At 32.6% G+C, this 72,089-nt stretch overlaps 6 protein-coding genes and 1 long non-coding RNA gene across 12 annotated transcripts in view; 5 read left to right on the forward strand and 2 right to left on the reverse strand.

Annotated features, from left to right (window-relative positions):
- Positions 1 to 283: 283 nt before the first annotated feature.
- Positions 284 to 5,451, forward strand: LOC110603556 (probable disease resistance protein At5g63020). Of its 2 annotated transcripts, none has more exons than XM_043951716.1 (3): positions 284 to 347; positions 1,891 to 5,078; positions 5,174 to 5,451. In XM_043951716.1, the coding sequence occupies exons 2-3, from the start codon at positions 1,905 to 1,907 to the stop codon at positions 5,192 to 5,194; spliced, it is 3,195 nt and encodes a 1,064-aa protein (XP_043807651.1). In that variant the 5' UTR covers positions 284 to 347; positions 1,891 to 1,904; the 3' UTR covers positions 5,195 to 5,451. The 2 variants fall into 2 exon arrangements, with proteins under 2 accessions (XP_043807651.1, XP_021597005.1); XM_021741313.2 differs by lacking the exon at positions 284 to 347 and having other exon boundaries at positions 1,668 to 5,078; positions 5,174 to 5,207; positions 5,345 to 5,450.
- Positions 5,452 to 6,781: 1,330 nt separating this feature from the next.
- Positions 6,782 to 12,302, forward strand: LOC122721295 (derlin-2.2-like). 2 transcript variants are annotated; one of them, XR_006349015.1, is made up of 4 exons: positions 6,782 to 7,064; positions 7,810 to 7,909; positions 10,565 to 10,667; positions 10,789 to 12,302. XR_006349015.1 is itself a non-coding variant. In XM_043952025.1 (3 exons), the coding sequence occupies exons 1-3, from the start codon at positions 6,966 to 6,968 to the stop codon at positions 10,615 to 10,617; spliced, it is 252 nt and encodes an 83-aa protein (XP_043807960.1). In that variant the 5' UTR covers positions 6,782 to 6,965; the 3' UTR covers positions 10,618 to 12,270. The 2 variants fall into 2 exon arrangements, 1 of the variants encoding a protein (XP_043807960.1); XM_043952025.1 differs by having other exon boundaries at positions 10,565 to 12,270.
- On the reverse strand, positions 10,267 to 10,768 carry LOC110603941. The gene is made up of 3 exons (XR_006349016.1): positions 10,676 to 10,768; positions 10,517 to 10,581; positions 10,267 to 10,405 (listed from the first exon to the last, which is right to left on the reverse strand). It is a non-coding gene; the product is annotated as an uncharacterized LOC110603941 (long non-coding RNA).
- Positions 12,303 to 12,800: 498 nt separating the features above from the next.
- On the reverse strand, positions 12,801 to 14,325 carry LOC110603942 (disease resistance protein At4g27190-like). The gene is made up of 2 exons (XM_021741950.2): positions 13,176 to 14,325; positions 12,801 to 13,039 (listed from the first exon to the last, which is right to left on the reverse strand). Exons 1-2 carry the CDS (start codon positions 14,323 to 14,325, stop codon positions 12,801 to 12,803), a joined length of 1,389 nt encoding a protein of 462 aa, XP_021597642.2.
- Positions 14,326 to 42,331: 28,006 nt separating this feature from the next.
- Positions 42,332 to 47,974, forward strand: LOC110603943 (disease resistance protein At4g27190-like). The gene is made up of 3 exons (XM_043952047.1): positions 42,332 to 42,517; positions 42,638 to 45,498; positions 47,608 to 47,974. Exons 1-3 carry the CDS (start codon positions 42,332 to 42,334, stop codon positions 47,972 to 47,974), a joined length of 3,414 nt encoding a protein of 1,137 aa, XP_043807982.1.
- A 6,404-nt stretch (positions 47,975 to 54,378) lies between these two features.
- Positions 54,379 to 58,081, forward strand: LOC110602930 (disease resistance protein At4g27190). The gene is made up of 2 exons (XM_021740532.2): positions 54,379 to 57,692; positions 57,931 to 58,081. Exons 1-2 carry the CDS (start codon positions 54,543 to 54,545, stop codon positions 57,943 to 57,945), a joined length of 3,165 nt encoding a protein of 1,054 aa, XP_021596224.1. The 5' UTR covers positions 54,379 to 54,542; the 3' UTR covers positions 57,946 to 58,081.
- Positions 58,082 to 67,245: 9,164 nt separating this feature from the next.
- LOC110602929 (probable disease resistance protein At5g63020) overlaps positions 67,246 to 72,089 on the forward strand; it is a 5,675-nt gene continuing 831 nt past the window's right edge. The window contains exons 1-2 of one of the 4 annotated variants that reach the window (XM_043952023.1): positions 67,246 to 67,436; positions 69,263 to 72,089. The exon at positions 69,263 to 72,089 is cut by the window's right edge and continues 379 nt beyond it. In XM_043952023.1, coding sequence (XP_043807958.1) covers positions 69,277 to 72,089 — 2,813 coding nt within the window. In that variant the 5' untranslated portion in view covers positions 67,246 to 67,436; positions 69,263 to 69,276. Of the gene's footprint in view, positions 67,437 to 69,112 lie in introns of those variants that run through there. The other 3 variants (XM_043952022.1, XM_043952024.1, XM_021740531.2) reach the window with 3 other exon arrangements.

Here is a 72,089-nt window from a genome sequence, read left to right on the forward strand (position 1 = left end):
TAGTATGAATTATTTTATAATAATATAATTTAAATGAATTTTTTTAATAAAATTTCAATTTGTTTTAAAATGATTTTTTAAATTAAAAAAATAAAATTTTTATTTTAAATAATTAAATTGAATTTTTTTTATTCTACATAGTGAATTTGAAAAAGGAAAGGATGATACTTGTCTTCCCAGTCCAACAAGGCAATGGTAAACCAATAATTGAGAAAAGAATAATCTTTTTTATTATAAATTGTAATGTTTTGATTTCAATCCTTACATTTACTTATGTTTGCTATTTCTTTATTGAATTGAAATTTCTAAATTTCTAGTTGGAATTAAGCTGTTCAGAAACAAGACAGGTACATTCATAATCCTGTAATTGTAAGATTATTTTCAGTTAATATATATAAATATTCCATGTGCCTAAATTATTTATATTCCTTACTTTATTATTTAATTCATACTTATATTCAAAACTTTAAATTTTATATTATAAAACTAAATTTATTTTAGTTTATCACCATTATAACTTTAAAAAATTAAATTGAATCTGAAAAGTTAATAGTAAATTATAATAAAATTATATTGATTAATTTATAATTTTATTATCTATGGTTGTTGAACTTTAATATATGTTTCATTTCCACAACTAAATTTTAATTTGCTTTAATAAAATTATTTAATTTTAATTTATTTTTTTAAAAAAAATAATTTTAACCTGCTATAACAAATTTTTAAGTTACCAAAATAAAAAATAATTATTTTAAATATTTTTTATATATTTCTCTAGTTTATTTTTTTCACCGCTGTTTTTTATATTTAAAGAATTTAGCAATTAATTGTTCTATCTTAAATGAAATCTTAATTTAATAAATTTATTAATATTTTGGTTATTATTTTATAATTATTTGTATTCCTTTTTATTATTATTATTTTATTATTAAAATAATTAATTCAAATTAAACTTAAATACAAAATAATTTTAAAGTTTAAATTTATTTTTCTCTAATTAATAAAAATTTTCTATAAATTAAAAAATTTAAATATCTCAAATATAAAATGTGAAGTATTATTCCTTATTTGTAATAAAAGGGGTTTGATAATGCCTATATCGAAAATTTTTTTTTCTTTATTTAAATTAGTGATAGAATTTTATTTTCTAAAAAATAATAATTTTTCATTAATATTAAAATAAAAAAAACTTTTATTTATATGAAATTACTTTTGCAATTAAATGATTGCTTTCAAGAGATTGAAATTATTTATAAAATTCAACCATTAACTCTGAGAATTTTCATTAATTTTTACTTTTATTTTTATTAGATATCTTATCATTTATTTTGAAAATTGTTAAAGTTTTATATTTATTTTTTTTATATTATACCATTATCTAGTTAATTATCTTTATAAATTAATAATATAGTTTAAAAAATCTTAATCAACTGATTAATAATTAACTTTTAATTATAGTTAAGATTAATTTTTTAAAATTCTTGTTTTATATAATGAGATTTTTTTTTCTTTTAATGCAAAATTCAATTTTTTTTTCATTTAGTGCAAAATTCAAATTCAAGTAATCATATTAAATAGCAAATTTATTATATATTTTAATCATTAAATTTAATAATAAGAGTTTATTAAAAATAAATTAATCCTATTGAAAACATCTATAATAAATTAAAGTAACTTCTTCTAAAATAAAATTAAAATTAAATAATTTTATTGAAATAAATTAAAGTGAGTGATAAAAATAAAACATAACTCAAAATTGAGTGATTCTAGCTAAAACAATTTATATAGATATATGTGGTCGTGTTTAGAATTCAAAACTCAAGATGAAGAGTAAAGTATGATTTTACCTTTCGTGGATATTTACATCACTTGTTTAATTTTTATATCTAGTTAAGTCCACAGACATGGATGTTGTGACTTGTATCGCTGGAAAAATTGGAGAACTCTTGGTTGAGCCAATCGGGAGACAGATTGGCCATTTTATTCACTATACAAGTAACACTGTGAAACTCCAGGAGCAAGTTAAAATACTTGAAGGAGTGAGGGATGACTTGCAGGTATCTGTTGATGCAGCAAAGAGGAATGGTGAGGTGATCAGAAAAGAGGTTCAGAATTGGACATCAATGGTTGATGGGATTCTATCAGAGGCTAACAAACTTCTTGGAAAGGCTTCCAAAGTAAGGTTTCATAATTTGGCTTCTCGCTATCAGCTAAGCAGGAAAGCAGAAGAGAAAACAATGGAAATTGAAAAACAGAAAAATGAAGGCAAGTTTGATAGAGTTTCCAATCCTGCACCTCCCCCACCATTATTGTTTCCATCTCAAGAAGATATTGTGATTTTCGAAAGCAGAGAACGACAAGTAGAGGAGATTATGGAGGCCTTGAAGGACAACAAATCCAACTTCATTGGGATATACGGAATGGGAGGGGTGGGTAAAACTACCCTGGTGAAACAAGTTGTTAAAAGGGCTCAAGAAGACAAGCTGTTTCCTACTATTGCAATGGTTGTGGTGTCACAAACCATCGAAGTGAAAAAGATTCAAGACCAGATAGCAGAGAGTTTGGGTTTGAAATTAGATGAGGTTAACGAACAAAATCGAGTAAGCCGGTTGCTGGCTAGATTGAAGGAAGAGAACAAAGTGCTCATTATCTTGGATGATATTTGGGCTAGACTCGATCTTGCAACTGTGGGCATTCCACTTGGCCATGATCATGCAGGTTGCAAAATTATTGTCACAACACGTCGTAAACAAGTGTGTGACACTATGGTCGACACAGGGAGTGAGACTGCAAAGGTCATCCCTATTAATATTTTATCTGAAAAAGAATCATGGGTCTTGCTTAAAAAGAATGCAGGCGCTGAGATTGAGTCTCTGACTTTGAATTCTTTTGCAAAAGATATTCTCACAGAATGTGGAGGCTTGCCTATAGCTCTTGTAACAGTGGGAAGGGCAATGAGAGGCAAAGATCCTGATGAATGGCAAGAGGCAGTTAGAGAGCTAAGGAAATCACAGCCAGAAACCATTGAAGGGATGGATGAAGATGTGTACAGATGTCTTCAGTTCAGCTATACTTACGTGAAAGATAAGAAAGCCAAGAAAGTTTTCAAGTTATGTTGTTTATTTCCTGAGGATTTTAACATCCCTATAGAAGACCTGGTAAGATATGGGTTTGGACTGAAAATATTTGAAGATATGAGAATGGAGGATGCAAGACGAAGTGCTCATTCCATCATAAAAAATCTCAAAGATTCTTGTTTATTATTGGGAAGTGATGAGGAAGGCTGCGTAAAAATGCATGATGTCGTGCGTGATGTTGCCTTATCAATGGCATCAGATTATTTTGTTAGAGATGGTGTCAAAAAGTTGGAGGATTGGCCAGATATGGAAGAGATGAAGCGTTATACTGGCATCTCAATAATGCAAAATCAGGTTTCTCAATTTCCCGATGCTTGGGATAGCCCAAATCTCAGGATATTATTGATGGATATTGAAAAAACTGGTTTTGTTCATGTTTGGGAGAAGGCGATGGACATGCCAGCAACGGTCTTGACAGGGATGAAAGCCCTTCAAGTATTTCATCGGAGAGATAGTAGTAGGAACAGTACTGCTTTTCGGTTCTTGGGACTAGAATTTAGTCAATTAACCAATCTTCGGACGTTGATGCTTCAGTATTATACGATTGTTGACACCACTCCAATTTTGGAGCTGAAGATGCTTGAAATTCTCAGCTTGAGGAATTGTGTGTTCCCGAAGCCATTCAATACAATAGGGAAGTTGACTAATCTAAGGTTACTGGATGTGGAATTTTCTGCTCTTGATGACGTCTTTTCTTCCATATTTCCAATCAATGCTATGTCTACTCTGTCCCGATTAGAAGAATTGTACTTCCTTTCTTTGGATATGTTAAGACCCACAAAGAACCCAATTTTCACTACTCAATTAATGCTTCGAAATTCTCTAGCCATCGATGACTTGGACATAACAGTTTTGAAAACCCTTTCTCGCTTGACCACCCTTACAATTCACATTGGAACCATTCCCCCCGAAGGCTTTATGTTCCCAGAGTTGAAGGTTTTCAAAATTCATTGGGGAAGCCGGAGACGCATTAGCGTAAAAGAAAAGCTGACTAATAAATTTTTATCTCAAGTTGAAGGATTTAATTATTTGGGTCTTTGTGGTGAATTCTGGGGCGGGAGTAATATCACAATTTCATCACTAGTTTGTATGAAGCCATTAATGCCAAGAACAAATTTTCTGTATTTAGATTCACTTGAGGAGTTAAAGAATATCAATCCTTTCTTATTATTAGGTGGTTTAGATGCTTTGAAGATACTAGTGATTGTCAAGTGTCCTAATTTCGCTGACTTGATCAACGCTGAAGAGTTTCTTGGAAGGTGTGCTTTGTTGCCTGAACTGGAAGGACTGTGTTTTGCGGAATTGGACACCTTCAAAGCATTATGCAATGGTGAACTACCTCCTGGAACTTCCTTGTCCATGAGGAAGCTCAAATGCTTGACCTTTTTTAGATGTCCAGAATTGTTGAATATTTTCACTTTACCCAATCCACAGCAAGAATTCGAGCAACTCCAAGTTGTTGAAGAGAAAGGAATGAAGAACATATCGAAGGGCCCCACTGAGTTGTTGCATCTGCCCAAGCTACAAATCGTATGCATTAATGGGTGCCAGAAATTAAAAGTTATATTTCCTGCTTCTATTGCTCAAGGACTAGAGCAGCTGAAAGAACTTGAATTAGAAGATTGTGATCAATTAGAAGCAATTGTTGCAGAAAGGGAAGAAGAGGAAAGGAGGATTGACAAAGTGGTGTTCTCTCAATTAATAAGGATTAGGTTGTACAAGCTTTACAATCTTAAAGCTTTTTGCATGGATAACTTACCTTTGAAATGGCCATCCTTGGAATGGTTATCTGTGGGCTCTTGCCCTAAAATGAAGACATTTGCTGCTTCTGATGGGAACCAGATCACACCGAAGTTGAAGGAGATCAGAATAAATAGCAATTACATAAAGCTTGATGGAACAAATTTAAACACAATTATGAAATATCACAACAAAGAGGAGGTACATATCGTTTTAGCATTTTAATTATGTTTAAACATTATAATATAGTATTTAACCTTCTATGTTGTTTGTATTTGTGATTCATGGAGTTGCAGATCCAAGCTATGAACAACTGAAGATGTGTCCAATGTTAGTAGGCAAGGCAAATAAAAAAGAGATATACTTATTGAAAATAACTAAACTTTTTTGGCATTAGACTTCACTACAATTCTGAAGAATTTCTATTCTTACATTTTTCTTATAATTATTTTTTATTTTTATTTTAGGTGTAAGGTTTTTAATTCTTACATCATTGCAGCAAGGAGGTGGCAAGTGGCGACATGGAGTACTTTATTAATTTATTTAATGTTAGGCATTATTTATTATTTGTGATACCAATATTATTTTAATAAGTTTAGCGTGTTACGCTTAATATTATTAAAAATAAATGGACTGATAAGTATGTTATGTTTTTTATTATTATTTATGAATTTTAAATGTAAAATTAGAAGACTATAATAATAAATTTTAACCTCAATGGTTTTTATATTATATATATATAAATATATAAAATAATGAGAATCCGACCATAAAAATCAGATGCTACTCACCTTAGCCAATTCGGCCCACCAAAAAAGAAATATGTGAATTTTGCAACTGTAGCTTTTAGGGAGACCTTGGGCGGTTTAATTATGGAACATTTTAATTAAAAATCAGTTTAAAAACCCATATAACAGCCGACCACATTAAAAAAGAGAGAATTTACCTAAAAACCCTAACAACCAATCTTCTTTTCTCAATTAATCTTGGCGGCCCCTTTTAATATTGTTTATTTTTAAAAATAAACAGAACTTAAAAGTTAAAATATTTGAAACAATATTAAAACGTAAAATATTTTAAAAAGATATCATAGATTTAAACCGGTAAGTGAGATTAGTAAATATTTCATTTATTTTTTAATTTTTATTTATTTATTTTTTTATATGTGGTAAAAAACTATAATTATTTTAGTTTAGGGTAAATTTTTTCTATTATTTTTTAATTATATCTATTTTAATATAAAATAAAAATATTAAGTTTCATTAAAATAATAAAATTATTTTTAATAACATATAATTTAAATTAAATATTAAGATATAATGTGAATTGTTACTTAGAAAAGATAAATAATTAATGAAGAATTAAATAAAAAAATAAAATTAAATTAAATAGCTTATCATGGTCAATTTACACATTGACAATAATGTAAAAATTTGAAAATGAACAATATTTTAGTACATTTGAAAAAAGAAAAATAAATAAATACTGTAAACAAAGAAAATAATTAATTACTATAGAAAAATTACGAGTTACTTAATACTATTTTCATCTCAGTTTAAATTAATTAATAACATTTAATTTTAGAAAAATATATAATAATTTATTTAAAATATTTTTAGGTGGTTATAATTTATTCACATATTAATATTAAATGATTTATAAATTAATAACAGTACAAAAAAATAATTAATATTATTTTAAAATTTTTAAAGTGATGAATAATCTGAAAAAACAAATCATTAAATACTTAATTTTTTTTAAGTGATTGTTAATACTTCCCTTGACGTTATTATCTCTAATAATTACTATAACTATCAATTAATCTGAAAAAATTATTGGTCCGTGAAAACCACGCGTCTTGTGATTCGTTGGGTCTAGTCACCATAACCAAAGCTGGAACACTTCCTTGCGCATGTTAGCTGTCCTGCGGGAAGCTCCTCATTCCTTTTACTTTCCTACGATTATTCCAAAACTCTTGTGCCGATCTTCAAAAACGCTTTTGCGGAATTCTTCTTAATCATTACGCATCTTGGGTCTCAAAAGTTTTAGCCGAATCGTCTCATTGTCTAGAGATTAAAGGAAAATTATATGGCTCAAGCAGTTGAAGAATGGTACAAGCAGATGCCTATTATCACCCGCTCGTATCTAACAGCAGCTATTGTCACCACCATCGGTTGTTCCCTGGATGTATGTTTCCTCTATCCCTTTAATCCGTCGTGATGAGCATCTTCTTAAATTGGAATTGGATATTTGTTTGGGCAGAAAGAGTTTTGCTTGATTGTTTGATAGTTGATAATTTTGTTTCTAGACAAATGGGTATTATTGTTTTTAGCTGATTTCTAATAGGGTTTGTTTTAATTTTTTGAATTGAAGCCATTTCCTTTTCATGTTCTATGTGAATTGTTGTGTGCTTTTCGGTTTTATTGCTCAAACTTTAATTCTATAATCAAAATTTTGGATTTTGAAATTTGTATTTATTTTTTTATTTGTTATATCTTATTAATGACTAGGCTACCTAATTTTGGTTATTGTGACCATTGGTATGACAGTCATTTTCCCGCACAGTATTAACCTCGTAGCTCAAGTTCAAGGCAAACCATCCATGTTGGAGTTAGAGGATGTGTCAGGAAGGAAAATAACCATCCTTATGGGTTAGCTTCAGAAGTAGAATTATTTTTAACAACATTTAGAGTACTATTCATGTCAATCAGTCTACCCCTTTGGGTTTGGGTTAGCGAACTTGATTAGTTTGTTCTGATTTTGTATTTTTTTTCCTTCGATCATGTTTGTATTAGCATTGAAATTTCAAGTGGACTTGCTCATCTCTTCCTTTTGTAATTTTGATCGTCTGCATGTATACTTGCACGGTTGAAAAGCTTTAGCAACTACTCGTCTTTTTCTCTCATTTTCTTTCATTTCCTTTTCTTTGTAGATCATATCTCCTCATAATTTGTACTTGCATCCTACACTCGTGGCTAAGCATTATCAATTCTGGCGTCTCATCACCAATTTCCTGTACTTCCGGAAAATGGGTATGTGTTAAACTTTGAGCTTTAAAAGATAAATGATTTGCATTGTTGTTGGTATATTATAATATTATCCTACTGTTAAACATATATGAGATTCTGAATTAATTACTTAATTAATTTTTTTTTATAAATTATAAATAATTCTATAATTGTATAATATATTTAAAATTATTATATTATCTTGCTAATAAAATTATATAAAATTATTAATATTTTTAATTTAAATATTAATAATAAAATATATTAAAAATATATATATATATATATATATATATAATATATTAATATTTAAAATTATAAAATAAAATTATATTGTTTATAATTTATAAAAAATAATAGATTTAATTAATTTATTCTATTATTAAATTAATTTATTTATTTCTCTTAGATAAATTATAAATAGCTATTCTCATAAAATTAATATTATTTTATAATTATGTACAATACTATAAAATTAATATTATTTTTTATTATTTATGATTACACAATAATCTCATAAAATTAATAAAATATATTATAAAAAAATTTATTATTAAAAAATATAATATAAATAAAATTATTAAATTAATATAATATAAAAATAATATATTAATCAATTTGTATTATTATAATATATTAATAATTAAAAAAATAAAAAAAATTAAATCATAAGTTGCGCTAAATGACGTCAAGCTATTTTAAATAAATAAATAAACAATGATCTGCACCGGTCAGGGATGATTTAATTTTTTTTTAATTATTAATATATTATAATATTAATCTAATAATATTATTTATATTATATATTTATAATAATAAATATTTTTTTATAATTTTAATATATTAATATTTAATAGATTTTATTATTAATATTTAAATAAAAATTACTGATATATTATAATTTTAAAATTATAAAATTAATATTATATTCGATTAAATATATAAAAATAATTTAATTATATCGTATAAATTTACTTAGTGATAAATTTTTTTTATTATTTTAATAAATTAATATAATAATTTTATAATTAAATAGTACTAATAATTTTGTATAAGTTTAATATTATTTCATAACTTTATAAAGTATTAAAATTAATTATAAATATTTTTTATATTTTATAAAAATATTTTTAATATATAAAAATATAATAAAAGTTAATATTAAAGGAATGCATATAAAAAAATTTAGAATTATAATGCTATTAAATCCATCGCTTCATTGAATTAATTATTTAATTTATTTATTTTTAATAAATTATAAATAATTCACATAAAATATTTAAAATTATTATATTATCGTAATATTAAATATTATATAAAAATAATGAGTTGTTTATAATTTATAAAAAAATAAAAAAATAAATTAATTTAATTGCAGAATAAATTAATTAAATTTATTATTTTTAATAAATTATAAATAATTATGTGATTGCGTACGAATTACAACATAATTTTATTCTATAATTCTAAATAGTAGTTCAATAAAAAATAAATTTAATTTTTATAATTTTAAATATTTATATTAATTAATTAATTTTTTAATTAATTATTTAAATTATATCATAATTTTATTCTATAATTCTAAACAGCAGTTGAATAAAAAATAAATATAAATTTTATAATTTTAAATATTTATATTAATTAATTAATTAATTAATTTTTTATTAATTATTTAATTCATTAATGTTGTACATGTATTTAATAACAGTAAATAAATTTATAATTAGTATTATTTAATTAACATTATTATAATAATATGTTAAAATTAATAAAATATATTATAGCAATATATTAAATTAAGATAATATAAAAATTTTATTATAATACATTAATAATTAAAAAATAAAAAAATTAAATCAGTATATGGGTTTTTAGGGTTGGTTGTTAGGGTTTTTAGGTAAATTCTCTCCTCTTCTTAATGTGATCGGCTGTTATATGGGTTTTTAGAATGATTTTTAATTAAAATGTTCCATAATTAAACCATCCAAGGGTCTCCCTAAAATCAAAACTCACACATTATTTCTTTGGGTGGGCCAAATTGGCTACGGTGAGTAGCCCATTCTATCACCTCTTCCTTTTCAAGTCTAACCCACTTATTTTTAAGATCTAGTTGGAAGTTAAAATCAATGGGAAAGCCTACATGGAAGGGAAAATGTCATTTTACCTCTAATTTTGATTTTCATTTTTTTTATTATTTTACTATTTAATTTAATTTATTTTTTATAGCATAAAAATACTTTTTGGAGTTTTTAAAATTAATTTCAAATAGATCAAAAGTGGTGTGATTTTTATCGTTAGATTTTTACTATTTTATATATTCATATACACATAATATAAAATCAGAGATTTGAATGAAAATACAAATAAAAACTATAGAGGGTAAAATTTATTATTGTAATCTTGTATTTTTACATTTGAAATCCATAAATAATAATAAAAAAATATAACATATTTATCGGCCGGTTCATTCCTAATGGTGCTAAACTTATTGCAAGGATATAAGGATTAAAAACCTTGCACCTGAAATAAAAATAAAAGATAATTATAAGAAAAATATAAGAATAAAAATTCTTCAGAATTGTAGTGAAATCTAATGAAAAAAAAAAACTTAGTTATTTTCAATCAGTATACCTCTTTTTTATTTGTCTTGCCTTCTAACATTGGACACATCTTCTTCAGTTATTCATCACTTGGATCTGCAACTCCATGAATCACAAATACAAACAACATGAAAGGTCAAACACTGTGTTATAGGTTTAAACACAATTAAAATGATAAAACGGTACGTACCTTCTCTTTGTTGTGATATTTCATAATTGCGTTTAAGTTTGTTCCATTAAACTTTATGTAATTGGCATTTATTTTGATCTCCTTCAATTTCGGTGTGATCTGGTTTCCATCAGAAGCAGCAAATGTCTTCATTTTAGGGCAAGAGTCCACAGATAACTCTTCCAAGAATGGCCATTTCAAAGTTAAGCTATCCATGCAAAAAGCTTTAAGATTGTGAAGCTTGTATAACCTAATCCTTATTAATTGAGAGAACACCACTTTGTCAATCCTCTTTTCCTCTTCTTCCCTTTCTGCAACAATTGCTTCTAATTCATCACAATCTTCTAATTCAAGTTCTTTCAGCTGCTCTAGTCCTTGAGCAATAGAAGCAGGAAATATAACTCTTAATTTCTGGCACCCATTAATGCATACGATTTGTAGCTTGGGCAGTTGCAACTGCTCAGTGGGGCCCTTCGCTATGTTCTTCATTCCTTTCTCTTCAGGAACTTGGAGTTGCTCGAATTCTTGCTGTGGATTGGGTAAAGTGAAAATATTCAACAATTCTGGACATCTAAAAAAGGCCAAGTATTTGAGCTTCCTCATGGACAAGGAAGTTCCAGGAGGTAGTTCACCATTGCATAATGCTTTGAAGGTGTCCAAATCCTGAAAACACAGTCTTTCCAGTTCCGGCAACAAAGCATACCTTCCAAGAAACTCTTCAGCGTTGATCAAGTAAGCGAAACTAGGACAATTGACAATCACTAGTATCTTCAAAGCATCTAAACCACCTAATAATAAGCAAGGATTGATATTCTTTAACTCCTCAAGTGAATCTAAATACAGAAAATTTGTTCTTGGCATTAATGGCTTCATACAAACTAGTGATGAAACTGTGATATTACTCCCGCCACCGAATTCACCACAAAGACCCAAATAATTAGATCCTTCAACTTGAGATAAAAATGCATTAATCCGCTTTTGTTTGAATGCGAATTGTAAGGAAGTACATAAAAATTGTAAGGGTTTTCAAAACTGTTATGTTCAAGTCATCGAAGGATCGAAAATTATGAAGCAATGGAGAAAGGGAATATGGGTACTCTGTGGGTCTTAACATATCAAAAGAAAGGAAGTACAATTCTTCTAATCGGGACAGAGTAGACATAGCATTTATTGGAAACTTGGAAGAAGAGTCGCCATGAGGAGAAGAAAATTCCACATCCAGTAACCTTAGATTAGTCAACTTCCCTATTGTATTGAATGGCTTTCGGAATGTACAATTCTTCAAGCTGAGAATTTCAAGCATCTTCAGCTCCCCAATTGGAGTGGTGTCAACAATGTAATAATACTGAAGCATCAACGTCCGAAGATTGGTTAATTGACTAAATCCTAGTTCCAAGGACCGAAGAAAATGTGCCAAAAATCTGTTCCTACTACTATCTCTCCGATCAAAAACTTGAAGGGCTTTCATCCCTGTCAAGACCGTTGCTGGGATGTAAATCGCCTCCTCCCGCAAACGAGTTTTTTCAATATGCATCAATAATATCTTGAGATTTGGGCAATCCCAAGCATCGGGAAATTGAGAAACCTCATTTTGCATTATTGAGATGCCAGTATAACGCTTCATCTCTTCCATATCTGGCCAATCCTCCAACTTTTGACACCATCTCTAAGGCCATCTCCAACGCTGCGCCAAAATCCAACGGGATTTTGGCGCTCGCTACAGTGTCACAGCGCTATTTTCTTTTTTTTTTTTTTTTTTAATTTATAATATAATTTAAAATTTGTTTTTTTTTATTTTTTTTAAATTATAATATAATTTAAAATTTATGTATGTTTATAATTAATGTTTATAATTCAAAATTCAAAATTTATTTAATTAATGTATGTTTATAATTAATGTTTAAGTAATGTTTTTTTATAATTATTATTTAATTAATAATTTTTATAATTAATATGTTTTTTTATTTATTTATAAAATAATTAAATATTTGAATATTGTATGAAAATATAAAATATATAAATATTTAGAGTGGATATATAAAATTATATAAATTTTTTAAGTGAAATATATGAATAAAATTAAAGTAAAATAAATAATATAATATTAAATAGAGAGAAGGATATAAATAGAATATTCTTTTTGGTGTTAAAATTGATGCAGAAGGTTGGAGATAATATTGCAAAGCACCAAAATAGTGCAAAAAATGGTGCATAGGATTTGAGATGGCCTAACAAAATAATCTGATGCCATTGATAAGGCAACATCACGCACGACATCATGCATTTTTACGCAGCCTTCCTCATCACTTCCCAATAATAAAAAAGAATCTTTGAGATTTTTTATGATGGAATGAGCACTTCGTCTTGCATCCTCTATTCTCATATCTTCAAATATTCAGTCCAAACCCATATCTTACCAGGTCTTCTATAGGGATGTTAAAATCCTCAGGAAATAAACAACATAACTTGAAAACTTTCTTGGCTTTCTTATCTTTCAGGTAAGTATAGCTGAACTGAAGACATCTGTACACATCTTCATCCATCCCTTCAATGGTTTCTGGCTGTGATTTCCTTAGCTCTCTAACTGCCTCTTGCCATTCATCAGGATCTCTGCCTCTCATTGCCCTTCCCACTGTTACAAGAGCTATAGGCAAGCCTCCACATTCTCTGAGAATATCTTTTGCAAAAGAATTCAAAGTCAGAGACTCAATCTCAGCGCCTGCATTCTTTTTAAGCAAGACCCATGATTCTTTTTCAGATAAAATATTAATAGGGATGACCTTTGCAGTCTCACTCCTTGTGTCGACCATAGTGTCACACACTTGTTTACGACGTGTTGTGACAATAATTTTGCAACCTCCATGATCATGGCCAAGTGGAATGCCCACAGTTGCAAGATCGAGTCTAGCCCAAATATCATCCAAGATAATGAGCACTTTGTTCTCTTCCTTCAATCTAGCCAGCAACCGGCTTACTCGATTTTGTTCGTTAACCTCATCTAATTTCAAACCCAAACTCTCTGCTATATGGTCTTGAATCTTTTTCACATCAATGGTTTGTGACACCACAACCATTGCAATAGAAGGAAACAGCATGTCTTCTTGAGCCCTTTTAACAACTTCTTTCACCAGGGTAGTTTTACCCACCCCTCCCATTCCGTATATCCCAATGAAGTTGATTTTGTTGTCCTTTAAGGCCTCCATAATCTCCTCTACTTGTCGTTCTCTGCTTTTGAAAATCACAATATCTTCTTGAGATGGAAACAATAATGGTGGCGGAGGTGCAGGATTGGAAACTCTATCAAACTTGCCTTCATTTTTCTGTTTTTCAATTTCCATAGTTTTCTCTTCTGCTTTCCTGCTTAGCTGATAGCGTGAAGCCAAATTATGAAACCTCACTTTGGAAGCCTTTCCAAGAAGTTTGTTAGCCTCTGATAGAATCCCATCAACCATTGATATCCAATTCTGAACCTCTTTTCTGATTACCTCACCATTCCTCTTTGCTGCATCAACAGATACCTGCAAGTCATCCCTCACTCCTTCAAGTATTTTAACTTGCTCCTGGAGTTTCACAGTGTTACTTGTATAGTGAATAAAATGGCCAATCTGTCTCCCGATTGGCTCAACCAAGAGTTCTCCAATTTTTCCAGCGATACAAGTCACAACATCCATGTCTGTGGACTTAACTAGATATAAAAATTAAACAAGTGATGTGAATATCCACGAAAGGTAAAATCACGGTTGACTCTTCATCTTGAGTTTTGAATTCTAAACACGACCACATATATCTATATTATGTAAATAGAGGGATTGACACGACCACATATATCTATATTAAGTAAACACGACCACATAGGGCTTACTCATGAGGCCTAGGCCCTATGCAGGTGGATCAAAGGTATCCCATGTTGGAAAGAGGTTAAAGGGGTGAGGGTCTTATAAGCCTTGCCCAAAAAGACCCCAGTGGATCGATGCGTTTTGGGAAGAAAGGGTAGGAAATTCCTTGACCCAAAAATAAAACCGTGAGGGGAAGGACGCTGGGCGTGAACCCGAAGCGGACAATATTCACTGGTGTGGGCCCAGAGGACGTTACAATTTGTAACGACCCGGAAACTGGACCGCTACCGGCGCTAGGATTCAGGTCGGCTTAAGGCCGCCAGAACCCGTAGCAAGCCAAACATACATCCTGTGAACCTGTTTAATCCCATACATGATCAACAACATACATAAAAATTAAAACTTTTCTTTCCAAGCCTAACCTGTGCATACATAACATATCATAAACCTCTCGTTGGAGTCCTCATCAAATACTCCAATGGGTAACATAACATATGATAGGCTTAGATAACATAAACATCATAAAAACATTTTTGGATCATATACACAAGGGATTTAAAACAAACTCCAGTCAAGCACATTCTAAACTTTCATTACATTACATAACATACTTTTACATTACAAATAAACCATGTCCACCACTAGGCTATTACATAAACTTCTCTTACTCTTCTTGACTTCTCTATCTACTCAGCACCTGCAAGACTGGGGTTAGGGGAGAGGGGGTGAGCTAAAAAGCCCAGTGAGCAGAAAGTAAAAACATTTGATTTAATTCCTCCATTTTTAGGTTTATTATTGTTTATTTTATTATTCTTTTTCTTATTATCATTATTATTATTATTATTATTATTATTATTTCATTGTTTTATTTCATCATATTATTTACCTTTTTCTTTTTCTTTTCATGCTTTCATGAAATGCAACACATCACAGCTAATCACATAAAGGATGGTATTGTCACCATTAGTCCTCAACATCTCCAAATGCCAGGGGCGTAGAATGGGCCTCGCTGGTCTTTCTCTTACATAACATAACATAACATAACATCCTAAAGTGCCAGGGGCGTAGAATGGGCCTCGCTGGTCTTTCTCTTACATAGTGCCAGGGGCGTAGAATGGGCCCCTCTAGTCTTTCATAACATATCATCATAACATAACATCAGAGGACTATGGATCACCCAACAACCATCCACATCAACATCAAATTATGCAATGCAACATATTCGTGAATTTCTAATGCAAACATCTTGGAATATTTCATGGCATTAATGATGCATGAGTATGCTTTCAGATTCATTCATTTATTCACTTACTTTACTTTAAAACTTAAGGAGTTGTTCCACTCACCTGGTGACTGAAGCTTTAACAACGGACTCTGAACGACTATCTCACAACCGGGGGTCTCGGTTCCTCGGGTCCGAACCTACACAGGTGGACTCAAATGAGGCACCAAACAACAAGAACATAACTCTAAACATACCCCCAAAAACCTCCTAAAAACACCTCAAAACAACCCTAGAAAACATGCAAGAAAAGGCTGGGAAGGGCACTTTCGGCGGCACCTTCGGCGGCCGAAAGTCCTTCCAGAGCCGAAAGTCAGGCAGGTTCGGCGGCACCTTCGGCGGCCGAAACTCCCAGACAGAGACGAAACTCATGCATGTTCGGCGGCACCTTCGGCGGCCGAAAGTCTCGGACAGAGCCGAAACTCCCACTTTCGGGGGCAGGCTTCGGCAGCCTAAAGCTGCCTCCCAAGCTGGTTCGGCGGCCGAAAGTACCTTCGGCTGCCGAACCTGGTTTCTGCCGAAGGGCAGAAACTTGGTTCTTCATGCCCATTTCAACCCCCTACACAACCAATCATGCATAACCCTATTCTACAACATGCATACTCAAGCATACAAGCTCCTAGGGGCCTCAAACTAACTTAAACCCCAACTACAACACACAAGCAAGCCACATTGTTCACAAATCACATAAAACCTACCATTTGCTTAAAAACTCATACAACCCTATACATGCCATTCTACTCCATAAAACAACTTAAAACTTACTTAAAACACATAAGGAGCTTAGGATCGGCTCTTACCTCTTGAAGATCGAGAGGGAGACGACCTAAACTTGGAGATCCACGAAAATGAGCTCCTGAGTTCCCAAAGCTCCAAAACTTGTTTCAAAAGTTCAAAACCTTCAATGCAAGCTTAAAACTCAAGAAAAATAGTGGGGATTTGAAGGAAAAGCACTAGATTGGGAAGAGGGAGGTCGGAAGCTAGCTGTGGCCGAAAATGGGAGAAAGCTCGCCCATTTCGGCCAAGTGACCCTTTTATAGTGGCTGGCCAGACCACGTTCGGGGGCCGAACTTGCCTCCGCATACATGCCATGTTCAGCGGCCGAACTTGACTTTCGGCGGCCGAACCTGGGCTTCCCTTGCTCATGCTTTCGGGGGCCTAACGTGCCTCCAAAACGCATGTATGTTCGGCGGCCGAACTTGACTTTCGGCGGTCGAACCTGGGTTTTCCTCCAAAGACTTTTCATGCAAAAACTCATTAAATTTTTATACTTAAAACTATGAAATACCTTAAAACATTTTATGAAAACATGTTTCTACCCTACTAGAGGCTTCCGACATCCGAGATTCCACCGGACGGTAGGAATTCCGATACCGGAGTCTAGCCGGGTATTACATTCTCCCCCCCTTAAGAACATTCGTCCCCGAATGTTCACCAAAACAACACATAACATACATACTAAACACGTAAAACACTTCACACTTACCTTAAAAGAGATGAGGATATTGCTGGAGCATGGACTCCCGTGTCTCCCAAGTGCACTCTTCCAAGTTGTGGTGGTTCCACAGGATTTTCACCATCGGGATTTCCTTGTTTCTTAACTTTCTGATCTGGGTGTCTATGATCCGTACTGGCAGTTCAACATAGGTGAGATCCTCTTGGACCTCCACATCAGGCTCACTAAGAACCTTGCTCGGATCTGACACAAACTTTCTCAACATCGAAACATGGAAAACCGGATGGATTCTTGCCATTGAAGCAGGTAAATCCAGCTTGTACGATACATTCCCAATCTTTTGCAAGATTTCAAAGGGTCCGATGTATCGTGGGGCTAGTTTACCTTTCTTCCCGAAGCGAACCACTCCCTTCATTGGAGACACCTTGAGCAATACCAGATCCCCCTCCTGAAACTCTAACTGCCTTCTGCGGACGTCTGCATAACTCCTCTGTCTGCTTGCAGCAGTCTTGATTCTCTCTCTGATTATGGGTACCACCCTGCTGGTAATCTCTACTAGCTCAGGCCCTGCCAAGGCCTTCTCTCCAACTTCCTCCCAGCAAACAGGTGATCTGCACTTCCTTCCGTACAAAGCTTCATATGGAGCCATCCCGATGCTAGCATGATGGCTGTTGTTGTAGGCAAACTCTACCAAAGGTAGATGCTGCCTCCAAGAACCGCCAAAGTCCAGCACACACATTCTGAGCATATCCTCGATAGTCTGGATGGTCCTTTCCGACTGTCCATCAGTCTGGGGGTGGAAGGCAGTGCTGAAATCCAATCTAGTACCCATGGCATTCTGCAGACTCCGCCAAAATCTGGAGGTGAACTGGGCCCCTCTATCTGACACTATCGAAACAGGAACCCCATGCAGCCTGACGATCTCATCCACATATACCTGCGCCAACTTGTCCACAGAGTAGCCACTCCTGACAGGGATGAAGTGAGCAGATTTGGTGAGTCTGTCCACAATCACCCATATGGAGTCTAATCTGTTGGACGTCGCCGGTAACCCTACTACGAAGTCCATAGCTATATTTTCCCATTTCCATTCTGGAATCGGTAGCGGGTTAAGCATTCCGGCCGGCTTCTGATGTTCCAGCTTCACCCTCTGACACACTTCGCAGGCTGACACGAACTGTGCCACTTCTTTCTTCATTGCTGGCCACCAATAAACTTTCTTCAAATCTTGATACATCTTGGTGGCTCCGGGGTGAATGCTGTATCTTGCATTATGAGCCTCTCTCATAATGTCTCCTTTTAGCCCTATGTCATCTGGTACACATAATCGACTCCCATAGCGGAGGATCCCCTTACTGTCGAATCTGAACTCACTACCACTGCCTGACTGAACAGTCTTGGCAATCTTCACTAACTCGGGGTCCTCATGCTGTTTTTGAGCAACTTGCTCAAGGAACACGGGTGTCACTTTCATCTGAGCCAACAAGGCACCTGTACCCGACAACTCTAACTGTAGCCCTTCTTCGATGAGCTTATAGAACTCCTTTACTACTGGTCTTCGTTCTGCTGTGATGTGGGATAGACTGCCGAGTGATTTTCGGCTTAAGGCATCAGCTACAACATTAGCCTTACCCGGATGATACTGGATTTTGCAATCGTAGTCACTGAGCAGTTCTACCCATCTCCTCTGTCTCAAATTCAAATCTCTTTGACTCAGGATGTGCTGCAGGCTCTTATGATCTGTGAAGATCTCACATTTTACCCCATAAAGGTAATGCCTCCACATCTTGAGTGCAAAGATTACTGCTGCCATCTCAAGGTCATGTGTGGGGTAATTCAACTCATGCTTCTTCAGCTGCCTAGAAGCATAAGCAATCACCCTCTCATTCTGCATTAGTACACAACCCAGTCCCACACGGGACGCATCACAAAAGACTGTAAAGTCCTCGTCACTAGATGGCAGAGCTAAAACTGGTGCTGAAGTCAACCTCTTCTTAAGCTCTTCAAAACTCTCTTCGCACTGGTCGGTCCACAGAAACTTCTGATTCTTCCTGGTTAACCTGGTCAGAGGAGCTGCTATCTTTGAGAAGTCCTGAACGAACCTCCTGTAGTAACCAGCCAAACCCAAGAAACTTCTAATCTCTGTCACTGAAGTGGGTCGAGGCCAGTTAGCCACAGTTTCTGTCTTCTTGGGGTCTACCTCTATACCATTCTCTGACACTACATGCCCCAAGAACGAAATGCTCCTTAGCCAGAACTCACATTTAGAGAACTTGGCATACAAGCCATGTTCCCTCAAAGTCTGCAAGACCAACCGCAGATGATGGGCATGCTCTTCTGCATTCCTGGAATACACTAAGATATCATCTATGAAGACAATAACGAAGTGATCCAGGTATTGGCTAAATACTCTGTTCATGAGATCCATGAATGCTGCAGGGGCGTTTGTTAACCCGAACGGCATCACTAGGAACTCATAGTGCCCATATCTGGTCCTGAAAGCTGTCTTCGGCACGTCTTCATCTCTGATCCTCAGCTGATGATACCTAGATCTCAGATCTATCTTGGAGAAACAACCTGCTCCTGCTAGCTGGTCGAATAGATCATCGATCCTAGGCAACGGGTACTTGTTCTTGGTAGTGACCTTGTTCAACTGTCTGTAGTCGATACAAAGTCTGAGGGATCCATCCTTCTTTTTCACAAACAACACTGGAGCACCCCAGGGTGAGGTACTCGGTCGGATGAAACCCTTGTCTACCAGCTCTTGCAACTGTTCTTTAAGCTCTTTCAGCTCTGCTGGCGCCATCCTGTAGGGAGGGATAGAGATCGGTCTGGTTCCTGGCATCAATTCTATCTCGAACTCTATCTCCCTAGGAGGCGGTAAACCTGGCAGCTCGTCTGGGAAAACATCTAAGAACTCTCTAACCACAGGCACCGAGGCGGGCACTCTGACATCTCTGTCTAGCTCTCTCACATGAGCTAGATAACCCTGACAACCCCTCCTGAGCAGCCTATGAGCCTGTAGGGCTGATATCAAACCTCTAGGTGTACTCCCCCAGTCTCCTCTAAAGACAACCTCTGACCCATCCTGACATCTGAACTTAACTACCTTGTCTCTGCAATCCAAGGTAGCACCATGGGTAGATAGCCAATCCATCCCTAGAATGACGTCAAAATCTGTCAAGTCTAGAACCACTAGGTCGGCGGATAGGCATCTTCCCTCTATGAAAACTGGACTGTACTGGCAGACTGACTCTGCCACTGACGGGTCACACTTGGGTCCACTGACCCATAGGGGACACTCTAACCCAGAGACCATCAAACCCAACCTCTCGACCACTCTCGGAGAAACAAAAGAATGGGATGCACCCGGGTCCATTAAGGCATAAGCATCTGAACAACCAATGATGATATTACCTGACACCACGGTGTTGGATGCGTTTGCCTCCTGCTGTGTCATTGTGAAGATCCGTGCTGGAGCTGACGGACCTTCCCCTCTGTAAACTGATGAAGAAGAGGCTGACCCTCTCCCTCGGCCTCTGCCACTAGCCTGTGTTGCGGCTGAAGCTGCTGGCTGTGCCACACTACCTGAAGTTGTCTGCTGGGGCTGTGCCGTAGGAACTGCTCTCGGACACTCCCAAGACATGTGTCCCTCCTGCCCACACCTGTAGCAGACTGTCGTCCCAAACCGGCATACCCCTCTGTGTAGCTTACCACACCTTGCACACACTGCATTATCAGCACCAGAGCTTGAGCCTCCTCCTAATCCCAGACCTGATTTGATCTTGCTCCAGAACTTATTCTTCTTTGGTTTCTTAGTGGTACTGCCCCACTTCTTACTAGCTGAACTCAAGGATGAAGGGTCTATCCTTCCCCCACCTGGGGTCTTAGAACCAGAAGGTTGTGCCACTGACTGCTTGACTTTTCCCTCTATTACGGCACTAGCCTCCATTCTCCTGGCCATGTCTATAATGGCATGGAAACTTTCTCTATCAGCTGACTGAATCAAAGAGGAATACCTGGAATTGAGCCTCATGATATACCTCCTCGACTTCTTCGGATCTGTGTCCAGATGTTGCCCAGCAAACGGCAACAACTCTAAGAATCTATCGGTGTACTCATCGACACCCATCTCATCTGTCTGCTTCAGCTGTTCAAACTCAATCACCTTCAGCTCCCTGGAACTGTCAGGGAAAGCCCATCCTGCGAACTCATTCGCAAACTCCTCCCATGAAAGACTGTCCACCCTCGGTTTCACATAGCCCTTGAACCACTCACGGGCCTTTTTGCATTTCAGGGTGAAACCAGCCATCTGAATGGCTCTGCTGTCATCAGCCCCTATCTCATCTGTAATTGTTTTGACCTTCTCCAGGTACACAAACGGATCATCACCGGTATCAAACTGGGGAGCACCCAACTTCATATAGTCGGTCATCTTGGCCTTGCTCCCTCCAGATGAGGTAGGTTGAGGTCTTTGGTTTTCTGTAACTGCGGTTTCTGCTGGTGGTGGAGGTGCGGCATCCCCTGGGATAGGGTTTGCTGTGCCTGGATGGAAGGATGGAGGTGGGTACATAGGGTACTGTGGATACTGTGGGTAGAAAGGTGGGTATGGCATGTGAGAAGGGTAAGGATTAAAACTGGGGTAATCCGATGTACTTCCCATCGAATACCCGAGGTATGGTGAAAAAGGTGGGTACTGGGGTGGTGGAACAAACCCCGAGGCCTGAGTGCCTCCCTGAGACTCACCCATGCCCTCTTCTGGCATGCTTACACCAAGGTTACCGTCCCTCCTCTGCTCCACATCCATCTCTTCTTCTCCATCAACTGACATTCTTTCCTGAACTGTACCCCTTACTGATCTGCTTCTACCCAGATCCAAAGACCTTCTAGGGTCCCTCACTGCTCTGTCCCTGTTGGACCTGCTTGACATTGCCCTTGGCAATGCTGGAGGACGGGCGCTCGTGCCCTCATCCTCCGGTGGTACTCTAGTCAATCTAGCTGATCGACGAGTTCCTCGCATTCTGTTTACTGGGAAACAGCACAGATAACAAAACATTAGCATCAAATGGTTCATGTGGAAACACATGAACCCACATCATATACACATCATATTCATAGCATTTCTCATGGCATACATACTTTCATTCTAGACAGGACTCTACATCCTATCCTAGTGGACATGATTTCCTATTGTGCTTGACCTTTCTATCACATCTATGAGCCCGACACTCTAGGTCCGACCATATGAACCTAGGGCTCTGATACCACTCTGTAACGACCCGGAAACCGGACCGCTACCGGCGCTAGGATTCAGGTCGGCTTAAGGCCGCCAGAACCCGTAGCAAGCCAAACATACATCCTGTGAACCTGTTTAATCCCATACATGATCAACAACATACATAAAAATTAAAACTTTTCTTTCCAAGCCTAACCTGTGCATACATAACATATCATAAACCCCTCGTTGGAGTCCTCATCAAATACTCCAATGGGTAACATAACATATGATAGGCTTAGATAACATAAACATCATAAAAACATTTTTGGATCATATACACAAGGGATTTAAAACAAACTCCAGTCAAGCACATTCTAAACTTTCATTACATTACATAACATACTTTTACATTACAAATAAACCATGTCCACCACTAGGCTATTACATAAACTTCTCTTACTCTTCTTGACTTCTCTATCTACTCAGCACCTGCAAGACTGGGGTTAGGGGAGAGGGGGTGAGCTAAAAAGCCCAGTGAGCAGAAAGTAAAAACATTTGATTTAATTCCTCCATTTTTAGGTTTATTATTGTTTATTTTATTATTCTTTTTCTTATTATCATTATTATTATTATTATTATTATTATTATTTCATTGTTTTATTTCATCATATTATTTACCTTTTTCTTTTTCTTTTCATGCTTTCATGAAATGCAACACATCACAGCTAATCACATAAAGGATGGTATTGTCACCATTAGTCCTCAACATCTCCAAATGCCAGGGGCGTAGAATGGGTCTCGCTGGTCTTTCTCTTACATAACATAACATAACATAACATCCTAAAGTGCCAGGGGCGTAGAATGGGCCTCGCTGGTCTTTCATAACATATCATCATAACATAACATCAGAGGACTATGGATCACCCAACAACCATCCACATCAACATCAAATTATGCAATGCAACATATTCGTGAATTTCTAATGCAAACATCCTGGAATATTTCATGGCATTAATGATGCATGAGTATGCTTTCAGATTCATTCATTTATTCACTTACTTTACTTTAAAACTTAAGGAGTTGTTCCACTCACCTGGTGACTGAAGCTTTAACAACGGACTCTGAACGATTATCTCACAACCGGGGGTCTCGGTTCCTCGGGTCCGAACCTACACAGGTGGACTCAAATGAGGCACCAAACAACAAGAACATAACTCTAAACATACCCCCAAAAACACCTCAAAACAACCCTAGAAAACATGCAAGAAAAGGCTGGGAAGGGCACTTTCGGCGGCACCTTCGGCGGCCGAAAGTCCTTCCAGAGCCGAAAGTCAGGCAGGTTCGGCGGCACCTTCGGCGGCCGAAACTCCCAAACAGAGACGAAACTCATGCATGTTCGGCGGCACCTTCGGCGGCCGAAAGTCTCAGACAGAGTCGAAACTCCCACTTTCGGGGGCAGGCTTCGGCAGCCTAAAGCTGCCTCCCAAGCTGGTTCGGCGGTCGAAAGTACCTTCGGCTGCCGAACCTGGTTTCTGCCAAAGGGCAGAAACTTGGTTCTTCATGCCCATTTCAACCCCCTACACAACCAATCATGCATAACCCTATTCTACAACATGCATACTCAAGCATACAAGCTCCTAGGGGCCTCAAACTAACTTAAACCCCAACTACAACACACAAGCAAGCCACATTGTTCACAAATCACATAAAACCTACCATTTGCTTAAAAACTCATACAACCCTATACATGCCATTCTACTCCATAAAACAACTTAAAACTTACTTAAAACACATAAGGAGCTTAAGATCGGCTCTTACCTCTTGAAGATCGAGAGGGAGACGACCTAAACTTGGAGATCCACGAAAATGAGCTCCTGAGTTCCCAAAGCTCCAAAACTTGTTTCAAAAGTTCAAAACCTTCAATGCAAGCTTAAAACTCAAGAAAAATAGTGGGGATTTGAAGGAAAAGCACTAGATTGGGAAGAGGGAGGTCGGAAGCTAGCTGTGGCCGAAAATGGGAGAAAGCTCGCCCATTTCGGCCAAGTGACCCTTTTATAGTGGCTGGCCAGACCACGTTTGGGGGCCGAACTTGCCTCCGCATACATGCCATGTTCGGCGGCCGAACTTGACTTTCGGCGGCCGAACCTGGGCTTCCCTTGCTCATGCTTTCGGGGGCCTAACGTGCCTCCAAAACGCATGTATGTTCGGCGGCCGAACTTGACTTTCGGCGGCCGAACCTGGGTTTTCCTCCAAAGACTTTTCATGCAAAAACTCATTAAATTTTTATACTTAAAACTATGAAATACCTTAAAACATTTTATGAAAACATGTTTCTACCCTACTAGAGGCTTCCGACATCCGAGATTCCACCGGACGGTAGGAATTTCGATACCGGAGTCTAGCCGGGTATTACACAATTGGTATCAGAGTCTGGGCCTCATGAGTACGGTGTGCTGAGCGAGGACGCTCAGGCCTGTAAGGGGGGTATAAGCCCTATGCAAGTGGATCAAAGGTATCCCACATGAGAAAGAGGTTAAAGGGGAGAGGGCCTTATAAGCCTTGCCCAAAGAGACCCCAGTGGACGCGTTTTGAGAAGAAAGGGTAGGAAATCCCTTGACCCGAAAACAAAACCGTGAGGGGAAGGACGCTGAGCGTGAACCCAAAGCGGACAATATTCACTGGTGTGAGCCCAGAGGACGTTAATATCTAAATCTTATAGTGTCATGATGGAAAGGTGAGACCCTAACTAATTATAGAGAATTCATGAACCCAGAAGTTTCTTCGGGTCTTCTTTCTCTTTTATTTCTTATGGTTATACCATGAAGAAATTTTTTACAATATAACAATTATATATACATTAGTTTTACTGTAATAATTAATTATGGTGAGTTATTATGATCAATGTTCAACATCTAACCATTTTACATATAACGGTTGTATTGAAGATTGTTTTAATATTCTTATTTGGCAAGATCCATGAATTCCTTGTATGCCTAATTTTTGTATGTTCAAACTGCATCATTACCCTCTTCATATTAATTGTAATACCCGGCTAGAGTCCGGCATCATAATTCCTGTAGTCCGGTGGAATCTCGGGTGTCGGAATTCTCTAGAAGGGTAATACACATGTTTTAAAGTGTTTTTAAGAGTTTTAAGTATGTTTTTAAAGAGTTTTAAGGTTTTAAAATGCTTAGAGAAATGAGTTTTTGGAAGAAAAGCAATATGGGAGAAATGCTAATGTTCGGCCGCCGAAGGTCACTTTCGGCCGCCGAACATTGCATGGTTTCGGCTTCACGTTCGGCTGCCGAAGGTGGTCTGGCCAGCCACCTATAAAAGGGCCACAGGTCGGTGTTAGAAGGATATTTTCTCCTTCACTTGCAGCCAGAGGTGAGCAAAACCCTTCCCACGTTGACTTTGATGATTTTTGAGTTTTCCTTCAAATCTTTCATGAGTTTTAAAGGTTTTATGGTTGTTTTGAGGTTTTGAGAAAAAAGAGTGAGTTTTGAAGCTTGGAGCTTGGAGAGTAGATTTCTTCACATCTCCACGTTAGGATCCTTCAACCTTGAGTTCTTCAAGAGGTAAGTGAAGATCCTAAGCTTCTAACATGATTTTTAAAGGTTTTATGAGGTTTTATGGGTAGTATGCATGAATAGGTTTATAGGAGGTTTTTGATGATCTTTGAGTTCAAGCATGTTTAAGTGTTGTTTGTTATGTTTGGTTGGGGTTTTAGGATAGTTTTGGACCCCTTTGTGCATATATATGTGTATATGCTAGTTGGGAGTAGTTGATATGCATGTTGGAGAGGAGTTTGAGAGAGTTTGCATGAAGCAGAGCAAGTTTCTGCCAACGAGCGAAAGTCAAGTTCGGCCGCCGAAGGTCACATTCGGCCGCCGAACCCCTTGTGGAGGCAGTTTCGGCTGCCAAAGCTTGCTTCCGAAAATTTGGACTTTCATCTCTGGAGGCAAGGTTCGGCCGCCGAAAGTGCCGTCGAAGGTTGAGTTTCGTCTCTGGACGAGACTTTCGGATGCCGAAGGTGCACCCGGAGGAGAGTAAGAGACTTTCGGCCGCCGAAGGTAGAGGTTCGGCCGCCGAAAGTATGTGAGCTTCGTCTCTGGAGGGGAGTTTCGGCCGCCGAACCTGCCGCCGAAAGTGCCCTATCCAGTCTTCTTTTGCATGTTTTATGTGATTGTTTTACGATCTTTTAGAGGCTTTTGGGGGAGTTTTAAGAGATGTTCTTGAGTTAGTTTGGTCCCTCATATGAGTCTATCTGTGTAGGAACAGATCAGAGGAACCAGAGTGGTCAGCAGTGAGCACTGCTACAGAACCTGCAAAGTTAGCACAGAGTCAGTTCATAGTCAGCCAGAGGTGAGTGGGACTAACTTTAATGTTTAATATGAACGAATGGATATTTTTATCATGATTCATGCATCATGAACATGTTATAGGTTGATTGCATTAGTATACACGAATATGACGCATTGCATTTATCCTTGTACTTGGCATGGTCCTTGTACATTGTTTCTATGCGGGATGGACATAAGTTAAGGATACAATAGCCCTCAAGATGTGGACTTGGAACAGCCCTACGGGGACCAGGCCACTGGTACTACGGTACCCCAGATTACGTGTAGTCCTAGGTGCTCCTTTGTGGGCCGGACAAAGAGAGAGGGAGTTTTGATCCGTCCATGCCGAGATGATGTGATATATTTGTGGGTGATGCATTCCATGAGAGCATGTTTTCTCACCTGTTTTTATTTCTGTTCTACTCACTGGGCTATAGTAGCTCACCCCTCTCCCCTAACCCCAGTTTTGCAGGTTCAGAGTTCTGAGGGATGTCAGAAGGGTACAGGAAGAGTACATAGAGTTTTGTAATAGCTAGTATGGACATGTAATTGTAAAGAGATAGTATGATGTACAGTGTATAGATGGTGCTTGATGTATAAGAGTTGTTATCCCTTTGAGTATGTACATGATCTTTTTATATAAATGTTTTATAGTTTATGTATGAAAACCCAGGCTTAACATAGTATGAGCTTGCACTGTCTTGAGCAAAGATGAGAGCTCTGGCAGGTGTTTATAGTATAGATATAGAGTATGCACAGGTTAAGCCATGGAGCAAGGAAAGTTTTAAATTTTTACAGAAAATGTTTGATCATGTATGGGATTTCACAGGTACACAGAGTTCACAGTAGGCTTACTACGGGTCTAGGCGGCCTTAAGCCGATCTGGATCCTAGTGCCGGTAGCAGTTCGGTTTCCGGGCTATTACATTAATTTAGTGGATCAGAGTGGTCTAGACTGGAATGATCAGCAAGTGCATCACCTTTTTTCTTTATATCATGCTAGGGCTATTCTCTCCATTCCACTCGTTCCTATAGGCACTTCAAATTCCTTGGTTTGGCACTTTGAGCAGAACAGACAATATAATGTTAAATCATGCTACATATATCTTGCCCAACAATCCTCTGCCTAGGTTTCTATCTCGCTCCTTTCCTCTTCGACTATCCTTTCAAAGTCGATTTGGTAAAAGATGTGGCCTCTTTAGGTTTAGCCTAAACTTAAAGTTTATCTGGTGTATACTTGTTCCTCTAATGTATAATTTAGTTTTACGTGGCATTCAAATTTCTCCTATGTGTCTATTTTGTTTTACACATGTTGAAACGCTAAAATATGCACTTTTTCTTTATCCCCATGCTAGAGCTATCTGATTTTTGAGCCCTTATACCTATAAACCTGTGCTTATCGATTTTTTGAGTTTTTTTGTCTAGTGGGGCATCCCCATGCCAGATTGCGATGCTATTATGCAGTTTTTTTTCTCTTACTTTGTGGCATATATGGAAGGTACGAAATAAAAAAAATTTTGAATTTATACTCCAGATCCTTTAACTACTTCATCTCGCATTAATATTAGCATTATGGAGCTTAGACAATTTAAAACTTTTGCTACTTTTTCATTGCGCAGTTCTTCGCACCAATTTTGAAATGAGGTTTGGTTACCTCCTCCTCATGGGACTTTGAAATATAATACTAATGCTGCCTAGAAAAGTCAGTTTTCTCTGGCTGCTATTTCTGTGGTATTTCGCAATAGTAATAGTGTTTTAGTAGATAGAGTAGCTAAATGTGTTTGGAGTTATTCTCCATTAACTTGGAGGCTCGTGCAGTCCTTGAAACTCTTTGGTTAGGTTTAACTCGACGTTCTTATCAATTATTTGTGCTATGGACTTATAGATCTTGTTTGCAACGTTAACTAATATGACTTCCTTGCCACCTTCTAATATTGTGGCTGCTATTGTAGCTATTTGATTTTTGCGCTCTCAACTAGGTGATCTGTCTTCTGAACTTATACATCGAAAGAGTAATAGAGCTGCCGAAATAGTTGCTAAGTTTTATTTTAAAAATATTTTATCGTCTGGTTGAATTGTAGCTAACTCTCTAAAACTAGTATCAGTTTTATAAATCTTATTGCGTTTGCAGCCATACAATGCATTACCATGCAAATAAAGAAAAAAAAAAAAACAAAAGCAGACAACTTCTAGAAAGATTCATTGAAATAGCCCAATCGAAACTGACCCAAATAATTTTTGGATCCATTTTCCACTTGACCCAAAATGGTTAATTCAAGTTATTTAGTAGTTTCGTGCTAATTATTATATACAATTCTAATTTGCCGTAATTCGCCGACGTGGGACGTCTTCAGCATCCAAGTAGGCAGGTGAATCTCACACTCTCCCTGCTAAATTTACGACGTCCTCGTCGCAACTGAATCGAATGCAATTGCTAAATCAGGAATGGACCCTTAGATATTGTGGTTTGCTAGTATTTCGGGCGACTCCACCTCGTCTCACACAAGTAGTCCTTTCCTCGTAGACCCATTAGTTCTGCACAATTTGTTAGATTTAGGATTGTTCTGATACTGATTGAAATAGACCCGCCCAAACTGACTCAAATAACTTTTGAACTCACTTTCTATTAAATTTAAAATAAATCTAAATTATTTAATAATTTCATACTATTATATACAATTTTAATTTACCGTAATCCTTGGAAGGTGTTGGGAATCTCACATTCAACACCTATGTTATATGAAAAAACCTTTTTTTTTTATTGAAATATATGGACAATATTTTTTACTGCCAACTCTTCAACTTTTGCTTAACTTTATGACAGAGATAATTGATTTTGGATAAAATAAAAAAAATATAAAAGGTTACTAATGTAAATTTAATAAAATTAGATTCATTTTAAATTTAATATATTATAAAGTTTCCATTATTAATATATTAAGTAGTGTAGTACTTTATTATAAATTTCTAATTGTTAATAATTTTTTATGGAATCAATGAATTTAATGTAAAGTTTTTTTTTTAAACAAAAACCGGTAAACATTATTTTGAATTGATGAAGGTTACTTTTTCTTTGGAAAAAAGTTGGATTGAAAAAAAATTAACTGAAAAATAATTTAAAATTATTATCATTTTTTAATTATAGTAACATTTAAATTAAATATTATAATTCTGTTTAATTTTATTTTATTTTTAAAAATATTTAATATATTTAAAATGAGTATAATTAAAAGTTAATAAAAAATAATACCTTTTAATATACTAAAAAAAATAAAATATATAAAAATTATAGCACAGAAAAATGAGTATATATAATACATATATTAGTTATAACAAAATTTTTAAAATTAATAGTTACGCTGAGGGTTATTAATGTAATTCTACCTCTAAATATATTATTTAGCATTTTTTTTTTTAAAGAAAAAGAAAATTAAACAGGTGCCTTCAATAAGAGGTTAGCATATGTTCTCAATCATCCATGAAAAGCAAGCCAGAGAAGAAGATTAATCCTTTATTTAGTATGAATTATTTTATAATAATAGAATTTAAATGAATTTTTTATAAAATTTTAATTTGTTTTAAAATAATTTTTTAAATTAAAAATGCAAATTTAAAATGATTTATAAATTTAATTCAATAATAAATAAATCTGAATAAATTTAAAAAATTTAAATTTTATCCTCTCATTCATTAATTTTTATTTTTTAAAAAAAATTATTTTTAAATCCTATGACCAATGGGAGGCTTCCACATATACCCTAATGTCCGGCCTTTTTCCCTTGTATGTGTATGCCAGTGTCTAGATTAAGATAATGAAATTGACATTTTATATATAAAAAAATTAATTTAACTTTTTCATTGTAAATTATTGTGTAATTAAATATGTGATCTAATTCTTATTTTTTTAAGTAATATTTTTAGAAATGAATTCTCTGATTATATTAATTTTTTGTGTTATTGTTAAAATAATTTTTAATGATTTATTTAATAATAGTTATTTGGAAAATAAAATTTATTTTGTAAATATTCAAAATTAGGTTATTATTGGAGGTCCCATAAGGTGATATGCGATTTGGAAATCTAGCAGGAAAAATTACAACTTTCTTTCTCCAATTTTCTGTCTTTCCCAAGCAAAGGAAAACAAAAATTTTCCTTTCACTTTCACTCCATCCAAACATCAGAATTATTTCCTCTCATTTTAAATCCCTCCTATAAATATTCCAGAAAAAAAAAAAAAAGAAGTTTATATGCTATATATAAATAGTAATATTTGTGTATACACATAGTTAGATCTTTCTTTTGTGCTTTTATTAGTTTATCAATCTATTTTTGCTTGCACTCTTTGGTCTGTTTTAAATTGGAAAGTTTAATATTTTGCTGCATTAGATCACAGGATGAAATCAGAGTCATTCATGTTCATGTTGTTTCTGTGCAATTTAATGTGGGAACTTGGCTTACTGGCTTAGGGTTTTGAATTTTGATGATTATTTAGTTGATTGATCGTGAACTTGGTGTTGTAACTGGATCTTGTGTTGATATTCTATTAGCAGGAATTAATGAGTATATCCTTTGTGATTATTACATGGATCATATATTTCTTTGTCTTGCTTATACATCATATGTTTCAAGATGTAGAGTGTAACTTGAAGGATGCAGTTCCACCTAGGCATATCCATTGATAAGAAAACAATTTTGGTAGGACACTTGTCTGAAACACTACATAAACAGGAAAAAAACAGCTTGGAATCATCATCGCTAATGGCTTTAGCTTTGAAGTTTATATGAAACCAAAAAGCAAAACGACTAGTTCTATCGGGCCTTGGCCCAGCCCATAAAAAAAAAAAAAAAGAAATATAGAGCATTAAAGCTCTGGTTTCGGGAATGTCCCAAAACATTCCCGAAACCAAAGCATGCTGTCTTCCTCCCTCGCGAAATAGAGCAGAACCTCTATTTAAAAAAAAAAAAAATCCTCCTTAACTCAAATCTCCTTCTTCTCAATCCAACCAACCCATAAACTTCTAAGATCTTTCAGCTAGATCCTGATTTAAACCTATATTCTGCTCAGAAATTCAATAATTTCTTCCTGAGGCTCCAAAATTGGGTAGATGAGTTTTATTCCTTTTATTCAAATTTTTACGATATAATTTATTTTCTTTTATCTTTTAATAGTTATTTTGTGATTTGAGGATAAAAATGGATTATGTTTTAGTTAGATCTAATCAATGGGGTTATAAATTTCTTTTTGGATTACTGATTTTCATAGGTTGATTTAAATAATATTTACAGCTTATTGAGTATTTTTGTTGAGTTTAGGTATTTTTGGGAGGTCTAACTATGCCGAAATACTGCCCAAATTTTCTTAAAAGTATATATAAAAATATTTTAAAATTTCGTATTTTACGTTTTATATTATTGTTCTAGAGCATTTTTATTATTTGATATATTATTTTATTTTCTTTTTAATTTCTAGGAGAGGATCCAGCTTCCAGGATAGATAATAGGGGTCCTCTGCGACCTAGGCCTTTTATCCTAAGTATTCTGGTGAGTGGATAAATATATAACATTGATATTTTTTTTAAATATATTTATATGTGTAAATGTTACTTTGTTTATTTAAAATGGGAAAGGATAAAGTTAATTTATATTTCTTGAATAAATGGAAATTGAATTTAAAGCACAGCTGAATAAATAGCCGATTACACTCTGTATATGCACAGAACAGATAACACCTTGATGACAGGTGATTTATTTTCAGCATGATATATATTTATACTGTCTTTGGGACAGCGCTCGATATACAGACAGCCTTTGGGGCGTATGTCAGGTGGTCACCCTTTGGGGGTAGCTCTGCACATGTGTATGACCAGTATTTTATTTGCTCTTGGGCCAAATTTGTCATTATAGAGCCTAATATGCCAGCATTGCTCTCAGGCTGTCATTATTTTATTATACCTGAGATGCCAGCATTATCTGCAGGGAACATATTATGAGTGTATGCGGATTCTATTTTTCACAGTTTATTTTATGTTGATGGAATTAAATTGTATTTATTCAGCTGACTTATTTTAGCTAAATATTTGGTACTATTAAGTACCTAAACTTATCTTTTCCCCTTTGTTATTTATTTATCTGCTCACTGAGTATGTTGTACTCACTCTTATTTCTTTTAATATTTCAGTTCCTTTTTGGTGATCCGCTCAGCAGTCCTCATCTCCTAGTTTATCCTTCCTTCCACATCGTCCACTCAGAGTTTAGAGGAGGTCGGACCAATCTTAGGTCTTTTGTTATTTTTTTTTTTTTTGTAATTTTGTTAGATCATGTATAGATTGTACAGCCCCAATGAAGAAGGTTTTGTGTTGTTGTAAATATATTATGGATTGACAGGTCCAACTATCAGTTTTTCTCTTTTATGTTTTATAATTTGGGATTATAGCAGGTTATATGTGCTTATATGTATAAATATCAGGGGAAGTTCTGTCAGTTTTCCGGATCATATCAGTCTCTACAGTTTTGGGTTTGGGTGTGACAATTTTTGGTATCAGAGCATAGGTTTATAGATTCTGTAGACTTTCCTCGAGTCAGTATTTTTAATTATATTCTGATAAATCTTTTCGTATTTTTCGTTTGTAGGACAATGCAGCCCATAGTAGGTAATAGAAGTCGGGGCCGTGGTGTTCGTACAGCTAGATTAGCTGATATTGGTCGACCTCCTAGGGATCCTACAGTTGCACCTCCGCCTCTTGAAGGGGTGGCAGATCATGAGTTATCTGAGAGCCGAGAAGGACATGGAGAATCTGTTTCTCATGGTGTTGAATCAGGGGCATATCCGACTACACCATCGCCTTCCTCGGTACCTGCAGTTGCACCTCCTGTTGCACCTGCAGTTCCACCTTTTGTTCCACCTGTAGCACTAGCCTATCCTTTCCAGATAAATGCAGACTTGGGTGCTTTTGTGGCACAAGTAGTTACAGCAGCTGTTACAGCCAAACCTAGAGATCCGTGGGAGATTGTGGATCGTGCTAGACGTTTGGGAGCTTATGATTTTGAGGGTTCCTCTGATGCTGACATTGCAGATAAATGGTTAAAGAAAGTGCTAAAAGTGTTTGAATTAATGAAGTTGACTGATCCAGAAAAGGTAGATAATGTACATGGTTTGCTTCAGGGTAAGGCTAATGCTTGGTTTGATGGCATTCGTCGCAGACATGGAGTCAGACTGACTTGGGATCAATTTATACATGACTTTCGCCAGGAATATTTGTCAGAAAGTTACAGAAAAGGAAAACAGGATGCCTTTTTCAGGTTGTTTCAGGGAAGCCTCTCAATAAGAGAGTATGTTGACAAGTTTGAAGATCTTTATTGCTTTGTTTCAGATATATTGCCTTCTGAGGAAGCAAAATGTGACAGATTCAGACAGGGCCTACATGTTAATATCAGATCATCTATGACCTGGTTCAGAGGTAATAACTTCAGAGAGTTGGTGGAAGCAGCTTTGAATGTTGAAAAAGTTAAGCAAGAAGAGAAAGAGTATGAACAGAAGATGAGTAGAAAGCATTTGCAGGGCTCACAGGGGTTCAGAGAAAGACCAGCTAAGAGAGGGAGCAGTTCATTTCAGCCCCAAGCTGGATACAGTGATAGTGGTAGAGGTTCCTTTGTTAACACAGAGCAGCAGGTTGCTCGACCACAATCTAGTCAGAGCTCAGTAGCACAACCAGTGGGTAGTTCCTTTGGGACACAGAAACGTGGACAAGGACAAGGATATGATTCTGGGTTTGAACAAAGGAAGAGACATTTTCCTCAATGTGCCACCTGTGGTAAACATCATGCTGGGGAGTGCAGAAAATTCGATAGGGGTTGTTTTGAATGTGGTTCTTCGGGCCATTTTAAGAGAGATTGTCCATTGTTGATAGCCAGAGACAGTGGTTCTCAGCAAGGATCAATGGCGCCTCAGAATCTAAGGTATGGTATGACACCATCACAGGGAGTACCTACGGCACAAGTGGGGCCTGGCACAAGCAGAGCCAGTGGAGCTACTTCATCTTCTCAGTCTAGACCAACGATGCAACCTGGCAGACCTCGCACTCAGGCCAGAGTTTTTGCTGTAACACAGCAGGAGGCACGAGCATCTCCAGAGGTGGTGACTGGTATGTTAACTATTTTTTATAAAGATGCACACATTCTCATAGATCCTGGTTCCACTCACTCTTTCATATCTCAATCCTTCTCTAAACATGCTGATAGAGAATTAAAACCTTTAGATTGTGGATTAGCTGTGAGTACTCCAGTTGGGGATTCTGTTGTATGTGAATATGTGTATAGGGATTGTGTTGTTAAGTTGGGCGACCATGGGTTGTTAGTGGATCTGATTCCTTTGTGTTTACAAGATCTGGATGTCATCCTAGGTACGGACTGGTTATCTCGTCATCATGCTACAATAGATTGCTTTGAGAAATCAGTGATATTTAATAGTCTAGAAGGATCCAAGTTCACTTTCTTTGGGGAGAGGCATTTACTTCCTTCCTATGTGATTTCTTCCATGACTACTAGGAAGTTGCTTCGGAAGGGTTGTCAAGCATACTTAGCCTATATGATGGACAGTAGTCGGGAAGGACCTAAATTGGAAGATATACCAGTAGTAAGCGAGTTTCCTGATGTATTTCCTGAAGAGCTTCCTAGGTTGCCTCCAGATAGAGAGATTGAATTCTCTATTGATTTAAATCCAGGTACAGCTCCTATTTCCATGGCACCATACAGAATGGCTCCAGCAGAATTGAAGGAGTTAAAAGCACAATTGCAGGAGCTACTTGATAAAGGTTTCATAAGACCCAGTGTTTCACCTTGGGGAGCCCCTGTGTTATTTGTGAAGAAGAAGGATGGTTCCTTAAGGTTGTGTATTGATTACAGACGATTGAATCGAGTCACAGTGCGAAATAAGTATCCTTTACCCCGCATTGATGATCTTTTTTATCAGCTCCAAGGTGCTAAAGTATTCTCTAAGATTGATTTGCGGTCTGGGTATCACCAATTGAAGATCAAGGAGTCTGAAATACCCAAGACAGCCTTCAGAACTCGTTACGGGCATTATGAGTTTCTCGTTATGCCTTTCGGGTTAACTAATGCACCCGCTGCTTTTATGGATCTCATGAATAGGGTGTTCAAGCCCTACTTGGATAGCTTTGTTATTGTGTTTATTGATGACATCTTAGTATATTCCCGTAGCAAGGAAGAGCATGAGAAGCATTTACGGATAGTACTGCAGATTTTGAGAGATAAACAACTATATGCTAAATTGAGCAAATGTGAGTTCTGGCTTGATCGGGTGGTTTTCTTGGGACATGTTATCTCAGCAGATGGAGTTTTGGTTGATCCTAAGAAGATTGAAGCAGTAGTCAATTGGGATCCTCCAACTAATGTTACAGAGGTTAGAAGTTTTCTGGGCTTAGCAGGGTATTATCGTCGTTTTGTTCAGGATTTCTCCATCATTGCAGCACCATTGACTAAACTCCTTCGAAAGAATGCAAAGTTTGAATGGACATATGAATGTCAAGAGAGTTTTGAGAGGCTTAAAACGTGTCTCACATCAGCTCCAGTTCTTACCTTACCCTCAGGTACAGATGGATTTGCGGTGTATAGTGATGCTTCTCACAAGGGTTTAGGCTGTGTACTCATGCAACATGGGAAGGTGATAGCTTATGCTTCTAGACAGCTTAGACCACATGAATTATATTATCCCACCCATGATCTGGAATTAGCTGCAGTTGTGTTTGCATTAAAGACATTGAGGCATTATCTTTATGGCGTAACTTGCCAGATTTTTATAGACCACAAGAGTTTGAAGTATCTTCTCACACAGAAAGAGTTGAATTTAAGGCAGAGACGGTGGATTGAGTTACTTAAGGACTACGACTGTACCATTGAATATCATCCAGGCAAAGCTAATGTGGTAGCTGATGCCCTTAGTCGCAAGTCCTTTAGTAATTTGGCCTATCTCAAAACAGTTCGGCTTCCTTTGTTACTAGAGATCAGATCCTTAAGGGTAGAACTAGCAGTGGATGATGCAGGAGCATTGTTAGCAACTCTCAAAGTTCGTCCAGTGTTGATAAAAAAAGTCAGAGAAGCCCAAAATCAAGATGAGCAGTTGAGTAAGATCAGTAATGAAGTAAGAGATGGCACCCGTACCGACTTTTCTCTAAGGGAGGATGGAACTTTAATGTTTGGTGATAGACTATGTGTACCTAGAGTGGAAAGCTTGAAGAGAGAGATTATGGAGGAAGCCCATTGTTCTGCTTACTCTATGCATCCAGGCAGTACAAAAATGTACAGAGATCTTAGAGAAAACTATTGGTGGCCAGGTATGAAGAAAGAAATAGTTGACTTTGTGTCCACATGCTTAGTTTGCCAACAGATTAAAGCAGAACATCAGCATCCAACAGGGAAGCTGCAACCGCTCCCTATTTCGGAATGGAAGTGGGAACACATTACTATGGATTTTGTTTCTGGATTACCTCGTACTTCACATGGACATAATGCAGTATGGGTGATAGTTGATAGATTAACCAAGTCAGCACACTTTTTGCCTGTCAGGATGGATTATTCTTTAGACAAGTTAGCAGAGATCTATGTCAATGAGATTGTAAGACTTCATGGTGCTCTAGTTTCTATTGTTTCAGATAGAGATCCAAGATTCACTTCTCGTTTTTGGCCTAGCTTGCAAAATGCCTTAGGCACCAAGTTGAAGTTTAGCACTTCCTTCCACCCTCAAACTGATGGTCAATCAGAAAGAACTATTCAGACCTTGGAGGATATGCTGAGAGCTTGTGTGATGGAGTTTAAAGGAAGTTGGGATAGGTATGTGCATTTAATGGAGTTTTCTTATAATAATAGTTATCATTCGAGTATCGGTATGGCTCCTTATGAAGCTTTATATGGGAGAAGATGCAGAATGCCATTGTGTTGGAATGAGGTAGGGGAAAGACAATTAGAAGGTCCAGAACTAGTACAACACACTACAGATAAAATTCAGATGATCAGAAGTAGATTAAAAGCAGCACAAGACAGACAGAAGAGTTATGCAGATCTGAAGAGAAGGGATATTGAATATAATGTTGGCGACAAGGTATTTCTAAAGATCTCACCATGGAAAGGGGTTGTACGTTTTGGCAAACGTGGAAAATTGAGTCCGCGATTCATAGGACCATATGAGATTTTAGAGAGAATTGGACCAGTTGCTTATCATTTAGCACTACCTCCAGAGCTATCTCAGATTCATGATGTCTTCCATGTATCTATGTTAAGGAGATACAGAAGTGACCCTTCCCACATCCTCCAGAAACAGCCTATCGAGTTGAGGGAAGATTTAACATATGAAGAAGAGCCAGTAGAGATCATTGCCAGAGAAGAGAAGGTTTTAAGGAGCAAGATAATATCCCTGGTTAAAGTTCGATGGAGTAATCATTCTGCTAAAGAAGCTACCTGGGAAAAAGAAGAGAATATGCAAATTCAATTTCCACATTTATTCCCTTCACCAGGTATGTAAAATTTCGAGGACGAAATTTCTTTTAGGAGGAGAGAATTATCGGGCCCTGGCCCAGCCCATAAAAAAAAAAAAAAGAAAAAAGAAATATAGGGCATTAAAGCTCTGGTTTCGGGAATGTCCCAAAACATTCCCGAAACCAAAGCATGCTGTCTTCCTCCCTCGCGAAATAGAGAAGAACCTCTGTTTAAAAAAAAAAAAATTCCTCCTTAACTCAAATCTCCTCCTTCTCAACCCAACCAACCCATAAACTTCTAAGATCCTTCAGCTAGATCCTGATTTAAACCTATATTCTGCTCAGAAATTCAATAATTTCTTCCTGAGGCTCCAAAATTGGGTAGGTGAGTTTTATTCCTTTTATTCAAATTTTTACGATATAATTTATTTTCTTTTTTCTTTTAATAGTTATTTTGTGATTTGAGGATAAAAATGGGTTATGTTTTAGTTAGATCCAATCAATGGGGTTATAAATTTCTTTTTGGATTACTGATTTTCATAGGTTGATTTAAATAATATTTACAGCTTATTGAGTATTTTTGTTGAGTTTAGGTATTTTTGGGAGGTCTAGCTATGCCGAAATACTACCCAAATTTTCTTAAAAATATATATAAAAATATTTTAAAATTTCGTATTTTACGTTTTATATTATTGTTCTAGAGCATTTTTATTATTTGATATATTATTTTATTTTCTTTTTAATTCTAGGAGAGGATCCAGCTTCCAGGATAGATAATAGGGGTCCTCCTGCGACCTAGGCCTTTTGTCCCAAGTATTCTGGTGAGTGGATAAATATATAATATTGATATTTTTTTTAAATATATTTATATGTGTAAATGTTACTTTGTTTATTTAAAATGGGAAAGGATAAAGTTAATTTATATTCCTTGAATAAATGGAAATTGAATTTAAAGCACAGCTGAATAAATAGCCGATTACACTCTGTATATGCACCGAACAGATAACACCTTGATGACAGGTGATTTATTTTCAGCATGATATATATTTATACTGTCTTTGGGACAGCGCTCGATATACAGACAGCCTTTGAGGCGTATGTCAGATGGTCACCCTTTGGGGGTAGCTCTGCACATGTGTATGACCAGTATTTTATTTGCTCTTGGGCCAAATTTGTCATTATAGAGCTTAAGATGCCAGCATTGCTCTCAGGCTGTCATTATTTTATTATACCTGAGATGCCAGCATTATCTGCAGGGAACATATTATGAGTGTATGCGGATTCTATTTTTCACAGTTTATTTTATGTTGATGGAATTAAATTGTATTTATTCAGCTGACTTATTTTAGCTAAATATTTGGTACTATTAAGTACCTAAACTTATCTTTTCCCCTTTGTTATTTATTTATCCGCTCACTGAGTATATTGTACTCACTCTTATTTCTTTTAATATTTCAGTTCTTTTTTGGTGATCCGCTCAGCAGTCCTCATCTCCTAGTTTATCCTTCCTTCCACATCGTCCACTCAGAGTTTAGAGGAGGTCGGACCAATCTTAGGTCTTTTGTTTTTTTTTTTTTTTGTAATTTTGTTAGATCATGTATAGATTGTACAGCCCCAATGAAGAAGGTTTTGTGTTGTTGTAAATATATTATGGATTGACAAGTCCAACTATCAGTTTTTCTCTTTTATGTTTTATAATTTGGGATTATAGCAGGTTATATGTGTTTATATGTATAAATATCAGGGGAAGTTCTGTCAGTTTTTCGGATCATATTAGTCTCTACAGTTTTAAGTTTGGGTGTGACAAGTTTCATCCTCAATGATTCCAGCAAGCACAGCACTATCACACTTCAAGAACTCCACAAGCTGAAAATTCACATCCTAATAGGAGAAAGAGAAAGAATTAACCTATAAAGACAGAAAATTAGAAACCCGATAAGCAATGATTCCCTTTCGCTCTAGGTTTCTGTAAAAGACGTACATCACTATAATAGGAGAAAGAGAAAGAATTATATATTTCTTCATTCATTTGAAATTCCTTTCCAGTTGGAAGCCGTTCAGAAACGTGAGAGGTACGTTCATAATCCACTGCCCTTCCTCTTATTGGATTATTTTTAATTAATACCTTCTCCATGTTATAATTTTTATTTATTTTTTAATTATCTTAAAATTATTATTTATATTTTTTTCACTGTGATAATATATAAATCGATTATTATCACGTTATAATAATATTTCATAATTCATAATATCAAATTATTATGTAATAAACAATTTTTTTGAAAAGAATTACAGGATAATGATATAGTTAGTAATGAGATAATGATGTGAATAATATATTTATTAAAAAAATAATTTATACATATTAATAAATAAAAAATTAACCTTTACCAGTATCAATTGTAAAGAAGTGAAAAAGATAATTCACATCTACACAAAAAAAAAAGTTGTTTCTGTGTTAAATTAAATTAAATATATATTCCACATGCTCTTTGGATAAATTATTTTTATTTTAAAATTTTGATACTATAATATCAATTTTTTTAATAAGATTCTAAACTGTATATATTAAAAGGGTTTAAATTTTTATTAGTATTTAAAATAATTATCTCATTTAAATTCTACAGAATGAATATTAGCTACAATTTTAATAAGTTTGTATATTACTAAAGTAGATAACTTTAAAAAATAACCTAGTTATATACTTATACTTTAATTTCAAGTTGAAATTATTTTGGAAAAATGGTATATTTTATGAATAAAAAGAATTATACTCTTAATAAGAATAATATATTACTATAACACTTGGTTATTAGAGCAATTTTTTTTAATTTAAAAAACTTAACTTATTTAACAAATATTTTTAAAAATAGGTGTATTTATAAAAAAATCTCAACTTTACGAGTTTTCATAGTCTAAATTTTTAATTTTAAATTAAAAAATCTCAATTTTTAAATTTATTGTAATCATAGTATTTTTTTAATTAATTTTGATCATATTTAAATTAGCAAATTAGCTCACATAGTGTGTCTTTATTTTTACCATATAAATAATTTAATTAATTTGAATTAAATTTTGATTAAGATTTTAAACTCTTAATTATCTATAATACTTAATTAAAATTTTTATTTAATTATGAGAGAATCATATAATTTAGAAATTTTATGTAATTAAGAGTTTAGAATTTTAATTAAGGTTTAATTTTAGTTAATTAAATTGTTTATGTGATAATATATGTATGTGTATGGTTATACAAGGGGGAAAAAAGACTCCAGCCTGTTAACCATGTCATGATTTTTAATACAATAAACTCATTGATCCTACATTCACAACAAGTAAGGCATTATTTTCCTTTATGATTAATTTAATTTAATTAATATAAATTCAATTAGGACAAATATTTTCAAAGCTTTATCTTGATATACTAAATGATTTAAATGTCAAAGTCAAAGTTTAGAATATTTTAAGATAGGTTTTTTTTAATAAACATATCTAAAATCGTTTATCTTCTATATTAAAATTATTTTTTTAAATAATTTCCGTACATAATTTATTCTGATTTATTTTAATAATTAAAAATATATATAATTTATTTAATATAATAATAATAATGACGACGATGATAATATATCTAAAGGAGTGTCACTCCTTATTATTGGATAAACTTATTTTATAATAATTTTATTACATTTATATAATTATAAGATCATACTAATTCATTGTGCAATATAAAAGACATGAGAATTTTTTTGGGATGACTTTGCATTAAATAAAAAAATATATATATCTCATTAAATTTTGGCGTTTAAATTCTTGTACTTATTAGATAATTGTCTTTTAATTATTTATAAGAAAAGAAAATGAGGGGACCGTAATTAAAATTGAAGGAGATGAATAATGGAGATCACAGATTCTGAGTTTAAGTTTATAAATTTATATAGATATATGTGGTCGTGTTTAGAATTCAAAACTCAACATGAAGAGTCAAGCATGATTTTACCTTTCGTGGATGTTCACATCATTTGTTTAATTTTTATATCTAGTTAAGTCCACAGACATGGATGTTGTGACTTGTATCGCTGGAAAAATTGGAGAACTCTTGGTTGAGCCAATCGGGAGACAGATTGGCCATTTTATTCACTATACAAGTAACACTGTGAAACTTCAGGAGCAAGTTAAAATACTTGAAGGAGTGAGGGATGACTTGCAGGTATCTGTTGATGCAGCAAAGAGGAATGGTGAGGTGATCAGAAAAGAGGTTCAGAATTGGACATCAATGGTTGATGGGATTCTATGAGAGGCTAACAAACTTCTTGGAAAGGCTTCCAAAGTAAGGTTTCATAATTTGGCTTCACGCTATCAGATAAGCAGGAAAGCAGAAGAGAAAACAATGGAAATTGAAAAACAGAAAAATGAAGGCAAGTTTGATAGAGTTTCCAATCCTGCACCTCCGCCACCATTATTGTTTCCATCTCAAGAAGATATTGTGATTTTCGACAGCAGAGAACGACAAGTAGAGGAGATTATGGAGGCCTCGAAGGACAACAAAACCAACTTCATTGGGATATACGGAATGGGAGGGGTGGGTAAAACTACCCTGGTGAAACAAGTTGTTAAAAGGGCTCAACAAGACAGACTGTTTCCTACTATTGCAATGGTTGTGGTGTCACAAACCATTGATGTGAAAAAGATTCAAGACCAGATAGCAGAGAGTTTGGGTTTGAAATTAGATAAGGTTAACGAACAAAATCGAGTAAGCCGGTTGCTGGCTAGATTGAAGGAAGAGAACAAAGTGCTCATTATCTTGGATGATATTTGGGCTAGACTCGATCTTGCAACTGTGGGCATTCCACTTGGCCATGATCATGGAGGTTGCAAAATTATTGTCACAACACGTCGTAAACAAGTGTGTGACACTATGGTCGACACAAGGAGTGAGACTGCAAAGGTCATCCCTATTAATATTTTATCTGAAAAAGAATCATGGGTCTTGCTTAAAAAGAATGCAGGCGCTGAGATTGAGTCTCTGACTTTGAATTCTTTTGCAAAAGATATTCTCAGAGAATGTGGAGGCTTGCCTATCGCTCTTGTAACAGTGGGAAGGGCAATGAGAGGCAAAGATCCTGATGAATGGCAAGAGGCAGTTAGAGAGCTAAGGAAATCACAGCCAGAAACCATTGAAGGGATGGATGAAGATGTGTACAGATGTCTTCAGTTCAGCTATACTTACCTGAAAGATAAGAAAGCCAAGAAAGTTTTCAATTTATGTTGTTTATTTCCTGAGGATTTTAACATCCGTATAGAAGACCTGGTAAGATATGGGTTTGGACTGAAAATATTTGAAGATATGAGAATGGAGGATGCAAGACGAAGTGCTCATTCCATCATAAAAAATCTCAAAGATTCTTGTTTATTATTGGGAAGTGATGAGGAAGGCTGCGTAAAAATGCATGATGTCGTGCGTGATGTTGCCTTATCAATGGCATCAGATTATTTTGTTAGAGATGGTGTCAAAAAGTTGGAGGATTGGCCAGATATGGAAGAGATGAAGCGTTATACTGGCATCTCAATAATGCAAAATCAGGTTTCTAAATTTCCCGATGCTTGGGATAGCCCAAATCTAAAGATATTATTGATGGATATTGAAAAAACTAGTTTAGTTCATTTTCGGGACAAGGCGATGGACATGCGAGCAACGGTCTTAACAGGGATGAAAGCCCTTCAAGTTTTTCATCGGAGAGATAGTAGTAGGAAAGGTTATAGAGCACTACATTTTCGGTTCTTGGAACTAGAATTTAGTCAATTAACCAATCTTCGGACGTTGATGCTTCAGTATTATAAGATTGTTGACACCACTCCAATTGGGGAGCTGAAGATGCTTGAAATTCTCAGCTTGAAGAATTGTGAGTTCCTAAAGCCATTCAATACAATAGGGAAGTTGACTAATCTAAGGTTACTGGATGTGGAATTTTCTTCTCTTCATGTCGTCTCTTCTTCCATATTTCCAATCAATGCTATGTCTACTCTGTCCCGATTAGAAGAACTGTACTTCCTTTCTTTTGATATGTTAAGACCCACAAAGTACCCATTTCTCCTTTCTCCATTCCTTCATAATTTTCGATCCTTCGATGACTTGAACATAACAGTTTTGAAAACCCTTTCTCGCTTGACCACCCTTACAACTCACATTCAAACCATTCCCGAAGGCTTTATGTTCCCAGATTTGAAGGTTTTCAAAATTCATTGGGGAAGCCGGATATGCATTAGAGGAAAAGAAAAGCTGATTAATGCATTTTTATCTCAAGTTGAAGGATTTAATTATTTGGGTCTTTGTGGTGAATTCGGGGGCGGGAGTAATATCACAATTTCATCACTAGTTTGTATGAAGCCATTAATGCCAAGAACAAATTTTCTGTATTTAGATTCAGTTGAGGAGTTAAAGAACATCAATGCTTGCTCATTATTAGGTGGTTTAGATGCTTTGAAGATAATAGTGATTGTCAATTGTCCTAGTTTCGCTTACTTGATCAACGCTGAAGAGTTTCTTGGAAGGTATGCTTTGTTGCCGGAACTGGAAGGACTGTGTTTTGAGGATTTGGACACCTTCAAAGCATTATGCAATGGTGAACTACCTTCTGGAACTTCCTTGTCCATGAGGAAGCTCAAATACTTGACCTTTTTTAGATGTCCAGAATTGTTGAATATTTTCACTTTACCCAATCCACAGCAAGAATTCGATCAACTCCAAGTTGTTGAAGAGAAAGGCCCCACTGAGTTGTTGCATCTGCCCAAGTTACAAATCGTATGCATTAATGGGTGCCAGAAATTAAAAGTTATATTTCCTGTTTCTATTGCTCAAGGACTAGAGCAGCTGAAAGAACTTGAATTAGAAGATTGTGATGAATTAGAAGCAATTGTTGCAGAAAGGGAAGAAGAAGAAAAGAGGATTGACAAAGTGGTGTTCTCTCAATTAATAAGGATTAGGTTATACAAGCTTTACAATCTTAAAGCTTTTTGCATGGATAACTTACCTTTGAAATGGCCATCCTTGGAAGAGTTATCTGTGGACTCTTGCCCTAAAATGAAGACATTTGCTGCTTCTAATGGAAACCAGATCACACCGAAGTTGAAGGAGATCAAAATAAATACCAATCACATAAAGCTTGAAGGAACAAACTTAAACACAATTATGAAATATCACAATAAAGAGGAGACAAAGAGGAGGTACGTACCGTTTTATCATTTGAATTGTGTTTAAACCTATAACACAGTGTTTGACCTTTCATATTTGTTTGTATTTGTGATTCATGGAGTTGCAGATCCAAACTATGAACAACTGAAGATGTGTCCAACGTTAGTAGGCAAGGCAAATAAAAAAGAGATATACTGATTGAAAATAACTAAGCTGTTTTTGCATTAAACTTTAAAGAATTTCTATTCTTACATTTTTCTTATAATTATTTTTTATTTTTATTTCAGGTGCAAGGTTTTTAATCCTTACATCATTGCAGCAAGGAGGTGGCAAATGGCAGCATGGAGTACTTTATATTCATAAGATGTTCAATGTTAGGCATTGTTATTTATTACTTGTGATGTCAATATTATTTTCATAAGTTTAGCATATCTTGCATAGTATCATTAAAAATGAATTGACGGATAAATATGTTATATTTTTTTATTTATTTTTGTGAATTTCAAATGTAAAAATACAAGAGTACAATAATAAATCTTAGCCTCTATGATTTTTATTTATGTTTTTATTCACAGCTTTTTTAGAACTCTGATTTTATATTATGTGTATATAAATATATAAAATAGTAAGCCTTGACGATAAAAATCACATCACAGAATTTTAAAATTTCTAAAATTGTATTTTTATGTCATAAAAATATAAAAAATAAATTAAATAGTAAAATAATAAATAAAATTAAATAATAATAAAAATAATAAATTAAAAATAATGAAAGTTGAAATTAGAGGTAGAATGGCATTTCCATTCCTTTTGGGCTTTCCCATGGATTTTAACTTCCAATTAGATCTTAAAAATAAATGGGTTAGACTTAAGAAGGAAGAGGTGGTAGAATGGGCTACTCACCTTAGCCAATTCGGCCCACCCAAAGAATAATGTGTGAATTTTGCAACTTTAGCTTTTAGGGAGACCCTTGGGTGGTTTAATTATGGAACATTTTAATTAAAAATCATTCTAAAAACCCATATAACAGCCGACCACATTAAGAAGAGGAGAGAATTTACCTAAAAACCCTAACAACCAATCTTCTTCTCTCAATAAATCTTGGCGGCCCCCTTATTTCCCTAACTCTCAAATTCTCTTAATTTTCTCTGAATAATTTATAAGAAACCCTTCACTACTCTTCTTCTTCTCTTTTCCTTTCTAAAGGTAATCTACTAAAATAAATCACAATCATAATATTAAAATATTTAATTTTAATATAAAAGTTGAGAATAATACAAATTATGTGCCTGAATCAATATGAGCAATCAATTCTGTTTAGATTTTCCATTTTGATTGAAAAAAATTATGGCTCCCAAAATATTTATTGAATTGTTTATGAAATTCCCTTCCATTTGCACATATTTTTTGCATTTTTCTTACTTTTCTTGAATAAATTATAGACCTTTAAAATTAGAAAGAAGATTTAGAATTTTGAGTTTAAAATCAATTTTAAAAAATATACTATAAATTTTATGTTTTGAGTCATAGTGTCCTATGATTTAAAATATTGGTAAACAGATTTTAATATGTATTGTGATAAACTTAATGCAATGGTAATATTTCAAAAAATACAAAAAAAATTTTGTTATTTTCTTTTTTTCTCATATATTTTATGATATTCTTATAAAATTTCATATTTTTCTTAGCATATTTACTATTTTTCCTCAAATTTTATATTTTAATGTTATTGAAGATTTTTCGATAGGTCTAATTTTAATATTTTTATATAACTGATTATTTTGTTATTTTTTTTTTATATTTTGATCTATAAAAGACGTGGCCTCTTCAAGTTCAGCCTAAACTTAAAGTTTTTATTTAGTATTTACTTCATAATGCAGTTCTTGTAATGCATAATTTAGTTTTACGTGGTATTCAAACTTCTCCTATGTGTCCATTTTATTTTACACATGTTGAAACGTTGATACATGCTCTTTTTTTTATCCTCATGCTAGAGCTATCTGATTTTAGAGCCATTATACCTATAAACCTGCACTTGTCGATTTTTTGAGTTTTCCTATTTGGTCTGCGATCAATTTAGGATAAAGTCAGATTGTGATGCTGTTATGCAACTTTATTCTCTTACTTTGTGGCATATATAGAAAGGCACAGAATAAGGGAATTTTTGAATCTATACTTCTAGATCCTTTAACTACTTCATCTTGCATTAATCTTAGCATTATGGAGTTTAGACAATTTGAAATTTTTGTTACTTTTTCATTGTGCAGTTCTTCGCATCAATTTCGAAATGAGATTTGGTTACCTCCTCTTCATGAGACTTTAAAATATAACACTGATGTTGTTTGGAAAAGTCAATTTTCTCTGACTGCTATTTCTATTGTAGTTCGCAATAGTAATAGTATTTTAGTAGATAGAGTAGCTAAATGTATTTGGAGTTATTCTCCATTAGCCGTGGAGGCTCGTGCAGTCCTTGAAACTTTTTTGTTAGGTTTAACTCGACATTCTTGATCAATTATTTATATCATGGACTCAGAGATCTTGTTTGCAGTGTTAACTAATATAACTTCCTTGTCACCTTTTAATATTGTGGCTACTATTGCAACTATTTGGTCTTTGTACTCTGTTAGGTGATTTGTCTTCTGAAATTATACATCAAAAGAGTAATAGAGTTGCCGAAATAGTTGCTAAATTTTTTTTAAAAAACATTGTCGTCTGGTTGAATTGTAGCTAGCTCTCTAAAACTAGTCTCATTTTTATAAATCTTATTGCGTTTGTAGCTATACAATGCATTACCATGCAAATAAAGAAAAAAAAAATGAAAGCAGACAACTGTCGAAATTTTTTTACTTCTTTTCTGTTGTTTTGGATTTAATTTCCTTTTGTTTTAAATTTGAATTAATAGTTTAATTGCTATAAATCTCTTTGTTCTAATCAATTCTTACTTTATTTAATTTATTCTTGTCATATTTTAATTCTTTGTATGATCTTATTTGAATGATTTCTTTCCTTATTTGAATTATTTTTTTCCACATTTATTTGAATTATATCTTTACTTATATGAATTATTTTCTTTCCTTAAGAGGGTATGGTAGAAGCCGAATCATATACGAAGGTCTATTATATATTTTAAAAATCCTTTACAAAGGATGATGGCCTAAAACCTTATAATAATTTGAATGTTAGTTAATTTTTTTAGTTAAATAATATTTATTTTGGATTTGTAAATTTTTTTCTCCACTTTTTCTACCATTAGCATTAATTCTTTTTTACACTCTATTTCTTTAGCCCAGGATTTTATTGATTCTAATTAATTATTTTTTCCTTCTTTTTTTTTTTATGTTTTAATTGATGTACTTTACTTGAAAATACATGAAATAAAATTAGTAAATGTAACGGTCAGCTGCCTGCTTGGCGGAATTGCGGCGTTGACTGTCCAAATCGGAAGATGATAAGGAATTGAAATTGAATATAATAACTAGCACGAAACTACTAAATAACTTGGGTTAACTATTTTGGGCCAAGTGGAAAGTGGGTCCAAAAGTTATATGGGCCAGTTCGGGCCCGGCTGTTTCAATTGGTATCAGAGCCACCCTGGGTCAGAAAAATTGTGCGGAGCTAGTGGGCCTGCGAGGAAAGGGCTACCCGTGAGAGACGAGGTGGAGCCGCCCGAGGTACTAGTGAACCACAATACCTAAGGGTCCGGTCCTGGTTAGCAATTGTAATGGATTCAGTTGCGACGAGGACGTCGCAAAATTTAGCGGGACCGAGTGTAACGGTCAGCTGCTTGCTTGGCGGAATTGCGGCGCTAACTGTCCCACATCGGAAGATGATAAGGAATTGAAATTGAATATAATAGCTAGCACGAAACTACTAAATAACTTGGGTTAACCATTTTGGGTTAAGTGGAAAGTGGGTCCAAAAGTTATTTGGGCCAGTTCGGGCCCGGCTGTTTCAGTAAACTAAGTAACTCACTTGATAAATTCTAAAAAGCAATTGTATATGATAGAGACATTATTTTGCATGCTTAGGGGTGATCTACATTTTGACATGAAAATAATTAATTAATAATGACCTTAAGGTAAAATAACCATAAATTTGGGTTGAAATACATGCTTAGAAACCTAGTAAACCTTTTTTGCTATGTGTACCAAATATAAAATTTAGAAACTATGCATATTTAAATCTCTACTTTGGTGTAAATTGAACCATGACATAAAGTGAGCAAAGAAACATGACTAACTGGAGCAACTTGATAATTCCTCCATCTAGAAATTTTAAATGTTTAGACTAATAGATATGCATGAAATGGATATTTTGTATAATCAATGTGTATGTAATAAGTAGATTCCATATGTCTAAAAAGGATTTCCCAATAAATGTAATAAGACATGATATAAGAATTAGTGGAGGCAATCTCTTAGAGCAATTTGCTCAATTAGGTCCTTTTGTTTGCCTCTGCTTTCATCAGGGTGGCGACTCCTTTACTCTCCTTTTCACCGGTGCTAAAACATCTAAATCTCATGGTGTCATGATGGAAAAGCGAGACCCTAACTACTAATTATAGAGAATTTATGAATCCACAAGCTTCTTTTGGTCTTCTTTCTCTATTATTTCTTATAGCTATATAAGGTCTCGGCCCAGGCCTATTAATTTTAATAAAAAAAAATGAAAATGAGCATTAAAGCTCTGGTTTCGGGAATGTCCCGAAACATTCCCGAAACCAAAGAACCCTTCTTCCTCGCGAGAAAAAAAAAGAGAGAACAGAGCTTTTGCTCTATTATTTTTTAAAAAAAAAATTCCTCTTTTAAACCCAAATCCACTCCCCTCAACCCATAGACTTCTAACATCATTCAGCTAGATCCTGATTAAACCTATATCCTGCTAAGAAATTCAATAATTCCTTCTAGAAGATCCAAAATTGGGTAGTGAGTTTTGTCCCTTTTATTCAAATTTTTACGATATAATTTATTTTCTCTACCTTTTAATAGTGATTTTTGTGTTTTGAGGATAAAAATGGGATATGTTTTAGTTAGATCCAATCAATGGGGTTTTATATTTCTTTTTGGATTAATGATTTTCTTAGGTTGATTTAAATAATATTTACAGCTTATTGAGTATTTTTGTTGAGTTTGGGTATTTGTGGGAGGCCTAGCTATGCCGAAATACTGCCCAAATTTTCTTAAAAATATATATATAAATATTTTAAAATTTCATATTTTACGTTTTATATTATTGTTCTAGAGCATTTTTATTATTTGATATATTATTTTATTTTCTTTTTAATTCTAGGAGAGGATCCAGCTTCCAGGATAGATAATAGGGGTCCTCCTGCGACCTAGGTCTTTTGTCCTAAGTATTCTGGTGAGTGGATAAATATATAACATTGATATTTTTCCTAAATATATTTATATGTATATATTTACTTTGTTTATTTAAAATGGAAAATGATAAAGTTAATTTATATTTATTGAATAAATGAAAATTTAATTTAAAGCACAGCTGAATAAATAGCCGATTAAACTCTGTATATGCACCGAACAGATAACACCTTGATGACAGGTGATTTATTTTCAGCATGATATATATTTATACTGTCTTTGGGACAGCGCTTGATATACAGACAGACTTTGGGGCGTATGTCAGGTGGTCACCCTTTGGGGTAGCTCTGCACATGTGTATGACCATTATTTTATTTGCTCTTGGGCCAAATTTGTCATTATAGAGCCTAAGATGCCAGCATTGCTCTCAGGCTGTTATTATTTTATTATACCTGAGATGCCAGCATTATCTGCAGGGAACATATTATGAGTGTATGCGGATTCTATTTTTCACAGTTTATTTTATGTTGATGAAATTAAATTGTATTTATTCAGCTGACTTATTTTAGCTAAATATTTGGTACTATTAAGTACCTAAACTTATCTTTTCCCCTTTGTTATTTATTTATCCGCTCACTCAGTATATTGTACTCACTCTTATTTCTTTTAATATTTCAGTTTCTTTTTGGTGATCCGCTCAGCAGTCCTCATTTCCTAGTTTGTCCTTCCTTCCACATCGTCCACTCAGAGTCTAGAGGAGGTCGGACCAATCCTAAGTCTTGTCTTTTCTTTTTGTACTTTTGATAGATCATGTATAGATTGTACAGTCCAGTGGAAAAGGTATTTTGTTGATTGTAAATATTTTATGGATTGACTAGTCCAGCTATTAGTTTTCTCTTATATGCTTAATATTTGGAGTTATAGCAGGTTACATGTTTTTATATGTATAAATATTAGGGGAAGTTCTATCAGTTTTCCGGGTCATATCAGTCTCTACAGTTTGGGGATTGGGTGTGACAAGCTATGCCATGAAAAAATTTTTTACAATATAATAATTATATATACATTAGTTTTACTGTAATAATTAATCAATCATGGTGAGTTATTATGATCAATGTTTAACATCTAACCATTTTACATATAACGGTTGTATTGAAGATGGTTTTAATATTCTTATTCGGCAAGATCCATGAATTTTTGGTATGTCTAATTTTTGTGTGGTCAAGCTGGCTCATTGCTCTCTTCATATTAATTTAGTGGATTAGAGTAGTTTAAACTGGTAAATTAATAGTTACGCTGAGAGTTATTAATGTATTTTTACCTCTAAATATATTATCGCATGAATACTCTTCCTCACTAAAAATACTGCCCCTTTTAACATTTTAGTTTTTTTTTTTTTAAAGAAAATTAAACAAGTGCCTTCAATAAGAGGTTAGCATATGTTCTCAATCATCCATGAAAAACAAGCCAGAGAAGAAGATTAACCCTTTATTTAGTATAAATTATTTTATAATAATAGAATTTAAATGAATTTTTTTATAAAATTATATAAAATTTCAATTTGTTTTAAAATGATTTTTTAAATTAAAAAAATAAATAATAAATAAATTATTAAAATAAAAAAATAATTAAATTGAATTTTTATGAAATTTTTTTAATTCTAAATAGTGAGTTTGAAAAAGGAGAGCATGATACTTGTTGCTATTTTCCCACTCCAACAAGGCAATGGTAAACCAATAATTGAGAAAAGAATAACTTAGCTTGTCCTTTTATTATAAATTGCAATGTTTTGATTTCAATCCTCACATTTGCTTATTTTTGGTATTTCTTTATTGATTTGAAATTTCTAAATTTCCAGTTGGAATTAAGCTGTTCAGAAACAAGAGAGGTACATTCATAATCCACTCCCCCTCCTCTTATTGGATTATTTTCGGTTAATAATTAATTTATATAAATATTCCATATGCCTAAATTATTTATATTCCTTACTATATTAATTATAATTGAAAATTAAACTGCTTATATTATATTGGAGAAAGTTCTATTGCATCCATGTCCATTCTATGCCTCAAAAAATTATATATAAACCATGCAAAACCCTAATACACATTAATTACTATATTTTGTTACCTTTCAAACTTTAAATTTTACCCATTTCAAAAAAAAAAAAAAAACTTTAAATTTTACCTTTTTAATTTATCATAATTATAATTAAAAAAAATTAATAATAAATTATAATATAGTAATAAAGTTTTATTTGACTAATAAAATAGTATTTAAAATACATATTTTTATTTCAATAATATCTTTTTTTATTAATTATATTATTCACTTTTCATTTTCATTTTTATACAAATGTTGTTTAACTTTAATATATGTTTTATTTCTACCATTAAATTTTAATTTGTTTCAATAAAATTATTTAATTTTAATTTATTTTTTAAAAAATAATTTTAACCTGCTATAACAAATTTTTAATAGTTACCAAAATAAAAAATCATTATTTTAAATATTTTTTTATATATTTCTCTATTTTATTTTTTTCACCACTCTTTTTTATATTTAAAGAATTTAGCAATTAATTATTCTATCTTAAATGAAATCTTAATTTAATAAATTTATTAATATTTTGGTTATTATTTTATAATTATTTGTATTCCTTTTTATTATTATTATTTTATTGTTAAAATAATTAATTCAAATTAAACTTAAATACAAAATAATTTTAAAGTTTTAATTTATTTTTCTCTAATTAATAAAAATTTTCTATAAATAAAAAAATTTAAATATCTCAAATATAAAATATGAAGTATTATTCCTTATTTGTAATAAAAGGGGTTTGATAATGCCTATATCGAAAATATTTAATAATTAATATAGAAAATGTATTTTTTTTCTTTGTTTAAATTAGTGATAGAATTTTATTGTCTAAAAAAATAATAATTTTTCATTAATAATAAAATAAAAAAAACTTTTATTTACATCAAATTACTTTTGCAATTAAATGATTGCTTTCAAGAGATTGAAATTATTTATAAAATTCAACCATTAACTCTGAGAATTTTCATTAATTTTTACTTTTATTTTTATTAGATATCTTATCATTTATTTTGAAAATTGTTTAAGGTTTATATTAATTTTTTTTATATTATACTATTATCTAGTTAATTACGTACCTTTATAAATTAAAAATATAGTTTAAAAAATCTTAATCAACTGATTAATAATTAACTTTTAATTATAGTTAAGATTAAATTTTTAAAATTCTTGTTTTATATAATGAGATTTTTTTTTTCTTTTAACGCAAAATTTAAATTTTTTTCATTTAGTGCAAAATTCAAATTCAAGTAATCATATTAAATAGCAAATATATTATATATTTTGATCATTAAATTTAATAATAAGAGTTTATTAAAAATAAATTAATTCTATTAATAAATTATTATCAGTTAATTAAATATAAAAGATTTAGAAAAAGAAAGAAAAAATAAATAAAGGGATTGACAATCTGAAAACATCTATAATAAATTAAAGTAATTTCTTCTAAAATAAAATTAAAATTAAATAATTTTATTAAAATAAATTAAAGTGAGTGATAAAAATAAAACATAACTCAAAAATTGAGTGATTCTAACTAAAAAAATTTATATAGATATATGTGGTCGTGTTTAGAATTTATGAAGAGTCAAGCATGATTTTACCTTTCGTAGATATTCACATCACTTGTTTAATTTTTATACCTAGTTAAGTCCACAGACATGGATGTTGTGACTTTGGTTGAGCCAATCGGGAGACAGATTGGCCATTTTATTCACTATAGAAGTAACACTGTGAAACTCCAGGAGCAAGTTAAAATACTTGAAGGGGTGAGGGATGACTTGCAGGTATCTGTTGATGCAGCAAAGAGGAATGGTGAGGTGATCAGAAAAGAGGTTCAGAATTGGACATCAATGGTTGATGGGATTCTATCAGAGGCTAACAAACTTCTTGAAAAGGCTTCCAAAGTAAGGTTTCATAATTTGGCTACACGCTATCAGCTAAGCAGGAAAGCACAAGAGAAAACAATGGAAATTGAAAAACAGAAAAATGAAGGCAAGTTTGATAGAGTTTCCAATCCTGCACCTCCGCCACCATTATTGTTTCCATCTCAAGAAGATATTGTGATTTTCGAAAGCAGAGAACGACAAGTAGAGGAGATTATGGAGGCCTTGAAGGACAACAAAACCAACTTCATTGGGATATACGGAATGGGAGGGGTGGGTAAAACTACCCTGGTGAAACAAGTTGTTAAAAGGGCTCAACAAGACAGGCTGTTTCCTACTATTGCAATGGTTGTGGTGTCACAAACCATTGAAGTGAAAAAGATTCAAGACCAGATAGCAGAGAGGTTGGGTTTGAAATTAGATGAGGCTAACGAACAAAATCGAGTAAGCCGGTTGCTGGCTAGATTGAAGGAAGAGAACAAAGTGCTCATTATCTTGGATGATATTTGGGCTAGACTCGATCTTGCAACTGTGGGCATTCCACTTGGCCGTGATCATGCAAGTTGCAAAATTATTGTCACAACACGTCGTAAACAAGTGTGTGACGCTATGGTCGACACAAGGAGTGAGACTGCAAAAGTCATCCCTATTAATATTTTATCTGAAAACGAATCATGGGTCTTGCTTAAAAAGAATGCAGGCGCTCAGATTGAGTCTCCGACTTTGAATTCCTTTGCAAAAGATATTCTCAGAGAATGTGGAGGCTTGCCTATAGCTCTTGTGACAGTGGGAAGGGCAATGAGAGGCAAAGATCCTGATGAATGGCAAGAGGCAGTTAGAGAGCTAAGGAAATCACAGCCAGAAACCATTGAAGGGATGGATGAAGATGTGTACAGATGTCTTCAGTTCAGCTATACTTACCTGAAAGATAAGAAAGCCATGAAAGTTTTCAAGTTATGTTGTTTATTTCCTGAGGATTTTAACATCCGTATAGAAGACCTGGTAAGATATGGGTTTGGACTGAAAATATTTGAAGATATGAGAATGGAGGATGCAAGACGAAGTGCTCATTCCATCATAAAAAATCTCAAAGATTCTTGTTTATTATTGGGAAGTGATGAGGAAGGCTGCGTAAAAATGCATGATGTCGTGCGTGATGTTGCCTTATCAATGGCGTCAGATTATTTTGTTAGAGATGGTGTCAAAATGTTGGAGGATTGGCCGGATAAGGAAGAGATGAAGCGTTATACTGGCATCTCAATAATGCAAAATCAGGTTTCTAAATTTCCCGATGCTTGGGATAGCCCAAATCTAAAGATATTATTGATGGATATTGAAAAAACTCGTTTAGTTCATTTGTGGGAGAAGGCGATGCACATGCCAGCAACGGTCTTGAGAGGGATGAAAGCCCTTCAAGTTTTTCATCGGAGAGATAGTAGTAGGGAAAGTACTATGTCAATATCTTTTCGGTTCTTGGAACTAGAATTTAGTCAATTAACCAATCTTCGGACGTTGATGCTTCAGTATTATAAGATTGTTGACACCACTCCAATTGGGAAGCTGAAGATGCTTGAAATTCTCAGCTTGAAGAATTGTGAGTTCCGAAAGCCATTCAGTACAATAGGGAAGTTGACTAATCTAAGGTTACTGGATGTGGAATTTTCTTCTCTTGATGGCGTCTTTTCTTCCATATTTCCAATCAATGCTATGTCTACTCTGTCCCGATTAGAAGAATTGTACTTCCTTTCTTTTGATATGTTAAGACCCACACAGTTCCCATTTTCCGTTTCTACATCCCTTACTAATTTTGTATCCTTCGATGACTTGAACATAACAGTTTTGAAAACCCTTTCTCGCTTGACCACCCTTACAATTGACATTCAAACCATTCCCGAAGGCTTTATGTTCCCAGAGTTGAAGGTTTTCAAAATTCGTTGGGGAAGCCGGAGACGCCTTAGAGTAAAAGAAAAGCTGATTAATGCATTTTTATCTCAAGTTGAAGGATTTAATTATTTGGGTCTTTGTGGTGAATTCGAGGGCGGGAGTAATATCACAATTTCATCACTAGTTTGTATGAAGCCATTAATGCCAAGAACAAATTTTCTGTATTTAGATTCACTTGAAGAGTTTAAGAATATCAATCCTTGCTTATTATTAGGTGATTTAGATGCTTTGAAGATACTAGTGATTGTCAATTGTCCTAGTTTCGCTTACTTGATCAACGCTGAAGAGTTTCTTGGAAGGTATGCTTTGTTGCCGGAACTGGAAGGACTGTGTTTTGAGGATTTGGACACCTTCAAAGCATTATGCAATGGTGAACTACCTTCTGGAACTTCCTTGTCCATGAGGAAGCTCAAATACTTGACCTTTTTTAGATGTCCAGAATTGTTGAATATTTTCACTTTACCCAATCCACAGCAAGAATTCGAGCAACTCCAAGTTGTTGAAGAGAAAGGAATGAAGAACATATCGAAGGGCCCCACTGAGTTGTTGCATCTGCCCAAGCTACAAATCGTATGCATTAATGGGTGCCAGAAATTAAAAGTTATATTTCCTGCTTCTATTGCTCGAGGACTAGAGCAGCTGAAAGAACTTGAATTAGAAGACTGTGATCAATTAGAAGCAATTGTTGCAGAAAGGGAAGAAGAGGAAAAGAGGATTGACAAAGTGGTGTTCTCTCAATTAATAAGCATTAGGTTATACAAGCTTTACAATATTAAAGCTTTTTGCATGGATAACTTACCTTTGAAATGGCCATCCTTGGAAGAGTTATCTGTGGATTCTTGCCCTAAAATGAAGACATTCGCTGCTTCTGATGGAAACCAGATCAAACCGAAGTTGAAGGAAATCAAAATAAATACCAATTACATAAAGTTTGATGGAACAAACTTAAATACAATTATGAAATATCACAACAAAGAGGAGGTACGTACCGTTTTATCATTTTAATTGTGTTTAAACCTATAACAAAGCGTTTGACCTTCCATGTTGTTTGTATTTGTGATTCATGGAGTTGCAGATTCAAGCGATGAACAATTGAAGATGTGTCCAATGTTAAAAGGCAAAATAAATAAAAAAGAGATATACTGATTGAAAATGACTATAAACTTCACTGCAATTCTGAAAAATTTTTATTCTTATAAATTTTTTATTTTTATTTCAGGTGCAAGGTTTTTAATCCTTATATCATTGCAGCCAGGAGTGGAAAATGGCAGCATGGAGTAGTTTATGAATTTGTTTAATGTTAGGCATTATTTATTATTTGTGATATCAATATTATTTTAATAAGTTTAGCATGCCATATTTAATATCATTAAAAATAAATGGACTGATAAATATATTATGTTTCTTATTATTATTTATGAATTTTAAATGTAAAATTAAAATACTATAATAATAAATTTTATCCTCTATAATTTTTATAAATATCTAATTTTATATTATGTGTATATCAATATATAAAATAGTGAGAATTCGTCCATAAAAATTTAATCACAGTTCAGATGCATTTGAAATTAATTTTAAAAATTTTTTAAAAAATATTTTTATGCCATAAAAAATAATAAAAAATAAATTAAATTAAATAGTAAAAAATAAATAAAATTAAATAATAATAAAAAAATGAAAATTGAAATTAGAGGTAAAATGACATTTTTCCTTCCTTTTAGGCTTTCCCATGGATTTTAACTTCCAATTAGATCTTAAAAAAAAAAGTGGGTTAGACTTAAAAAGGAAGAGGTGGTAGAATGAGCTACTCACCTTAGCCAATTCGGCCCACCCAAAGAAATAATGTGTGAATTTTGCTTTTAGGGAGACCCTTGGGTGGTTTAATTATGGAACATTTTAATTAAAAATCAGTCTAAAAACCCATACAACAGCCGACCACATTAAAAAGAGGTGAGAATTTACCTAAAAACCCTAACAACCAATCTTCTTCTCTCAATTAATCACAGTTCAGATGCATTTGAATTTGTTTAATACCTTTCTTATTATTTTTAATGTAAAATCTGAAAATAATACAAATTATGTGCATGAATCAATATGAGCAATCAATTCTGTTTAGATTTTTCATTTTGATCGAAATAAAATTATGGCTCCGAATCAATTTTCATATATTTTTTGCATTTTTCTGATATTTTTTGAATAAATTATAGACTTTTAAAATTATAAAGAAAATTTAAAATTTTAAGTTTAAAATCAATTTTGAGAAATATATTATAAATTTTAGATTCTGAGTTTCTCACGTAATATAGTGTCATATCATTTAAAATATTGGTAAACAGATTTTAATATGTATTGTGATAAACTTAATGCAATGGTAATATCTCAAAAAACATAATTTTTTTATTATTTACTTTTTTTTATATATTTTATGATATTTTTATAAAATTTCATAATTTTTTTTAACATATTTACTCTTTTTCTTTAAATTTTATTTTTGGTGTCATGTGAGATTTTTCAATAGGTCTAATTTTGATATTTTTGTGTGATTAGATATTTTTTTTATATATTTTGATCTATAATTATATATTATTAACATAAATTTAAGTATTATAACGGGCTGTAAATAAAGGTTAGGGTTCCTCTTTTAGTGCTTGCATAGGCTGAATAGGTCTTCCACAATTGGGAAAAATTTTTACTTTCTGTTGTTTTGGATTTAATTTCCTTTTGTTTCAAATTTGAATTAATAGTTTAATTGCTGTAACTCTCTTTGTTCTAATCAGTTCATGCTTTATTTAATTTATTTTTGTCATATTTTAATTATTTGTATGATCTTATTTGAATGACTTTTTAGCAGCTTGTGGATTTACTGCCGCTGTTTTGTCCCTATCGATAGATTCGAAAAAAATTGATTTATATATAATAGCTATCATGAAATTACTAAATAATTTAGATTAATTATTTTGAGTCAAGTGAAAAGTGGGTTCAAAAATTATTTAGACCAGTTTAGACCGAACTATTTTCGATTGGTATCAGAGCCACCTTGAATCAGATAAATTATGTGGAGCCGGCAGCTGTTCTGTCCCAGATCGATGAAACTATTAAATAACTTAAGTTAACCATTTTAGATCAAGTAAAAAGTGGGTTCAAAAGTTATTTGAGCATTTTAACCGAGCTTTCAAAAGTTATTTGAGTCAATTTGAGCCTAACTGTTTCAATTTATCAGTCTTCTCCCAAATATCTCTCTTATTTTTCAAAATTTATAATATAGTGGTATAATTATCTTTCCTTATTTTTATATTTTAATAGATTATTAATTAAAATTATAAAAAGTATTATCATATAACTTATAATAAAATCAGATGTAAAGTGAAAAAAATGTTACCAGAATATTTATATAAAAATAAGATACAGAATATCAACGTGAATAAAAATTATCATATCTTAATATATAAAAGAATATTAAAAATTTATTCATTAAAATAAATCATTTTTCATTAATTGCAATTAATTTAGTAATATTAAATTCTTCTCTCAAATTTAAATCCCATAGACAAATGAAAAAAATTGCTATAACTCTCTTTGTTCTAATCAGTTCATGCTTTATTTAATTGCTATAACTCTCAAATTTAATATTAATTTAGTAATATTAAATTTTTTACTTCCTTTCTGTTGTTTTGGATTTTTTTTTTTTTTTTGAAATAGGGAGTGGGGGAGTCGAACCTTTGACCTCACAAGGTTACAAGGATGCACTTTCCGCCAGGCTAAGCCTCGGAGTGCGTTGTTTTGGATTTAATTTCCTTTTGTTTTAAATTTGAATTAATAGTTTAATTGCTATAACTCTCTTTGTTCTAATCAGTTCATGCTTTATTTAATTTATTTTTATCATATTTTAATTATTTATATGATCTTACTTGATTTCTTTTCTTATTTTAATTATTTGTGTAACGGTCAACCACTTACTTGCGAATTTGCGGTCGCTGTTTCATTCCACAATCGGTAAATTTAAAAAAAAAATAATTTATATATAATAACTAATACGAAATTACTAAATAACTTGGATTAATCATTTTAGGTCAAGTGAAAAATGAGTTTAAAAATTATTTAGATCAGTTTGAACCGGGTTGTTTTCAATTGGTATTAGAACCATCTTGGATCAGATAAATTATGCGGAACTAGTGGACCTGCGAAAAAAGAAATACCTGTGAGAGACGAGGTGGAGCTGCCCGAAGTACTAGTGAACCACAATAACCAAGGGTCCGGTCCTGATTAGCAATTGTAACGGATTCAGTTGCGACAAAAAACGTTACAAATTTAGCGGGACCGAATGTAACTGTTAGCTGCCTGCTTGCAGATTCACAACAGTTGGTTCACCCTACATCGATAGATTTAAAGAAAATTGATTTATATATAATAGCGAGCACGAAATTATTAAATAATTTAGATTAACCATTTTAAATCAAATAGAAAATGGATCTAAAAGTTATTTGACCCAATTTGAACCAGATTATTTCAATTTGTAAATCTTTTCCCAGATTTCTCTCTTGTTTTTCAAAATTTATAATATAGTGGTATAATTATCTTGCCTCATTTTTATATTTTAATAGATTATTAATTAAAATTATAAAAAGTATTATCATATAACTTATAATAAAAATAAAAATTATATAAAAATAAGATATAAAGTGAAAAAAAAAATATTAGCAGAATATTTATATAAAAATAAGATACAGAATACCAACATGAATAAAAATTATCATATCTTGATATATAAAAGAATATTAAAAATTTATTCATTAAAATAAATCATTTTTCATTAATCCAATTAATTTAGTAATATTAAACTCTTCTCTCAAATTTAAATCCCATAGACAAATGAAAAAAATTTGAAACAATAAAAATACCAATTATGTCTTCCAAATCATAACGTATTGATACTTCAAATTATAAAATATAATAATTAAGTTTTATTTATTTTATAAAAAATAGTTTTTAAAAAACATTTTTTTATATTTTTTAATATTCAAAGTATTTAAAAAATTTAATAAAAAATTATTTTACAGATAAAATAATAAATCATTTAAAAAAATAACTTTTTTTAAAAAATCATTTTCCATTTTCATACCTTTATTAATATCTTTATATATAAATTTACTAATAAATTTTATTTTTTAAATTAAAATTAAATAATAAAAAATAATTTTCGTACGAATAATACTTTTCACATAAAATATTTTTCAAATACCTATAATCCGAAATATTAAGACTATGTTTATTTTACAGAAAAATATATTTTATATTTTCTGATGTTTGGATATTTAAAAATTTTAATTAATAAAAAATATCTTTTAATAAAAAAATAAGCTATGTTAAAAAAATATTTTCTACAAAAATCATTTTATATGAATAATATTTTTTATAAAATATATTTTTTAAATACAAGTTATTTTACATAAATAAAGGAAGACTAAAAGTAAATTTTTCTATTTAATCTATAATTCAAAATATTAAGATTTTATTTATTTTCTGAAAAATATTTTTTTAAAAATATATTTTTATATTTTTTAGTAGTTGAGTGTTTAAAAAATCAATAAAAAATATTTTTTAATTAAAAGAAAAATTAAATCACTTTAAGAAAATAATTTCTTCTTTAAAAAAATAAAGTTATTTTTTTATTTTATTTTTATTAAAATTTATATATATAAATTTATTAATAAGTTTTATTTTTTTAAATCAAAATTAAGTAAGATAAAATAAGTTATTTTATTATTTTTCTTTATGAAAAAACAGTTTTTTTATAAAATATTTTTTAAATACAAATTATTTTTAAAAATAAACATAACTATTTTTTTTTAATGAACAACTAAAATAACATTATAATTTATACCTAATAGATTCTCTAGCCAAAATATAACCAGCTAAAAAATAACATTACGATTTTTGCCAAACAAGGAGAATTGCCTATTATGTGCCGTCAAATTTGTATTTTCAAAATTGCTAATTGATGCCAAAATTGCTAATTGATGCCAATTCTGCCACAAATCCCGGCGGAGCAGAATTACCGGAATCACATGAGGAAATCACTCCAACCAAACTTGATATCTTTTTTTTTTTTTTAAATTCAGTTGCAAGTTACAAAAAATCTCCACATGACCCAATTTCCCAAATAAATAGCAAAAAATAGTCAGTTTTTTATATTGAAACTTTACAGTAAACACAATATTATCATCTCTAACAAACTTCTCCCGCCGTTTAAAGGTTGCCGAAAGTTCAAACACACTTTAACTCTCGTAGAGTCTGGCGATATAGCTAAAATATTTTTCATATCATACTCTTTATAGTGGCCAACAAAATTCCCGACCAATTTTGTCAACGTCTCGTTATAATAACTAGAAGGGAGATCTTTAATCAGAATCCAAAAAATCAGAATGAGTTAGAGGGATATGGAGAGAATTTTCATTACCTTGTATCTCATTCCAAACAAGCAGAATCGATTGTACAACCAATAGCCCTTATTCCCTATATTTTCAAAATCAACATTATTAAAAAATCGAAATAGATATTTTTTACCTCTAATTCCATAATTGATATTCTCTCTAAAGGATGTCATAAATCGAGATCTGCATATTCTGAAAATTGATTGGATTGTATGAGATAAATATCTCCATTATACAGAAATCATAAGTGACGATAAGAATATCTCTAGAGTTTCTTCTTCATCGATACTCAATTGACACAAATCGTTCCACTTGACCTAAAATGGTTAACCCAAGTTATTTAGTAGTTTCGTGCTAACTACCGTTACACTCGGTCCCGTTAAATTTGCGACGTCCTCGTCGCAACTGAATCGGTTACAATTGCTAACCAGAACCAGACCCTTAGGTATTGTGGTTCGCTAGTACTTTGGGTGGTTTCGTCTCTCACGGGTAGCCCTTTCCTCCCAAACCCACTAACTCTGCAAAATTTGTCTGACCCAGGATGGCTCTGATATCAATTGAAACTGGCCCAAATAACTTTTGTCCTCACTTTCCACTTGGTCCAAAATGGTTAACCCAAGTTATTTATTAGTTTCGTGCTAGCTATTATATACAAATCAATTTTCCTCAAATCTATCAATGTGGGACGGATCAGCTGCCGCAATTTCACAAGCAGACAGATGACCGTTACACTAATATTTCATCTATATCATAATTTTTATTTATTTATTTATTTATATGTGGTAAAAAATTATAATTATTTTAATTTAGGGTAAATTTTTCTACTATTTTTTAATTATATCTATTTTAATATAAAAAAAATTAATTTTCATTAAAATAATAAAATTATTTTTAATAACATATAATTTAAATTAAATAGACTCCGATGCTTAAGCTGGTGGAAAGTGCATCCTGATAGACCTGCGAGGTCTAAGGTTCGACTCCCCCAACCCCCTGTTTAAAAAAAAAAAATTTAAATTAAATATTAAGATATAATGTGAATTGTTACTTAGAAAAAATAAATAATTAATGAAGGATTAAATAAAAAATTAAATTAAATTAAATAGCTTATCATAGTCAATTTACACCAGAATGCTATGATTAATGTGACTCCTTACTAATCCCTTGGCAAACATCTAAATGAAAAAGTTCAAAAACAAAGTGAAAACATAAAAAAATTTGACACATGTGACTTACTACATGCGACTTACTTCCCGGTTTTGCGTTCCCCTTTCATATTTTCAATTCCTTCTCCTTCACCCATTTTCATTCTTTCGACAGCTTGCAACAAGTAGCCTCTGGATATAGAGGGATGGTTTCTTTGTGCTAATGGGTTTTAACAATTGGATCTGCCTAATTAGTAATAGTTAGTTTCCTTCTCCACCTTCAAGCAATTAGAAACCCGATAAGCAATGATTCCTTTTCGCTCTGAGTTTCTGTAAAAGACGTACATCACTATAATAATTTATGGCTAATTAATTTTTAATTTTGATGATTGTTCAGTTGATTGATCATGAACTTGGTGTTGTAACTAGGATGTTTCGATTTGATATTATATAAGCAGTGATAAATGAGCATATCTACCAAATTGAAGATCTAATGGTTGATGTGATCCTTTGTGAATATTACATGGATCATATGTTTCTTTGTCTTGCTTATAGATCATGTGTTTCAAGATAACGTACTGGTTTTCCTCTGCAGATCCCCTTTCAAGCGCATACGGGCCATCCATGCAAGCATCAAAGAAAGTTTTGGAATCAGGATTTGAAAGTGTTATATCCTCACCCTTTCCTTCCAGGCATATACAATTCTGCACCCCCGAGCACACTACAGCACAAACCTATATAAGCATACGAAGTAAGTTGTGCACAGTGATTCAAATATTGCTATGGCTATTTAATTTCCACAATCAATCACAATTAAATTTGGATTCAATCAAATTGATATTTATCTAAATTATTTATATTTTACTTTAAATTTGTTCTATTATAAGAATTTCTTTCTCTTAATACTAATAATTTTTCACTAGTATTAATTTTTTTTTTTACTGATATTTCATCCGAAAATCAATGAAATTTAATGAAAAATGTTATTTTTATAACTTTTTTTTAAGTAGAGACTTAATTCTTAATTTTCAAATTACAATAAAGATTTAATATAGACAATTAGACATACAACAGGTAAGTTATATAATACTCTACTTTATTCCCTCTAGTTTGATAAAGGAGACAATAAAAATAATGTCTTCGATCGAAATTCTACCCATTCCATTCTCCCCCAACGTCCTACCCAGCTATTGGCATATATGCAATCAAACTTTGGCAGATGACATATATGCAGGTTTGTGTGCGTATACGCCAATCCTATTATGACCGTTGATGACCGCTGAGCTTTTAGTATCCGAACTGAGGTCGTAGACCTAAAGCTCATTAGACCTCTCTAAGCAAACTGGCCCAATACCATGCCATCCAGTCTATGATTAAAGCAGGCCGGACTGATCACAGGCTCGGATCTATCAGATGAGAGTCTAACCTAGTGACGTGATGGGAGATAGGAGAGCAAACCTAGTTATCTTGTAGTCCTATCAGCATGTGTGCCAGGGTGAATTAAATAGCCCTCTGATAGAGATGAAAGCGTTGGTACATCTGTACGTACGGATCTGAATGACAGAATAAGTAGTATTATAGTAGGGTGGCGGTTATACGTTACTAGAAACAGAAAAAAAAAGGGATAGAGAGCGGGAGACATGATCTAATTAACCAATGAAATAAAAATCTAGCTAATGATGTATTAGTTTTTTTAATTAAATAAGTGCCTTGTATAGGAGGTTAGCATATGTTCTCAATCATTCATGAAAAGCAAGCTATACTTATATTTCTTCATTCATTTTGGAAGCTGTTCAGAAACGTGAGAGGTACGTTCATAATCCACTGCCCTTCCTCTTATTGGATTTTTTTTTTAATTAATACCTTCTCTGTATTATAATTTTTATTTATTTTTTAATTATCTTAAAATTATTATTCATACTTTTTATATTATTATAATATATAAATTAATTATTATAACACTATTTTATTTTATTTTCAAAAAATCTCATAAAATATTTTTTAATATTTAATAAAACTTAATATATTTAAAAAGTTGTTAATTTAAATCTCTTAAAATATTTTCTAAAAATTTTTATTTAATTAGGAGAAAATTATATAATTTAAGAATTTTATGTAATTAAAAGTTTAAAATTTTAATTAATGTCTAATTTCAGTTAATTAAATTATTTATGTGATAAAAATAATAACATATAATATATCATATAAGTTAATTTAAAAAGTTACTATAATTAAATAAATTTAAAAGTTAAACTTTTTATTCAAAATTAAAAGTTTAGATTATAAATATGAAAATTTATAAAATTAGAGTGTTTTTGAATTAATAGACCTGAAAAATATTATACATTCACTTAATCTGATTCGATCATGATTTAATATATATGTGTATGGTTATACTAGGGAAAATGAGTATAATTAAAAAATTTAATATATTTAAAAGAATTTTTAAGAATATTTAAAAATATTTAATATATTTAAAATGAGTATAATTAAAAAGTTAATAAAAAATTATATTTTTAATATGCTAAAAAAATAAAGTATATAAAAATTATAGCACAGAAAAATGAGTATATATATTACATATATTAATTATAACAAAATTTTTAAAATTAATAGTTACGCTGAGGGTTATTAATGTAATTCTACCTCTAAATATATTATTTAGCATTTTAGTTTATTTATTTTTTTAAAGAAAAAAGAAAATTAAACAAGTGCCTTCAATAAGAGGTTAGCATATGTTCTCAATCATCCATGAAAAGCAAGCCAGAGAAGAAGATTAACCCTTTATTTATTTAGTATGAATTATTTTATAATAATAGAATTTAAATGAATTTTTTTTAATAAAATTATATAAAATTTCAATTTGTTTTAAAATGATTTTTTATATTAAAAAAAAATTTATTTTAAATAATAAAATTGAATTTTTTTTATTCTACATAGTGAGTTTGAAAAAGGAAAGGATGATACTTGTTTTCCCAGTCCAACAAGGCAATGGTAAACCAATAATTGAGAAAAGAATAATCCTTTTTATTATAAATTGTAATGTTTTGATTTCAATCCTTACATTTGCTTATGTTTGCTATTTCTTTATTGATTTGAAATTTCTAAATTTTCAGTTGGAATTAAGCTGTTCAGAAACAAGAGAGGTACGTTCATAATCCACTCTCCCCCTCCTCTTATTGTAAGATTATTTTCAGTTAATATATATAAATATTCAATGTGCCTAAATTATTTATATTCCTTACTATATTATTTAATTCATACTTATATTCAAAACTTTAAATTTTATATGATAAAATTATTTAAATTTTATTGCAAAATTCAATTTTTTTTTATTTAGTGCAAAATTCAAAATTAAATAATTTTATTGAAATAAATTAAAGTGAGTGATAAAAATAAAACATAACTCAAAATTGAGTGATTCTAGCTAAAAAAATTATATAGATATATGTGGTCGTGGATATTCACATTCATAATCCTCTTATTGTAAGATTATTTTCCATTAATATATATAAATATTCCATGTGCCTAAATTATTTATATTCTTTCCTATATTATTTAATTCATACTTATATTCAAAACTTTAAATTTTATATGATAAAATTAAATTTATTTTAATTTATCATAATTTTAATTAAGAAAATTAAATTGAATCTGAAAAGGTAATAATAAATTATAATATAGTTTTTAAAGTTTTATTTAACTAATAAAATAATATTTAAAATATATTTTTTTATTTTAATAATATCTTTTTTATTAATCACATTATTCACTTTTCATTTTTATTTTTATATACCTATAGTAGTTTAATAAAAATTTAAAATATAAAAAAATTTTAATATATAAAATATATAATTTTTTTATTTAATATTATGATATGAAATACAATTTTTTATCTCATCAGTTAATAAATTAATATATATCATAAATTTACTTGTTGTTATATAAATAAATAAAATAAAAATAATAAAAATATTAAATATCTCAAATAACTTACGATAAATATAATTAATATATTTAAATTTTTTATAAAAATGGATAAATTTACATATTAAAAATATAATATTTCATTTAATTTAATATTATTAATATTAAACATAAATTTTCATATCTTAAAAATATTTACATAATTTATAATGGTGAATATAAATGTTTAATAAAATATTTTAATATATAATATTTATATATAATATTTTATGTAATAAAAATTTATTTGTAATAATTATTTATTTAATATTATAAATGGTAAATATAAACTAAAAATATACCATGTGAACTAAAAATTTTCTAGTTAAAATTGATTAAAATAAATAATTAAAATTGAGATAAATATAAAAATTTTAATTTTATTATTTAAAATTTTAATATTAAAATATAAATGTGAAAAGTGATAAATATTTAAATTTTTTATCAATTAAAAAATTATATTGATTAATTTATAATTTTATTATCCATGGTTGTTGAACTTTAATATATGTTTCATTTCTACGACTAAATTTTAATTTGTTTCAATAAAATTATTTATTTTTTATTTATTTTTTTTAAATATAATTTTAACCTGCGATAACAAATTTTTAAGTTACCAAAATAAAAAATAATTATTTAGTTTATTCTTTTCACCACTCTTTTTTATATTTAAAGAATTTAGCAATTAATTATTCTATGTTAAATGAAATCTTAATTTAATAAATTTATTAATATTTTGGTTATTATTTTATAATTATTTGTATTCCTTTTTATTATTATTATTTTATTACTAAAATAATTAATTCAAATTAAACTTAAATACAAAATAATTTTAAAGTTTTAGTTTTTTCATTTAGTGCAAAATTCAAGTAATCATATTAAAATTAAAATTAAATAATTTTATTGAAATAAATTAAAGTGAGTGATAAAAATAAAACATAATTCAAAATTGAGTGATTTTACCTTTCGTGGATATTCACATCACTTATTTAATTTTTATAACTAGTTAAGTCCACAGACATGGATGTTGTGACTTGTATCGCTGGAAAAATTGGAGAACTCTTGGTTGAGCCAATCGGGAGACAGATTGGCCATTTTATTCACTATAGAAGTAACACTGTGAAACTCCAGGAGCAAGTTAAAATACTTGAAGGGGTGAGGGATGACTTGCAGGTATCTGTTGATGCAGCAAAGAGGAATGGTGAGGTGATCAGAAAAGAGGTTCAGAATTGGACATCAATGGTTGATGGGATTCTATCAGAGGCTAACAAACTTCTTGAAAAGGCTTCCAAAGTAAGGTTTCATAATTTGGCTACACGCTATCAGCTAAGCAGGAAAGCACAAGAGAAAACAATGGAAATTGAAAAACAGAAAAATGAAGGCAAGTTTGATAGAGTTTCCAATCCTGCACCTCCGCCACCATTATTGTTTCCATCTCAAGAAGATATTGTGATTTTCGAAAGCAGAGAACGACAAGTAGAGGAGATTATGGAGGCCTTGAAGGACAACAAAACCAACTTCATTGGGATATACGGAATGGGAGGGGTGGGTAAAACTACCCTGGTGAAACAAGTTGTTAAAAGGGCTCAACAAGACAGGCTGTTTCCTACTATTGCAATGGTTGTGGTGTCACAAACCATTGAAGTGAAAAAGATTCAAGACCAGATAGCAGAGAGGTTGGGTTTGAAATTAGATGAGGCTAACGAACAAAATCGAGTAAGCCGGTTGCTGGCTAGATTGAAGGAAGAGAACAAAGTGCTCATTATCTTGGATGATATTTGGGCTAGACTCGATCTTGCAACTGTGGGCATTCCACTTGGCCGTGATCATGCAAGTTGCAAAATTATTGTCACAACACGTCGTAAACAAGTGTGTGACGCTATGGTCGACACAAGGAGTGAGACTGCAAAAGTCATCCCTATTAATATTTTATCTGAAAAAGAATCATGGGTCTTGCTTAAAAAGAATGCAGGCGCTGAGATTGAGTCTCTGACTTTGAATTCTTTTGCAAAAGATATTCTCAGAGAATGTGGAGGCTTGCCTATAGCTCTTGTAACAGTGGGAAGGGCAATGAGAGGCAGAGATCCTGATGAATGGCAAGAGGCAGTTAGAGAGCTAAGGAAATCACAGCCAGAAACCATTGAAGGGATGGATGAAGATGTGTACAGATGTCTTCAGTTCAGCTATACTTACCTGAAAGATAAGAAAGCCAAGAAAGTTTTCAATTTATGTTGTTTATTTCCTGAGGATTTTAACATCCGTATAGAAGACCTGGTAAGATATGGGTTTGGACTGAAAATATTTGAAGATATGAGAATGGAGGATGCAAGACGAAGTGCTCATTCCATCATAAAAAATCTCAAAGATTCTTGTTTATTATTGGGAAGTGATGAGGAAGGCTGCGTAAAAATGCATGATGTCGTGCGTGATGTTGCCTTATCAATGGCATCAGATTATTTTGTTAGAGATGGTGTCAAAAAGTTGGAGGATTGGCCAGATATGGAAGAGATGAAGCGTTATACTGGCATCTCAATAATGCAAAATCAGGTTGCTCAATTTCCCGATGTTTGGGATAGCCCAAATCTCAAGATATTATTGATGGATATTGAAAAAACTGATTTAGTTCATTTGGAGGAGGCGATGGACATGCCAGCAACGGTCTTGACAGGGATGAAAGCCCTTCAAGTTTTTCATCGGAGAGATAGTAGTAGGAAAAGTTATAGAGCACAATCTTTTCGGTTCTTGAAAATAGATTTTAGTCAATTAAGCAATCTTCGGACGTTGATGCTTCAGTATTATAAGATTGACACCACTCCAATTGGGGAGCTGAAGATGCTTGAAATTCTCAGCTTGAAGAATTGTCAGTTCCGAAAGCCATTCAATACAATAGGGAAGTTGACTAATCTAAGGTTACTGGATGTGGAATTTTCTTCTCTTGATGGCGACTCTTCTTCCATATTTCCAATCGATGCTATGTCTACTCTGTCCCGATTAGAAGAATTGTACTTCCTTTCTTTTGATATGTTAAGACCCCCACAGTTCCCATTTTTCCTTTCTTTTGATATGTACCCATTTTTCCTTTTTCCACGTAATTTTCCATCCTTCGATGACTTGAACATAACAGTTTTGAAAACCCTTTCTCGCTTGACCACCCTTACAATTCACATTCAAACCATTCCCGAAGGCTTTATGTTCCCAGAGTTGAAGGTTTTCAAAATTCGTTGGGGAAGCCGGAGACGCCTTAGAGTAAAAGAAAAGCTGATTAATGCATTTTTATCTCAAGTTGAAGGATTTAATTATTTGGGTCTTTGTGGTGAATTCGGGGGCGGGAGTAATATCACAATTTCATCACTAGTTTGTATGAAGCCATTAATGCCAAGAACAAATTTTCTGTATTTAGATTCACTTGAGGAGTTAAAGAATATCAATCCTTGCTTATTGTTAGGTGGTTTAGATGCTTTGAAGATACTAGTGATTGTCAATTGTCCTAGTTTCGCTTACTTGATGAACGCTGAAGAGGTTCTTGGAAGGTATGCTTTGTTGCCGGAACTGGAAGGACTGTGTTTTGAGGATTTGGACACCTTCAAAGCATTATGCAATGGTGAACTACCTTCTGGAACTTCCTTGTCTATGAGGAAGCTCAAATACTTGACCTTTTTTAGATGTCCAGAATTGTTGAATATTTTCACTTTACCCAATCCACAGCAAGAATTCGAGCAGCTCCAAGTTGTTGAAGAGAAAGGAATGAAGAACATATCGAAGGGCCCCACTGAGTTGTTGCATCTGCCCAAGCTACAAATCGTATGCATTAATGGGTGCCAGAAATTAAAAGT

This window comes from Manihot esculenta, chromosome 16, assembly GCF_001659605.2.
Source record: "Manihot esculenta cultivar AM560-2 chromosome 16, M.esculenta_v8, whole genome shotgun sequence".
Lineage (NCBI taxonomy): Eukaryota > Viridiplantae > Streptophyta > Magnoliopsida > Malpighiales > Euphorbiaceae > Manihot > Manihot esculenta.

What these genes read in the sequence shown, in the direction of transcription:
- LOC110603556 (XM_043951716.1), top strand. Translation starts at nt 1,905, where the DNA reads ATGGATGTTGTGACTTGTATCGCTGGAAAAATTGGAGAACTCTTGGTT. An exon ending in AATATCACAACAAAGAGGAG is followed by an intron (nt 5,079 to 5,173) that starts GTACATATCGTT and finishes ATGGAGTTGCAG; the next exon opens with ATCCAAGCTATGAACAACTG.
- LOC110602930 (XM_021740532.2), top strand. Translation starts at nt 54,543, where the DNA reads ATGGATGTTGTGACTTTGGTTGAGCCAATCGGGAGACAGATTGGCCAT.
- LOC110603942 (XM_021741950.2), bottom strand. Translation starts at nt 14,325, where the DNA reads ATGGATGTTGTGACTTGTATCGCTGGAAAAATTGGAGAACTCTTGGTT. An exon ending in GGATGAAGATGTGTACAGAT is followed by an intron (nt 13,040 to 13,175) that starts GTCTTCAGTTCA and finishes GAATATTTGAAG; the next exon opens with ATATGAGAATAGAGGATGCA.
- LOC110603943 (XM_043952047.1), top strand. Translation starts at nt 42,332, where the DNA reads ATGGATGTTGTGACTTGTATCGCTGGAAAAATTGGAGAACTCTTGGTT. An exon ending in CAGCAAAGAGGAATGGTGAG is followed by an intron (nt 42,518 to 42,637) that starts GTGATCAGAAAA and finishes TCACGCTATCAG; the next exon opens with ATAAGCAGGAAAGCAGAAGA. An exon ending in AAAGAGGAGACAAAGAGGAG is followed by an intron (nt 45,499 to 47,607) that starts GTACGTACCGTT and finishes TGGCATATATAG; the next exon opens with AAAGGCACAGAATAAGGGAA.
- LOC122721295 (XM_043952025.1), top strand. Translation starts at nt 6,966, where the DNA reads ATGGCTCAAGCAGTTGAAGAATGGTACAAGCAGATGCCTATTATCACC. An exon ending in CCATCGGTTGTTCCCTGGAT is followed by an intron (nt 7,065 to 7,809) that starts GTATGTTTCCTC and finishes TTTTCTTTGTAG; the next exon opens with ATCATATCTCCTCATAATTT. An exon ending in CCTGTACTTCCGGAAAATGG is followed by an intron (nt 7,910 to 10,564) that starts GTATGTGTTAAA and finishes CATCTTCTTCAG; the next exon opens with TTATTCATCACTTGGATCTG.